This window comes from Solanum dulcamara, chromosome 7 (genome assembly GCF_947179165.1).
Source record: "Solanum dulcamara chromosome 7, daSolDulc1.2, whole genome shotgun sequence".
Taxonomy (NCBI): Eukaryota; Viridiplantae; Streptophyta; class Magnoliopsida; order Solanales; family Solanaceae; genus Solanum; species Solanum dulcamara.
The window spans coordinates 67,495,750-67,567,838 of NC_077243.1; the positions used below are offsets into that span (position 1 = coordinate 67,495,750).

Genomic DNA, 72,089 nt, shown 5'->3' on the forward strand with positions numbered 1-72,089 from the left:
TTAAAGTTGAAGTGATTTGAACCCACCTAGTTTTACTATATTTTTAATAAAGTTTTACTTGAAATCTTTGACTTCAAATGAATATTTATGAAAGCAATATCTATAATCAAAAGGGATCTTATGAAATAAAAGAATGATGAAATGACATGAATGATGGATTCTTTGTGCGATAAGGACAGTTCTTGCATATTTGAATAACCAAATATTTTAATGAGTTATTCTACCGAATATGATGTTTTAAATTCTCAAGCTCTATGCTATGACGATTTTGAAGTATCAAACTATTCTGTGGGATTGACTTACATCGAATGGGTCATTGAGGTGGGATTCGGTAGGGGAATCCTAGTAGCAACCCCTTGTCTCATTAACTATGTGCCAACATAGGAGCCCTTGTAGGCTTAGGCTAATGTATCCATAAAATTCCTTAAAGTTAAAGTTAAAGAAATGAATGAAGTTGACGGAGTTCTACCCAACAAGTAGTCTCCCCGGCCAACGTAGGGGTTATATTGGATTCCATGTAATAGATCGCATGGTCTTAATGTCGGTTATAGTCAACTTCCCACAAATGAATGTTTCAAATGCTATTTACATGATTACTCATGGATGCACTCATATATGTACTTTACCTTATATATGTCCTAAATGTTTTACTTTGTAATGCATTCCTACATACTTAGTACATTCAAAGTACTAATGCATACTCTTTTGACTACATGATATCACCATGTAGGGACCGGTGCTCCTCCTCGTTCTCCTCCACGTGGCTAGTTGAAATTTCGTTTGAAGACTACTTTTGGTGAGTTCCCATTTTTGGGAACAATACTCCTTTACCTTTCTAGCTTATGATATGTTGAGATCTTTAGACACTTACTATGGTATTTTTTTCTATTATGATTGAGGGTGAGCTAGGGACTTGTCTTAGCCCCTTTAAATCTAAAAGTTAGAGGTATTGTTGGACATATATAAGTTGAAGATTTACTATAATGATTTTTATTTGTTTATTTATTGTCATTACCTATGAAAGGCTAAAAGAATGTTAAGAGGATTGTTTGAGGTACTTTCGGGTTCCTCATTCGCCATGTCACGTCTAGGCCCTAGGCTTGATCGTGACACTAATATGGGACTAGATATCATATAATCAAGTTCAATGAAAAAAACGAATCATATGATTACTTCTTGTGAAAAATGTACTATTTTTTATTCCCTCCCTATGATTTGAGTGCATTGCTTCCTGTAGTGACTTGTGGAAGTTGAATTTTAAAAAATCTTAATGAAAATCTGTAGCCCGTATGGGTGGAGTGTTAAACTTATAGGAGCACTCTCGATAGATTTCACCTATGTGAGTGTGAAAGTAGGTCGCTTCCTATGAGAATTGAACTTATTCTCAAAAACACTCATGAAATCGAGATAGCACAAGGTAGTACTGTGCTGACTTATAAAGCTCATGTCAACACCCTGATTATTATATGTGGACAGTGATATTTTATTTCCTTTAAGTAGTCATAGTTCAAGTCTTAGACCACTATGACTCTGGGGTAAAAATTATTATTTCACTAAGTGGAGGTTCAATGCAGAGTACACATTCATTATGCATAGTAGTGATCCTTCAGCTGATAGACTCTCTTATTTAATATTAAAATGAGTGGGAAATTAATAATATTTTGTACATTTCAATATTTGTTATTATTAAATTGTCTCGTAATGTCCTAGGCTTAATTGCCATTTTGCCTTAGAGAATATGTTGTAGAACGTTCGGAGTAATAGCAATTCATTTGGTTGTAGTTGGGACGTTTATCTGGTGCATTACTCCATTTGGAGTTAATGCATATGTTACTAATCCATTCCTTGCAGCATCTCTTGGCCATTGGTGGTTTTTGCCCTTTATTATCTTTATTCACTCTTTATTCCTCCATTATACCTTGTAATTTATGTAACCTTTCGGCCATTTATCTTTTACTACCCCATTATCTTCTTATTCATTGCAAAGAAGATTTTCTCACCTAGAAATAGTGATGATCTTCTTTTATTTTGAGTACATGAAAATATAGAGTGCATAAAAGTTTGTCAAAAAAGAGAGTTCTTATTAGTTAAATAGAGATGTTCTTTTTGGAGCTTTGGACTCAACTCTTATCCAGAGTTTATTGAGTTATACTTTATGATTAGGTTATTGTACCCTGGATAGGACAAGTCAAGAGGACTACTGCTGGACAGGTGAAAAGATTTATACAGTGGGCTTGAATCTCCTTAAAAAGAGGGAGATATTCGTGCCTCAGCTTGAAGAGATTTTATTTTCTTCATTTTATTTTTTCAATTATAATTTGTAATCTTGTAATTTCACCAACAATAACTGATTCTTTGAATATTGACCAAAGTCAACTCTATCACCTTAAAAACTTTCAAAAACCAAAAATTTGCATAAAACTTAACCAAAAGCTTCGGAAACCGAGCCACCCACTCTTACAAGTCAAAAACATAGTACAAGAACTACGGAAAGGGGCAAAAAAGTCAAAATAGGTAAAAAGCAAGAAAATAACCAAGAGGGTCATTACAACAGTATAATTTGATAAATTTAACGACCTCAAATGATGGAGAGTTGTTTAAAATCATGTTGTCATCCGGTCCATCATTTTCTGACAAACTCGAGCGCCTCCGATAAAATAATAATAACATTTTACTTAGACTCGAATTTATAAATAGTTGGTGACGTTGGCCAGATAGAAGACTCAAAGGCCTTTCATTTGGTGGGTAATTTGATACATAACAACTATTCATATTCTAGGAGATTTGTTCGTTTAAAGTTGATCCTAGTAAGAACTTATATGAAAACTCAACCGGTAAAGAAGCTTTCAACTCAATTTTGCACTTATAGTTTCTTATGACCATAATTTATATTTAAAGCTTTTATCACACTAGAGAATTGATCTTGACACCATAAAAAATAAAAGTTTCACCCAATTCGATATAACTACATCCATAGATTATTCCAGTTTTAGCCAAAAGTTTGAGGTGTTACAGTCCAATTGCATATAGGCTAGTTTGTTAATCTAATAAGATGAGCCCAACCCATGCTCTTCAAACCCAAGGTTCGCTGAAATTTCTTGGAGGACAATATACCCCAAGCCCTAGCTCGCGCTTATATAAAGAGGTTTTCATAATACAAGAGTGGAAGGAAATACATAGGGCAACTCTACTCTTTTAAGTGTTAATCTGCAAGTCTTGTGCATACAAAGATGTCTTCGTCTCCAAGTGGTGTGCCACAAATTTTTGTACCTTCATGATTGTGATTAAATTTTGGCTCTGCATTCATGGTGAAATTCCAATAAGTATCCCATCAATTCATGTACAAAGAAAAGCTCTTGAATTGATGACCGTGAGGAGAAGAATTAGAGAATAGATTTTATAAAGATTGTAATCCCCACATGAATTATTTAAATTAAATATTATTATTTATCCTTATTTTTCTGGTCTTGATTATTATTTTTCATGAATAAAAACCTACACAACAAAGAATATTTTATTGCTTCAATGTTGAAAGAATTTGATACATCCATGATACAAAGAAAGGGATGAAATATCTATACATCATCCTATATAAAGAATCTAAGTCACGAAAGCAGTTGAATCCCAAAATGGTTGCGGCTGGCCGTCTTAAACACTCTATCAAGTTTGAGTTATTCCTTCAAATGATTCCGCCACATAAAAAACTAAAGTTTGCATCGATGAATCCGACGAGAATTACGCCTCTATCATTAGCATAGTTGTAGCATCTGTTGGTTGAGTTCTGAAAGAACAAATAGTGGATGAGTTAAAACCGATCGTTACACTACTAAAAAACTGTCAAAAATGACGCAAAAAAGCGACGGACTGGGTCGCTTTTTTATCAAACTCAACGGAAAAGCGACGCAGTCACTTCCGTCGCTTTTTTGCTCGACACTTTTGAAGGAGCGACGGACAGGGTCGTAAAAAGCGATGGACTGCGTCGCTCCTAATTTTTTTAATTAAAAAATATATATAAAAAAATGACGGACTGTCTTTTTATTTTTTAAAAAAAATAAATTATTTAATAAAAAGAGATGGACATTTAGTCTTCGTCCGTCGCTTTATTTATCTGAAAATTTTGCAGAAGAGCGACGGACAGGGTCCTTTAGTCCGTTGCTTTTCTGAAAAAATATAAAAACAAAAAACCAGAAAAGCGACAGACTAAAGGACCCTGTCCGTTGCTTTTCTGCAACACTTTTGACAGCAGAAACCTACAGTTTCTGTTGCCCACCTGCAATCAAAATTTAATTCAATTGTATTCAATTCAGCCCATTCAAACACAAATAACAACAAACAAAATCTGCAAAATACATAATAACCAACATAATTAAACACTTAAAATTAATAAAATTATAATTTAGAACGATTTAAAGTGTTTCAAAGTTAACAAAAAAAATTCAAAATGTTCATAAGCTAACATAGGGAACCCTAAGGACTATTTGTTATATATTCATCACTATCATCGGAATCATCCGGAGTGGAAGCTCTTGAATAACGGGGCGGAGGCTGACGGACGAGGTTGAGCACTTGTTCTTTAATTTGCTCAACTTGTTCATTCATACTTTTTTTATCCTCGATCCTTCTTTTTTCTGATTCTACCAATGCGCGTGTAAGTTCTGCAATTTGCTGAGACATTGCAGATATCTGAACCCCGTCAATGGCCTCGGCTTGACGCGATGATCCAATATCTTCTAAACCTGATTGGAGTCGTCGTACATTATTCCTAGAGCCCATTCCATATATTCGGCCCTTGTGGTTGCTTCAAACCACTTTTTCTGTCTAAATTTGAGTGGACTGTTCAGGCGTTAGCTGAACCGAATCTCCCATCTTACGTACGTGCCGCTCATAATCTTGATGCATATTAGAAAATAAATGTTATATTCAAACTATATATATATATATATATATAAAACTTAGAATCAAAATATATTATAATATATATTAAATAACTTACATTGACTCGTTCGGTCCTTTCCTCCACCACTCATTCGGATCCGACTCATTAGTCTTTTTCTTCACATGAGTCTTTTTAAAGACTTCATGGCGATAGGGAGTGCGTCTCAATTCTTTTTCCTATAAATAAAAATACAATTAATGAAATAATATTTTGTGAAATAATTTATTTCAGAAAATGAATTTAAACTTAAAATTTAGAAACATTACCATCTCCCTCTGAATCGTACCAACACTCTTTGCACCTCCGGTGTGCAACGAGCCACCCTTTAGGCTCTTGCTTTTTTCCTTGATTAGACAAGGCCTTCATTTCTTCGGTATCCCAATACCGGCATAATTCTTCAAATATATGAGGCAGCATCCAATTAATTCAAAGGTGCCCGATCATATTCTAATTAATTCAAGTTATAATTAATTAATTCATATAATAATTAAGTTCAAGTTCTAATTAATTCAAGTTATAATTAAGTTCATATTCTAATTAATTCAAGTTATCATTAATTTCATGTTCTAATTAATTCAAGTTATAATTAATTTCAATTTCTAATTAATTCAAGTTATAATTAATTCAAGTAAAAATTAAGTTTCAAACCTCATGACATTCAGGTTGAAGTTATAAATTAAAATATCCTAAAATTCAAGTATCTAAGTTATTCAAACTAGTTATAAAGTTTAAAGAGTTCAAAATTTATACAAACCTAAAAAATTTCTAAGTTTAACTTCAAAAGTCCTAAAGTTCAACTTCATGACTTTAAATATCTAAGTCTACTTAGCTTAATTAATTCTAAAGTCTAAAGATTTCAAATATTATACAAACCTAAAGTTCAAAATTAGTATATGAGTTATTCTAATTATAAGTTCTAAATTAAAGTCCTATATATAATTAATGTATCCAATTTCCAATATTTTTCTAAGTTTCAAACTTCAAAATTTCCTATATTCATGTATCTAAGTTCTTCTAAAGTTCAACATTAGCTTAATTAGTTCAAAAGGAAGTTTAACCTCAACAAGATTTCTAAAGTAAACAAAAATTTCAACTTCAAAGTTCTAATTAAGTTCAACTTCTAAATTTAAGTATCCTAAAATTCAAGTATCTAAATTATTCTAATTATAAGTTCTAAAGTCCTAAAACTCAAGCCTCTAATTAAGTTCCAATATTTTTCTTTAAGTTTCAAACTTCAAAACTTCCTAAGTTACAATCCAATATACAAACAAACTACAACAAACTAAATGGAATCAACTAATTAAGTAACTACTAAATCACAAATTACTATCCAATTTATAATCTAATTCAAAAGACTCAAATCTAACTTAAAGCTTAAAATTAAAACTATAACTACATTCACTAATTTTACAATCCAATATACAAATAAACTACAACAAACTAAATGGCATAAACTAATTAACTAACTAACATCACAAATTACTAAAAAAATTACAATCTAATTCAACAACTCAAATCTAACTTAAGCCCTACAATCAAAATTATAACTACATTCACTAATTTCACAATCCAATATACAAATGAACTACAACAAACTAAATGTAATCACCTAATTAACTTACTAACATCACAAATTACTAAAACATTTACAATCTAATTCAACAATCCAAAGCTAAATTAAGCCCTAAAATCAAAACTATAACTACATTCACTAATTTTACAATCCAATATACAAATGAACTACAACAAACTAAATGTAATCAACTAATTAACAAATGACAAATAAAAAAAATTAAAATTTAGTTATAGGTTTAGGCCCTAACCTCTTAAAAATGAATAATACTCCTAAAGCACCACAAGACGGCAGCGGCGGCGATTGACTGACGGAGGACAGCGAAGGGGGTGGGGGGACGGCGGTGGAAGGCGGTGCGGCGATGAATTTGTAGAGAGAAGGCAGAGAGAAGAGAGAGTTTAGAGAGAGAGAGAACTGAAAAAATACATTCTGTGTTGAACATATTTAACAAAGAGCAACGGACAGCGTCTCTAAGTCCGTCGCTTTTTAAAAAATATTTGACCGCCATTTTGATCAAAAAGCGATGGACAAAGCGACACCATCCGTCGCTATTTTAAATATGTTGACCAAAAATTTTGACCAGTAGCGACGGACTTAGCTGTAACACCCCCCAAATTTTTTCCTAAGATTCGGACCTTTTTTGTATACGTGTAGGGTTGAACTCATTTATTGTGAAGTATATGCTTGAGTTAATATGAGTCCCTAAGAAATTGAAGAGTGTTGGAGGTGATGTGGGGTCACAAAGGACCCCTAGGACCAAGCTAAGTCCAAAGGATTCGTCGTGGCTAAGTTTTTGGATGAGTTCGTTTAAGGGGTCGACTTCTAACGACCCTATCTTTTGAAAGATGACAATCTGGGTGGCCTACGACCTATTAAATTAAAGGTCATTGAGTCTTCTTTCCAACGCCACCAAGAATGTAATTTTTGGAGTTCGGAGTCAAAAAATATGACGATCCTAAGACGAACTAGCACGACAGAAATTTTAGGCCTGGGCTGCAATTGCTGGAAAACTGGGCTTGGCGCCACAGTGGCGCGATGCGCCACTATCGCGCCAGGAACATGTCTCAGTAGTTTGGCCCCTGGCACGGCACGCCACTACGAGGTGTGCAGGGTTTTCAAGACAATTTCCAAAACCCAGAAAATATGGCCTTGGCGCTGTAAGGGCGCGACGCGCCACTATCGCACCAGGAGCGTTTTAGCCTATTTTTCAGAACTTTTGAGAAGGGGCAATTTGGGAATTGTCCCAAATTATATATGTATCATCCTTGAACATTTTGGGGACATATTTTCAGCCTCTCTCTCTCTCTCTAGAAAAGCCCTAGAAAGATCCTCTCTCTTCCTCTTCTTCTTCTCCAAGTCCTTCTTTAACAAAGAATTGTTCCAAGAGCTTCAAGATTCGAGTTCTCCATTGAAGACCCAACCACAAGGTTTTCCTCAAGTATTCACTAAGGTATGTAAGGCTACTCAAAGCATGGGTTTTGTCCACCCATGTGCCCTACTCTTCTTTGAGGTTAGATGTCCATGAGAATGGAGTTTCTTGATATGGTTTATGTTTGAATGAGTCTTGTCTCTATTAATTTGATTCTTATTGTGTTGAAGTTGTTGAGCTAAGAATTTCTAAAACCTTTATGTTAGCATGAGTTGATGGAGATGGTTTGTTAATATACTCGGTTGATTTCTTTAACCATGTGATTATGTTGAATGTGTCAATTTTCTTAAATGTGTTATTCCTCTTGAGTTGTTGGTTTAAAATTCTTAGAGTTGTGTCGAGTCCTAAGGAGGTGATAAATGAGGAGAGGAATGGTTCGTTATATTTGTGAGATGTTATAAATGCATATCTAATTTAGAAATGATTGAGTTGATTGGAGGATAGAATTGACGAGTGGACAAGGTCCTAAATGAGACTTGCCATTATGACTTGATTGAGTTGAGATGAGAATAGAGTTGATGAGTCGGCAAGGTCCTAAATGAAACTAGCCGTGAGGGCTTGTTTGAGATGATTGGAGGGAGTCTTAAGAGCATGGAGTCATGGGAGGAATATCGAGCACCGAAGCAGGTGAGAGTATATTCCATACTTGAACCCCAAAAACTACGCCGCCAACGTAGGTAGGGATGGAACCGTTAAAGTCGGATGCTTCCCGTGGGATCGAACCGTTAAAGTTGGATGTTTCCCCTTTTATTGTCCTGAAATGATAGGACTTGACTAATCGATGGAATCCATGATTAGGGAGGCGTTCATGCCCTGGCAAGGTATGGACGGACGTGGCAACAACGTCTGATTGTTGTACTATCACTGGCTCATAAGTGATGGTTGTCGCATAAGAGAAACTCCTATTTAGGTCTTGATAGTGCTCCGAGTCAGTTGAGTTGAATGGCATGTGAATTGGTCCCATCTAAACCATTTCTTATTAGACTTAGGACACTTGAGTGAGTTGTCATTTCTTTATGAGTTGAGATTTCCGAGTTGGTTGATCCTTTTCCGATGTTGTTTTACTCGGACATTTTACATACTCGTACATTCCATGTACTGACGTCATTTGGCCTGCATCGTTTCATGATGCAGTGACAGGTACTAGAGATCATCAACCGGCGCTCCGTTGAAGATCCACATACACTCCCAGCCAGTTGGTGAGTCCTCCTAGCTTCTGGAGGATGTTGAGCTTTCTTGTATAGTTTTATTGTCGTTTCCTTTATTTTGATTGTTGGTAGCCATGGACTTTTCATTGGCACCTTCTAGACTTTGATAGGGGCTTCATAGACTAGAGTGTGGGGAGGTTGGACTGTTATTTTTTTTTGAGGAGTCTTATTATATTTGTTGTTGAGTTGATAGTGATTGGCCCTCAGCCCTTATATTATGAATAGTGTGTCTATGATTGAGTCTTCCTCTGAGTGAATGTGAATGAATGATAGTGTGACTGAATCAGGTGGTTCGCTTGAAGGCCAGAAATGGCTTTCGAGTGCCGGTCGCGCCTAGGGTACCCTCCCGGAGCGTGACATTAGCGACCCAGTCCGTCGCTACGTTAAAAAAACAATAAAAAAAATAAAGCGACGGACGGAGTCATAATATTTAATTTATAAATAATTATTTTTTAATAAAATATATAAAATATTTATATAAAAATAATATTTAATTTTAGCGAAAAAAACTGCCAAAATAAGTGACGGACTAGGCGTCACTGTCCGTCGCTCCTATTAAAAAAAATTAAAAAATAAATAAAAACAAAGGACAACGTTGTTTTCTCCGTCGCATTTTATTTGCGACGCAATCCGTCGCTTTTTGTTCTGTCATTTTTTGGCAGTTTTTTAGTAGTGTTAAAAAATAATGGCACAACAGTTGGATGATTGAACTCAACTATTAATGGATGACATAAATGAGACTTTCTCAAAATTCGATGGCATATTTTAGAATCTTTTTCCTTAAAAATTTGCAATCCAATATGATTTTGCGGCAATTTCTAAATGAAATACGTCGTTTGTCTGGATAACTTTTAGTTATTATAGAGAAATATTTTTATAGAAAATATATAATAATATAATTTTATTGTTATAGTGAAATGTTAGTATGCCCCTCTAGAGTGGTATCTCACTGATGGCTCGGGCCCTCCTCGTTCATGTAATTCTATTTAATGTTTTTTTGTACATATAAAGCTAACAAGTCGGGACACTTGGCATGTTACTATTGGCTTGCAAGAGATGAGGAGCAATCTAAGTTAATTTAATTTTCTTAAAACAAAAAAAAATGGTAAGTGATAATTTATTACATAATTGAATTACTATTCACCAAAGATTTTACACTGGCAATACTTTGATTAATGTACTCCTCAATTATCCAATATACATCTAGATAGATTGGACAAATTGGGTCCTCTCTCACTATTTAAGTTTTAATAATTGAATCCAAAAGGAGAATAATTGTTTGCACAAGTAAAGGATTTATGCCATCTAGATGTCCATTGACATTATCGTAAAGAAGTTTCATGTAATTTAACTAGATATACCAAGTTGTTAATTGTTTTATTTTCATCAACTAAATCTAATAATCAGTAGTATACTACAAGAACATTGCTTGTGTCACATGTAAGTGCCAACTAGTCCTTTGTTTTTTCTTGATGCCATTTTCCATAACTTAATTTTTAAAAGCTTCAACTTTTTATGCTTCCTCCCATCTTTGTTGAAAAATCTAGCTCCAGGGAAATGGAGTTCCCTTGTGGGAAAAAGTGCTCCAATAATGCATCTCAAAGAACTCCAAAAGTATTCATACTTGTAGCTTTAACATTAATTATTCTAGGTATTATCCCTCTTCACTACACTTCTAAGTGGTATCATGCTACAAATATAGCAAACCATCATGAGTCTGAAAAATCATCCACATATCATATTGTAGATGTGGAGATAAAGATTATGGATGATGAAACATGTGATATTTCAATAGGAGAGTGGATTTCAAATCCTGATGGTCCATATTATACGAATAACACTTGTTGGGCGATCCACGAACACCAAAATTGCATGAAATATGGGAGGCACGATACTGATTTCTTGAAATGGAGGTATATTGGAGTTTCTCTAGTCTTAATCATACATGTATAATTTAATTCTAGATAGTAAATGCACTTTTACATTTGATTTCTTAATATATGAACTAAGAAAATTCATGCACTTGAAATGAATCTAATTAATTTTACATTTCCAATAGATGGAAGCCCAAGGGATGTGAGTTGCCTATCTTCAACCCATTTCAATTCTTGGATATGATGAGGAACAAATCATTGGCATTTGTTGGAGATTCAGTTGGAAGAAACCATATGCAATCCTTAATATGTCTCTTGTCCCAGGTACGAGTTTAAATTCTATATACAAACAGGTGATATATAAAAGATATAGAATGAATAATAATTAATGTAAAAACCTCATAAAAATTATAACTAACCACTATTGAAATTTAGTAAGTTATACTGAGTGTGTGAAGAAATTTTACATATGCTATCAATATATATAATTTAAATCTTGTTATATAGTATTTGCATATTTGTTGCTAATTACTTCCTATGGATTTTGAATTAGAAAATTGGATACATTGGGTTGCGTGCACACATGTTGTAGTGTATTATTGCATAGGTTGGGTTTGGTTTACCAAAGATAGACGTATCTCAGAGTTTAGGTAAAATTCTAATTGAAGGCACCTACAAGTTTTGGACTTCAAGTTTATGTTTATGAATAAAAATATAATTTTTGAAATTTAAAATGCATTACTAAATACAATTTCAAACTTCAAATTAATATATCATAGTGCTGGGTGCCCTCTACAAGTAAAATTAGTTCTTTAAATTCTTTGCTCACCTTGTTAATTTTATCTTGGGATAATGAATAAGTACTCCTGAATTATGATCGAAATTCCAGCAATATACTTTAACTTAACTAGGGTCTAATTACCCTCCTAAATTATTTTTTAAATAAAATAAATACACCATAAAAGCTGATGTGACACAGAAAATGTACACTCTCTTAAAGACAAGTGATGAGTGTAAGAATTGGATACATGTCTTTTTTTAATTGATATAATTAGTTAGTACAGATAATTATTGATATTAAAACATATATATTTAATTATTTTTATTTCTTTCTATGTAAAATATATATTTTAATTTCTTCCTCACTTTAAACTTTTATTTTGTTTTCTTTCATTAATTTCTTATCTTTTCACTTTTAAATATTTTTAAAAAAATATGTGGATTTTTTTAAAAAAATAATTAAAAAGCTTCCTTTAATTTTAAGTTTTAATTTTTTTTATGTTTTATTTGATTTTTCACTTATTTTGATATCCATTCGCAATTACAGTATTTTAAATACATGACATTTGGAATTAAATTTGAAATTAAATCAAAAGAAAAAGAAAATAAAAAGAGTAAATAAAATTATTAATAAAATAAAAAGAGAAAAGACAATGAATGAAGGTAAAAAATAAAAAATTTAAAAGTTTAAATACATGGAACTTTTTAAAGAAAAATTTAATTTTTTTTTTACGTGTATTAACTTTATTTAAATACAAGATAAAGAAAGTAAGAGGATTTAAAAATAACTAAAAACTTAAAAAATTAAAATATATTTTTTTTATAAAAAAATAATATATATATATATATATATATATATATATATATATATATATATATATATATATATATATGCTGACGTGACAGCGTGTGTGTGCAAACACTACCAACTTACTTGATTGAAAGTGTCACATCAGCACAAAAGGTGTACAAAAATGCGGAAAAGAATGAGTTTGGTGGGCGAAGGAGGGTAATAAAACCCTAGTTAAGTAAATGTGTGTCGCTGGAATTTCAGTCATAATTCAGGGGTACTTATGCATTATCCCTTTTATCTTTGTTTTTTTAGAATTGAGTTTAGGGGTTATTTTTTTAATCTTTTTGTTTCTTTCTTTTTTGTTTGATTTATTCTTTCAAAATCACAAGTTTAACATATTGAAATCATTATCTATTTCTATTATTATATATAATTAGATCAAATATTTATATTAAATGAGACGGTTTGGTCGATTATTCTTAAAAAAATTATACCATTTTATTTTTTTGGGTATTTTATAATGTATAAATAAAATTTGTTTTTTAAAATATCTTAATCATATCGGTTTCTCTTCGGTATCGGTATAGTTCGATTAATTTTTTGAATTTTTTATTTTATTTTTAAAGTATCACCTCAAAATATACTATTATTAAAATATTTCCTTTTTCTTCCCCAAGAAATCAAGAATGTAAAACTTTGTTGCCATATTGTTTGATCTTAACTATTTAATAGGAGTGCTTGCATACATAGGATTTTCCGTATTGTTTGATGGAGTATCTGTTATATTATCTTTTAATTTTAAACCTACTTAATTAAAGGATAGCTAATGAGCAAAGACCCAAAGTCGTCCAGTTACCAAAGGCATAGGACCTAGGTTATATTTTTAATTGAAAAATATTATAAAATATATTTATATATTAAACTTAACATATTGTTAATATAGAAAATATATTTACATACATGTAAGACTATTCCGTTTGGGAATTTTTCAATTTTTTTTATAAATTAAAAAGACCATCCCAATTGTTCGAGATGGTTAAACAATTAAATAAAAATCCACAATTTTATTAGAAAAAATGATATAAATCAATTTGATACGATTAAATTCGATCGATTCAATCAATTTTTCATATTCTTTTTCACCTCTAATTAAAACTACTAGCAGTGAAACTAGTCTCAATATTCTTTCGGATTTCACGGAGTAAGATATTACATGAAAATTACCAAAATTGTAAAAAGAATTTAGTTCCATGCTATAATTTTAAAAATGCAATGAATCAATAATAAGAATCAAAAAAGAAACTCTAATGAAAATAAAATAAAAATATATCTGTTAAATATAAATTTTAAATCCATTTTTATATAACAACAATATTAATAATAATATATTTATTTTATTTAAATTTTGAATTCGCCCATCAATAATTTATATTAGATTCAAAGTTATCAGCCATTGTGACAAAATCTGAAAGAGTCCAGCTAGATTATTATTATTATTATTATTATTATTATTATTATTATTATTAGTAGTAGTAGTAGTAGTAGTAGTAGTAGTAGTAATAATAGTAGTATTTTATTATTATTATTATTATTATTATTATTATTAGTATTATTATTATTTATTGTCGTTGTTGTTATTGTTGTTGAGAAATTCAGAGAATAATTGTTCCTTTGCACAGATTTGTTGACTAAATAATTGATAACCAAAAGTCCAAAAATTGGATTTTTATCTTTTCCCCTTTTTAAAATATAATTTTTTTGTTAATTTAAAAATATTTTGTAGGAGAATAAGCCAGGAACCAGCAGATTCCCCATAAAATATCAATGTATTTTTTTCTCCTTTTTTGTCCAGGCTGCTAAACACCACATGTGCTACGTCATATGTCTAAATATTCGTTTCAGTAGATAATTTAATAATGTCTATATACTGTTAAGCTAAAGATTTTTTTATATTATTTGTTAAATAAAAAATCAAAAGGAAGTGATCCTATTGTCACTTACAATTTGAATAAAAAAAATATTCTTATCAGATTTTTTGTGTGTTATTTTTAAATATCTTATGTGTAAAAAATACGTAAGCTATGATGGCTTTAGAAAAACTACAAAATTATTAAATAATTTATTTTTGAATTAACTTATATATATTGATAATATAAAAAAATTTATACTGAAATCTATTTTTAATCTACGATTGTCTAATGGATATCTGTCTTATTTTTTGAGGTACGAATATCTGTTAAATAGATGATTTTATGTAATTGTCACTTAGCTAATGTGAAAGTGTAAAAACTCTTTTAGTATTGATTTGATTAGCATTAGTTTGCCTCTTTATAGAACTTGACTTAAATGACGCTCTTGGTGATAAACGATAATAACATACTCAATATAATTTTAAAATTAGAGTCTGACAAGAATAGGTGTAATCTTAAATGGATACAAATACTATTTTTGATAGACCCTCAACTTGACGTTATCAATTGTGTGAACCTCTTTATATTTTGAGTGAATTGTGTGAGGTTATTTCTCTTGATATTTTGTACTCTCATATTTATATAGTGGATTGCTCATCTCCTCTTGTGGATGTAGGTCGGTTAACCGAACCACGTTAAATATTTATCTCTTTTAGTGTATTTCTCGTTTGTCTTCTTACTCGTGATCTTTCGAGATTTGTTTTGCTAGCTTCCGTATGTCACCTAATTATTTTTGGTCCTAACACCTAAGTTTGAAAGAAAAGCAAGAGTAAAAAGTAATGATTAAAATAATGAAGAAAGAAAAGTCCAGACAGTAAAATAGCGTAGATGGTCAAAATAAATGAAATAACAACAGTAATAAAATAATGCTAGCATAAAAATAATAATAATAATAAAAACAAAATAGATGCTCCAGACTAGAACTCCGCTCCATCACAGGGTTGGGAGATAATACTCGACTATCCACTAATCATCTACCCTAATCTCTCCCTTCATGATCTCCTATTTAAAATTATATCCTCGATGTACTGGAGATGTGTCATGTCCTGTTTAACCAGCTTTCGAGTTTTTTTTTTCTGTACAGGCAGTATATCCAATTGATGTCTCTATTAGTCCAGATGAAAATTTTAAAAGGTGGAAATATGTTGATTACAATTTTACCCTTGCAACATATTGGTCACCATTCTTGGTAAGAATGAAAGAAGCAGATGCTGATGGTCCAACAAAAACTGGTCTCTTCAACCTTTATCTTGATGAAGCTGATGACAAATGGGCAACTCAAATTGAAGAATTTGACTATGTCATCTTCAATGGTGGCCACTGGTTTACTAGGTGCAGTGTTTACTATGAGAACAACCAACTTGTTGGCTGCAGGTATGATTAATTTCACGTGTGATCATTAAACTTTACTCAATTATAACAATAAAGTCACAAAAGAATGTTAGTCCCATTAAACTTACTAAACTTTATCAACTATATAATAGTGAAGTCACAAAATTTTACCCGTTATAGCAGTAAAGTCACCTTGATGAGTAAGTTTTGTCGTTATAGTGGTTAAGTTTAGTGACTTTACTGTTACAGTACGTAAAAATTTAATTAATTAATGCAACAAAAGATAGCACTTCGTGATATTACTGGTATAGTTGGTAAAGTTTAATACAAAAATAGTTTTAATGTGTGCATAAAGTTCAGTGACTATACGTGAAATTAACGCGTTGTTGCAGGTATTGTGGACTTCCAAATGTTGCAGACCTCCCATCTACTTATGGCTACCAGAGAGCAATTAGGACTGTTTTGAGAACCATCAACAACTTGGAAAAGTTCAAGGGCATAACTTTTCTTAGGACATTTGCACCTTCTCATTTTGAAGGTGGAGAATGGAATAAGGGTGGGAATTGTGTGAGGAGAAGGCCATTTACAAGCAATGAAACATCTTTAGAAGGCTTAAACTTGGAGCTGTATACAATTCAAGTTGAAGAATTTAAGTCAGCAGAGAAGGAAGGGAAGAAAAAGGGGAAAAGGTTTAGATTGTTGGACACAACACAAGCCATGTTATTGAGACCAGATGGTCATCCAAGTAGATATGGGCATTGGCCAAATGAGAATGTTGTGTTGTATAATGATTGTGTGCATTGGTGTTTGCCTGGTCCTATTGATTCTTGGAGTGATTTCTTGCTTCATATGTTGAAGTTTGAGGGAAGGAGATCCCATGAAGAAAAACTTCAGTTTATGAAACAGTATAGCTAAAGAGTTAAGTTCATCCAAACTTTTATAGAAAAATTGTAATCTTTATTATTTACTTTTATTGAAAGGAGATGAGCTTAATCAGAATACTATTAGTGTGAAAATTCGTATAATTGATTTCAAGTAAAAACTTGCTTGAGATTGAGGAGTAGTTTTTCCTTTTTTATTTGAAGTGAAAATGAAGTACTTGACTTGGATCCTTTTAAGAATCGGCTTGAAGTTTATATGATGCATTTTGTTCTACAAAAACTTAACAGCACTGCCCAAGTAAATGTGCCAACTGGATCTCCTTCTCTTCTTCTCACCCTCCGTTCACAGAGTTCTAAAAGCAGAGAAAGAAGGGTAGGCAACAGGTACCACGACCCCTTTATCCCACACATCTATCCAGAAGCAAGTGTGTTCACCAATTCCATCAAATGCTCCTATCTCTCAGCAAAGATCATGTGAGTGTGCAGTTATGATGCTTCATCATAGAATAAATCGATCCAGTTCTTGTCCAGTGGCACTCGTGTTATATCTCAAACAATCAGGGATGCGATGAGAAGGAAATTTACAAGAATCTCCCGTGCCCATGCAATTGTATATGCAACATTACTACCAAGAAGACAACAACATTATGAACGTTCAAACATTTCTACTCTGGAATTACACCATATACATCTTAACCGTCAAGTAGAAATCTACATCATTGTATTTTTGGGATGTATGTAGGAATTTCTACAGTTGATACAGTTAAAAGATTAACAAAATTCACCAAGGAAACACTACTCTACTAAACTCTAGAATGAAATCTTAATGAATACTAAAATATGGAGTGCTAAAATGTACACAACAAAAGCCGACCTGAGCAACATGAGCTTATGCAAATTCTCCAGTCTGCCAGGTTTTTGACGAGGATCAACGATATAATCTGAAGAAACACGTCCCCTGTCGGTGCTGCTTCTTGCATACCTATTCCGAGTGGCATTCATGTCTGCACTGCTTGCTTCAAGCTTCCTCCAAAGACCATTTAATCTCTCTAATTCCATCTCCTTTAGATGAACTTCATGAGCAAGGCTCTCTGCTTGGGCCTAAAGTAGATTAAAAAAAAAACAAAGATTAGAGAGCCACAAATGGATAGAAAATAGCATAACACAATGCCTACACAAGCGGATCTAGGATTTAAACTAAATGGATTCAATTCTAAAAATAGTCCCTGCATAAGAAGGTCTTTCGGAAACAACCTCTCTATCCCCACGGGGTAGTGGTAAGATCTGCGTACCATCTACCCTCCCCAGACCCCACTTGTGCAATTCCATTGGGTATGTTGTTGTTGATGTACTCCTGAAATGATGCGTTCAAAGTATAATATTTATTAAAATTTTAGTGTTTCTTCAGATATACTCCCTCCGTTTAAATTTGTTTGTCTTACTTTTCTTTTTAGTTTGTTTCGAAAAAAATGTCTCTTTCTTTTTTTGGCAACTCTTTATTTTCAACTTTCAACCTGACATGATTAAGACCATAAGATTAAAGGACATTTTGGTACATTCTATATGTTTAGTTTAAGACCACAGTCAAAAGTCTTATTTACATTATTAAACCCAGTGTAAAGTCAAATACATACAAACAAATTGAAACAGAGGGAGTATATATATGTTTCGTGTCAAAAGTACAATTCCAAAACCCATTGCGCAAAAGGCTGCATGCCTCTGAATGCTGAACAATTTTCAAAATCATTCACCTGTTTTGAAGCAAGTTGCTCTATTAGGCCATGAAGCTGCTTATCCAGTATTTTCTCTCGCTGAGCTGAAAGAAATAGCATGGAGATCAGACTTTAGGCATCTCATGTCATAAAATGTCAATATATAACAAAAAAAATGTCAATATGTAATTAACAGCTTTATTACCCTGAATTTCAAAGTAGTTTACCATTGTTTATTCAGGATCAAGGGTAATGCATTTAAGGCATGGAAAAGAAGAAACCGGTTTCTTGATAAGGCAGGCAAGAAATTTAAGACACCAAAATATATCATATGGTCTGATCACACAGTAGGAGTTTATTATCATTATCCATAAAAATGTTAGCTAATATATGTTAGTAGTTAGGTACCTGGGGAAGGTTGCTTGAGTGCATAATCTTGCACTTCTGCCCATTTTTTCTCCAGGCCATGCACAGTTTCTTCCAGAGACGTCTAATTAAAATCAATCAGCAGAAGCAAATGAAAAGATCGACAAGTAATTTACATTGGATATTGAGATAAGGTAAGCTACAAACCAGTTCCATTTTCTTCTCCTCTAATTTCCCCAGCAACGCAGAATTTGCAAATTCCTCATCTTCTTGATCTTTACCATTGTTTTTAATCAAATAGTCATTTGATTTCACAGACTCACTGGCTGCTGCAGCCTGTGCTCGTTCTAACTCTGACTTAATATTTTCTTCAATTAAGGCCATTTCCTGTAAATTGCATAATGTTCCATAATTGTTGAACAATGAAGATCCCAGAAATAGAGAAGATTGCATATAAAGGAATCAGTGGACAGGCTAAAGGTGAAATATAGTCAGTAATAACTTGAGTCATTTAATTCAGGTAATAATATAACTTATCATGTGCCGAAGGTTTACCAGAAACAGTAGGGGTAAGGTCTGTGTACCCTCCCTAAACCCCATTTGTGAGATTACACGGGGTACGTTGCTGCTGTTGTAATATAACTTATCCTACAAGTATGATTTGTAAAAGAATTTGTACATAATCTATTGTATTACGTACATAACTAAACATAGGGTTCATCTGTTGGGCAAGCCAGTAAGCTAACATTAGTTTATGACTGCACCAGATGTGCAGGAAAGAAAATCAGTTTCTTAATTAAGAGGGAGGGAACGAGAGATAGTGAGAGTCTTTGCTAAGATTATAGGCTAAGATTATCAAGATTCTTGTCTGATTTTGTAAGTGAAACTTAAACAGATTCCAAGCTAAAAGTAATTTATCGTTAAAAACAAAGGTAAAATGCTCATTCAAATATTCATAGAAAGAGAATTACTTACTTATCTAGTAAAACTGTAATACTTAAAATAACTAATTATAATTAATTAACAATTTTTTTCCTAAAACTGCCACACGTCTTTATCCTACGTTGCCACTAGGCTTAATACTAGGCTAGACTTTCTTCCTTTTAATTATATATAGATTTTTGCGAGTACTTGTTGGAGAAGTTGTCCTGGCCTCTAACAGTTGGACATGCAATCAGATGATAAAGCAATAGACAAATGATCTTTCTTTTTTGTATATCATAAAAGGATCCTCTCGAGAAATTTATGAGTTATGACTAACCTGCAACTTGTTGCGTAGAAAGTCAGCTTCCTGTGACTTCTCCTGAATCCTATTCTCATAATCTGAGATAGCCTTTCCATACTCGGCATTTTCTTCTTGCAGAGTAATTTCTCTTAATTGTGCCTGCCACCAAGTTAGACCGAATATTGTACTTCAAATTCAAAGCTCTAAATGCATATTCGAGTGCATTACCATCTGCAAAGTCCTTAATGTGTATCCAAAGAACTGACTATCTCTTAATCTCATCACAAATATCAATAGATAAAGCACATAAGTTCGAATTAATAGAAAGCAAAAGAAATAATTAAGCAATAGCATCTTAGTATAGATTTCCAGAAAACAAGTCAAAAGTTTCACACTACTAAGTACTAATACATCCTCAGTGAATTTTCAGTGAATTCTTCCGAATTGAAAGCTTTGTGTGATACATTATGCAAGGTCGTATGCTCTACCACTAGCCAATTGGTAAGATAAACCAAATCCAAGATTTCTGATCTGGGTTGTTTGGGTTCTTCTGACATCTATGATCTATAATGGCGTTATTCAGTATGATAAAGCAATTAAGAATGTCAAACCTTCAACAGACTTGCAGCACTTGCTCTCTCAATGAAGGCAAGCTAACCTCCTAGTATATCACATCTTAGTGCACAAGAAAATGATGCATATTGACATTAGTAGAATGATGGTGCCTATTTATATCTAGAATAGTTTGTCCCCTGATGCATGCTGGTCCTCTTCTTTTCCTTCTCACAAAAAATATAAAGAATAAACACAGTGCGCCACAGACCACTGAACAATTTTCAATTTAAGCGATTTAGCTATTTTCGTTGACCTCGTGTACCCAACAAAATCAACATTAACAATTTCATAGCTAAACCTGTCGAACTCACCAAACAAATTAAGAAACAGGCAGAATTTAACTTAGCAGTTCTATTTACGGTAGTCGGCATTTTGCATCACTTGAATACAATTTTATTAAGTAACCTGACAATAACCTCTGTATAAAAAAGGAGTTTGTAGCAGCTAGAACAAGTCCCCTCCATTTTGCAAAAAGGGAGAAATGCAAAAGAAAGAATCCACTCGAGTTCCACTCTACCTTTGGTCACAAGTTTTATCCTTTCCCCAGTTCCTTGTTCTCTGAATCCAGTGAAAGGTCAAGTTTGGGGTTTAATACGTGAGCTGGACCTCCATTTTCCATTACACATTTATTTTGCAGGGTTTGTTTTTGTCATAAATCATAAATTGCTCACTGAAACAAATCTTGATATTAATTTTATATCATGTTAGAATAGGAATAGGTGTAAACAATCCTACTAAGAATAGGAATAGAAATAGGAATAGTTTATACTATCTTACTTGGAAAAGAATTATTTTATAGTGTCTATAAATAGGGTCTTTGTGTAATATTGTTCTTACACAATTCAATAATATTTTTCTACTATATTTCTCACATGGTATCAAAGCATTGGTGAGAAAAATTCAAGGGTAGAAATAAGTAACCGTGCGTCAATTTCCGGTGGTTGTTGGGACTGATTTGTGTCTTTTTTTTAGGGCTGTTCCGGTCGATTTTTTGAGCAATTTTTGTTTTAGTTGTGGTCGTCCAGCCATTCCGGCCAGATCCATGCAATTTTTTACCAGATTCGATCGCCAGAATTAGGGTTCCGGCGAATTCCAGGCTGTTACCGGTGAAATCCAGATTTTCCGGCAACCAAATCTCTGTAATCCCTTGTTTCTTGTTGCTTTCAAGACATTTCACACCATGTCTTTTGGGTGTGATGTTTTTGGTTCCAAAAATATGGGGATTGGAAATTCAACCCTTATAATCACTTCAGAATCATTAATGGGAAGTTCAAACTATTTAGCTTGGGCTTCTTAGGTTGAGTTGTGGTGCAAGGGTCAAGGTGTTCAATATCATTTAACAAATAAGGCTAGCGAGGAAGATGCAAAAGCCAAAGCACAATGGGTGAAGGTTGATGCTCAATTATGTAGTCTCCTATGGCGATCTATCGATGCCAAGTTGATGCCCTTATTTCGCCCATCCCAGACATGTTATTCAGTTTGGAAAAAGGCTCGTGCTTTCTACACTAATGACATATCTCGATTTTATGATGTGATATCTCGAATGACCAACTTAAAGAAACAAGAATCTGATATGTTTACTTACTTGGGATAGGTACAAGCAGTCATGCTGGAATTTGAAGCATTGATGCCAGTTACTATGAATGTGGAAAAACAATAAGAGCAGAGACAGACGTTGTTTCTAGTTCTTACACTTGCCGGACTTCCTACTGACCATGATTCAGTGCGTGATCAGATTTTAGCTAGTCTTGTAGTTCCTACAGTTGATGAATTATTCTCTCGTCTACTTCATCTTGCCGTACCTCCCAGTCACAAAGTAGCCTCATCACCCACCATTGGCTCTCTGTTCTTGCATCTCAAACCATAGAAAAACGAACGTATCAATCTATGGAGAATCGGCGAGGAGGAGGGTGTTTGGGGAAATCTCGATCCAAGTGTAGTCATTGTCATAAACTTGGGCATACTCGTGACATATGTTATATTTTGCATGGTCCACCACCCAATTATGATCCTATTGCTCTAAAGAAATATAATGAATTTCTACGAAATCGAGTAAGTAAGCAGACATCTCCACAAATAGCATCTGTGGCTCAGCCTTATCAATCATCCAATAATGCTCATATTGCTCGTACAGAATATGATGAGTTCCTCCAGTATCGAACAAGTAAGCAAACGTCACCATAAGTACCTTCGGTTGCACAACCTGATATTTCTGTTGCAAGTAATTTTTTTGCTTGTGTTTCACAATCTAGTACTCTTGGGTCATGGGTCATGGACTCAGGCGCTTCTGATCATATCTCTGGTAATAAATCACTTTTGTCTGATATTGTTTATTCACAATCTCTTCCAGCATTTACTTTAGCTAATGGGATCCAAACAAAACCAAAAGGGGTTGGAAAAGCCAAACTCTTTATCTTCTATCACTCTAGACTCTGTTCTTTATGTCCCTGGCTCTCCTTTTAATATGGCATCCGTTAGTCGTTTGACGCGTGCCTTACATTGTGCCATATTCTTTTTTGATGATTTTTTTCTCATGTGGGACCGTAGTACGAACAGACGATTGGCACAGATCCTCCATACCTAATTCACAAACGTTTGGGACATCTGAGTCTATCCAAACTGCAAAAGATAGTGCCTAGTTTGTCTAGTTTAGACTGTGAGTCGTGTCAACTTGGGAAACACACTTATGCTACATTTTCACGTAGTACTGAGGGTCATTCAGAGTCTATTTTTTCACTAGTTCACTCTGATATTTGGAGTCCTAGTAGAGTTAGTTCACCCTTAGAATTTCGTTATTTTGTTAGTTTCATTGATGATTATTCAAGATGCACTTGGGTTTTCTTAATGAAAGATCGTTCTGAGTTATTTTCTATATTCAAAAGTTTCTTTGCTGAAATACAAAATCAATTTGGTGTTTCTATTCGTACTTTTCGTAGTGATAATGACTTAGAATACTTATCCTCCCAATTTCAGGAGTTTATGACTCACCATAGAATTATTCACCAAACATCTTGTCCGTACACCCTTCAACAAAATGGTGTAGCAGAAAGGAAGAATAGGCATCTCATTGAGACCGCTCGCTCTCTTCTCATTGAATCTTATGTTCCGTTGCATTTTTCGGGTGATGCAGTCCTTGCGTCTTGTTATTTAATTAATAGAATGCCCTCATCCTCTATTCAAAATCAGGTTTCACATTCCATACTATTTCCTCAGTCACGTCTTTACTTTATCCCCCCTAGTGTCTTTGGGAGCACATGCTTTGTTCATAACTTAGCCCCAGAAAAAGATAAATTAACCCCTTGTGCCCTCAAATGTATCTTTCTTGGTTACTCTCGAATTCAAAAAGGGTATTGTTGTTATTCCCCTGAACTTCATCGATACCTTATGTCCGCCGATGTCATATTCTTTGAATCTCAACCTTACTATACATTTTCTGATCATTCTGATGTATCTGAGGTCTTACCCATACCTCAAGTCTTACATGTACCGACTTTTGAGGAATCTACGGTCTCTCCTACATCTCCAGTTTTAGTGCCACCACTCCTGACTTATCATCGTCGTCCGCGTCCAGTTATAGTCCCAGATGATTCATGTCATGTGCTGGACCCTGCGCCTAATGCGGACTTGTCTCCTCCTACCCAACCAATTGCACTTCAAAAAGGTATACGATCCACTCGAAATGCTAACCCACATTATACTTTCTTGAGTTATCATCGTTTATCCTCACCACATTATGCCTTTGTAGCATCTTTGTCCTCTATTTCCATTCCCAAGACTACAGGTGAAGCACTTTCTCATTCTGGATGGAGGCAGACTATGATTGATGAGATGTCTACTTTACATACGAGTGGTACTTGGGAGTTTGTTTCCCTTCTTACAGGTAAATCAACTGTTGGTTGTCGTTGGGTTTATGTAGTCAAAATTGGCCCAGACGAACAGGTGGATCGACGAAAGGCTCGCCTTGTTGCCAAAGGGTATACTCAGATATTTGAGCTAGATTATAGTGACACTTATGCTCCTGTCGCTAAAATAGCATTTGTCCACCTTTTTCTATCTATGGGTGTCGTTCATCATTGGCCTTTTCATTAGTTGGACATTAAGAATGCTTTTTTGCATGGTGATCTTGAGGAAAAAGTCTATATAGAGCAACCACCCGATTTTGTTGCTCAGGGGGAGTCTAGTACCCTTGTATGTCGATTGTGTAGGTCACTCTATGGTCTGAAACATTCTCCTCGAGCCTGGTTTGGGAAGTTCCGCATTGTAATTCAGCAGTTTGACATGACTCGTAGTGGAGCTGATCACTCTGTCTTTTATCGGCATTCTGCACCAAATCTGTGTATTTATTTAGTTGTTTACGTTGATGATATCGTTATCACTGGTAATGATCAAGATGGTATCACTAATTTGAAGCAACATCTCTTTCAGCATTTTCAGACTAAAGACCTCAGCAGACTCTAAGTATTTTCTAGGTATTGAGGCTGCTCAATCTAGATCAAGTATTGTTATTTCTCAACGAAAGTATGCCTTAGACATTCTTGAGGAGAAAGGAATGACGGGATGTAGACCATTGACACTTCTATGGATCCTAATGTTAAACTCCTTCCTGGACAGGGGGAGCCACTCAGTAATCCTGAAAGGTATAGACGGCTAGTTGGAAAGTTGAATTATCTCACACTGACTAGACCTGACATCTCTTTTCCTATGAGTGTTGTAAGTCAGTTTATGACTTCTCCTTGTGATAGTCATAGGGATGCATTTATTCGTATTCTGTGATATATAAAGTCAGCTCCCGATAAAGGACTACTCTTTGAGGATCACGGCCATGAGCATATCACCGGATATACAGATGCTAATTGGGCAGGATCACCCTCTGATAGACGTTCTACATCCTGATATTGTGTTTTAGTAGGAAGTAATTTGGTTTCATGGAAGAGTAAGAAACAGAGTGTGGTTGCTCAATCTAGTGCAGAAGCAGAATATCGAGCAATGGTTGTAGCAACTTGTGAGCTAGTTTGGATCAAACAGTTGCTGAGAGAACTAAAATTTGGAGAAACGGGTCATATGGAACTTGTGTGTGATAATCAAGTAGCCCTTCATATTGCATCAAACTCAGTGTTTCATGAGAGGACTAAGCACATTGAGATTGATTGTCACTTTGTCAGAGAAAAGATACTCTCAAGAGATATTGTTACAAAATTTGTGAAGTCAAGTGATCAACTTGCAGATATCTTCACCAAGTCCCTCACCGGTCCTCGTATTAATTATATTTGTAACAAGCTAGGTACATATGATTTGTATGTACCAGCTTGAGGGGGAGTGTTAGAATAGGAATAGGTGTACACAATCCTACTTAGAATAGGAATAGTTTATAGTATCCTACTTGGAAAAGAATTGTTTTATAGAGTCTATAAATAGGGCCTTTGTGTAATATTGTTCTTACACAATTCAATAATATTTTTCTCCTATATTTCTCACATATCATTTTATTTGGATGACAAAGGACAGAATATCAACCTATGATTCCAAAATAAATTGAGGTGAACCTGAGTTAACCGGGAAGGGGTTGCACTCCTTCAGCAATAGATGCAAGTGCACCCACGCCTACCCAGAGGAGAATGCAATGTAGTTTCAAAACATTCAACTGAACCCAATATTTTCTACATGGGGCATAAATATATGCTATGTGAATAATCATTAAATTTTATACTAAAGTTGTTGAACCCAAAATTGCAAAAGTGCAATGGAATCAATGATGTAAATATAAATAACTCATTAAATTTAAATCTTGAATTCGCCTAAACTTCTATTAGCTCAAGATAAGTATATATAGAGAGAGAGAGAGAGTCGGCACCCATTTTCATGTTAGAATAGGAATAGGAATATACAATCCTACTTAGAATAGGAATAGTATATAGTATCCTACTTGGTAAAGGATTGTTATATAGTGTCTATAAATAGGATTCTCTGTGTAATAATGTAGACACAATAATAATAATTTTTCTCTAATGTTTCTCACATGGTATCAGAGCAATTATCAAAAAAATATCCCTGGAAATTAGGGTCATTGTGCAGATTTTCCGGTGGCTGTCAAAGATTGATTTACGTCTTTTTATTGTTTTGTAAGTGTTTTTTTCTGATTCTGACCAGTTTCCCGCAACCAGATCGTATATTCGGCGATTGGACATTTATTTTTCCGATTCTGATAGCCTATTTCCAATTTATTTATATTTTTTTCTTTTATTTTGGGGGGAGAAATTTTGATTTCACAAGATGTCTTTTGAGGTTGACACTTTTGGCATAAAAAAATATGGGAATTGAAAGTTCAAGCTCTATGATCACTTCTGAACCATTAATGGAAAGTTCAAATTATCTAGGTTGGGCTTCCTCGGTTGAGTTGTGGTGCAAAGATTAAGGTGTCCAAGATCACTTAACGAACAAATCATGTGTGGTAGATGAAAAGGCAAAGTCTAGTGCTGAAGATGCAACAACCAAAACACAATGGAGAACGGTTGATGCTCAATTATGTAGTCTCTTGTGGCGCTCTATTGATTCCAAGTTGATGCCCTTGTTTCGCCCATTCCAGACATGTTATTCAGTTTGGGAAAAGGCTCGTGCTTTATACACTAATGACAAATCTCGTTTTCATGATGTGATATCTCAAATGACCAACTTAATGAAACAAAAATCTGATGTCTACTTACTTGGGACAAGTAGAGGAATCTGAAACGTTGATGCCTGTCACTGTGAATGTGGAAAAACAACAAGAACACGGACAGACATTGTTTCTAGTTCTTACACTTGCTAGACTGCCTACTAACCATGATTGAGTGTGTGATCAGATTTTAGCTAGTCCTACGGTTCCTACACTAGATGAGTTATTCTCTAGAATGCTTCGTCTTGCCGCGCCTCCCAGTCACAAAGGCGTTTCATCATCCACCTTTGACTCTTCTGTCCTCACATCTCAAGCCATAGAAAAACGAACATATCAGTCTATGGAGAATCGGTGAGGAGGAGGTCGTTTTGGGAAACCTCGATCCAAGTGTAGTTATTGCCATAAGCTTGGACACACTCGTGACATATGTTATACTTGCATGGTCCACCACCCAGATCTTATTACTCTAAAGGAATATAATGAGTTTCTTCGAAATCGTGCAAGTCAACAGACATCTCCACAAATAACCTCGGTTGCTCCGCCTGATCGACCATCCAATACTGCTCATATAGCTCAGACAAAATATGATGAGTTCCTTCAGTATCAAGCAAGTAAGCAAATGTCTCTACAAGTAGCTTCGATTGCTCAGCCTGATGGTTCTATTGCTGGTGATTCTTTTGCTTGCGTTTCACAGTATAGTACTCCTGAATCATGGGTCATGGACTCAGGCGCTTCTGATCATACTACTGGTAACAAATCACTTTCGTCCGATATTGTTTATTCGCAATCTCTTCTTGCTATAGAATCCAAACAAAACCAAAAGGGGTTAGACAAGCCAAACCCCTATCTTCTGTCATTCGACTCTGTTCTTTATGTTCCTGGTTCTACGTTTAATCTAGCATCTATTAGTCATTTGAAGCGTGCCCTACATTGTGGCATAACATTTTTTGATGATTTTTTCTCATGTAGGACCGCAGTACGGGACAGATGATTGGCACAGGACATGAATCACAAGGCCTTTCCTATCTTACCTCTCCAAATTACTTCACAGCATGCTCTGTTACAGATCCTCCAGGCCTAATTCACAAACGTTTGAGACATCCGAGTCTATCCAAACTACAGATGATGGTGCTTAGTTTGTCTAGTTTATCCATATTAGATTGTGAGTAGTGTCAACTTGGGAAACACACTCGTGCTACATTTTCACGTAGTATTGAGGGGCGTTCAGAGTCCATTTTTCCTTAGTTCATTCTGATATTTGGGGTCCTAGTAGAGTTAGTTCAATCTTAAGATTTTGTTATTTTGTTAGTTTCATTGATGATTATTCAAGATGCACTTGGGTTTTCTTAATGAAAGATCGCTTTGAGTTATTTTCTATATTCAAAAGTTTCTTTGCTGAAATACAAAATCGATTTGGTGTTTCTCTTCGTACTTTTCATAGTGATAATGAATTAGAATAATTATCCTCCCAATTTCAAGATTTTATGACTCACCAAGGAATTATTCATCAAACATCTTGTTCGTACACCCCTTAATAGAACGGCGTAGAAGAAAAGGAAGAATAGGCATCTAATTGAGACTGCTCACACTCTTCTCATTGAATTCTATGTTCTGCTGCATTTTTGGGGCTTTCCGGTCCTTGCGTCTTGTTATTTAATTAATACAATGCCTTTATCTTCTATTCAGAATCAGGTTCCACATTCCATATTGTTTCCTCAATCACACCTTCACTCTATCCCCCTCGTGTCTTTGGGAGCACATGCTTTGTTCATAACTTAGCCTCAGAAAAAGATAAATTAGCCCCCCGTGCTCTCAAATGTGTCTTCTTTAGTTACTCTCGAGTTCAAAAAGGGTATCGTTGTTATTCACCTGATCTTCGTCGATACCTTATGTCCGCCGATGTCAAATTCTTTGAATCTCAACCTTATTATACCTCTTCTAATCATCCTGATGTCTCTGAGGTCGTACCCATACCTTAGGTCTTACCTGTACCGACTTTTGAGGAATCTACGGTTACTTCTACATCTCCAGTTGTAGTGCCACCACTCTTGACTTATCATCGTCGTCCTCGTCCAGCACTAGTCCCAGATGATTCATGCCATGCGCCGAACCCAGCTTCTACTAAGGACTTGCCTCCTCCTAGCCAATCGATTACACTTCAAAAAGGTATACGATCTACTTAATTACACTTCATCATCTATCATCACCCGATTATGTCTTTGTATCATCTTTGTCATCTATTTCCATTCCTAAGACTAAAAGTGAAGCACTTTCCCTCTATGGATAGAGGCAGGCTATGATTAATGAGATGTCTGCTTTACATTCGAGTGGTACTTGGGAACTTGTCTCCCTTCCTGCAGGTAAATATACTATTGGTTGTCGTTGGGTTTATGCAGTTAAAATTGGACCAGACGGTCAAGTTGATCTGCTTAAGGCTCGCCTTGTTGCCAAAGGGTATACTCAAATATTTGGGCTGGCTTATAGTGACACTTTTGCTCTCGTGGCTAAAATAGCATTTGTCCGTCTTTTTCTATCTATAGTTGTTGTTTGTCATTGGCCTCTTCATCAGTTGGACATTAAGAATGTTTTTCTACATGGTGATCTTGAGGAAGAAGTCTACATGGAGAAAAGCGTGCGCTTCATGGGAGAAGCGAGAAGCGCGCTTCATGTAGAAGCGAGAAAAAAGCTCGCTTATTTGAAAAAAGCGGCACTAGGGTTTTTTTTAAAAAAAATCTGTAAAACTTACTTACAATTAATTGTTCCAATTATTTCCCTCCGAGAAGCGAGAAACAAGCTGCTGTGACTTCTTCGACAGTTCAACTTCTTCAACCAGATTAGTTCTTGTTCTTCTTTTCTTCTCTTCATCTCTTCTTCTCTTCTCTTCATCTCTTCTTCTCTTCTTCTCTTTCTATTTCTATTTCTATTCAACAGTTCTGCGCAATTGCTGTGAAGTTCTTGTTCTTCTCTTCTTCTCTTCATCTCTTCTTCTCTTTATTTTGTTTCTATTTCTATTCAACAGTTCTGCTTCAGCTGCTGTGAAGATAAAGAATTTTTTTTTCAAGTTTTTGTTTCTCTTCTGCGTGACTTTGTTATGTTTTGGCCACTATTTTTTTTATTTGGGTTCTCAGTATCTGCGGGACCTCTGTTTTGTTAAGCTTGAGCATATGCTCTGGGTTTTTTTTCACATAGTCAACTGCTGCTCTATTATTTTTTTTAATCTTGCTGTCAGTTGCTCTATTAATTTTGCTGTCAGCTGCTCTATTAATTTTGCTTCCATCTGTCAACTGCTCTATTATTGTTTTGACATAGCTAACATGTTGCTCTATTATTATTTTTTTAATTTTGCTGTCAGCTGCTCTATTAAATTTGTTGCAGCTGCTCTATTAATTTTGCTGTCAGCTGCTCTATTAATTTTGCTGCCATCTGTCATCTGCTCTATTATTGTTTTGACAATTTGACTTGTGTGACTGAATTATTATTCTATTTTTTTTGTAGTAAGTTGTATTTTCTTAATGGCACAAAAAAGGGATACAACTTGGGCATATGGAATTGCCATGGGAAGTAACACAAAAATCAAATGTGTTTTTTGTGATATGACATATAATGACGGAATATTTCTTCACAAAAAGCATATTATTTGTGGTTACAAAGATGTTAAAGTGTGTCCAAATGTCCCGAATAGTGTGAAGGAAGAAATAAAAGAGTATTTTACGAAAAAAAATGAATTTAAAACTCAAATGAATCCTGAAGCATCTATGGTTAATCTTGTTGATGATGATGAAATGGATGTTGAAGTTGAAGTGACTATGCCAATGGGGCCTCCCTCAAAAAAGAAACCTTCAACTAGTGAAAGTGGGTCATCCACCGCTAGCAATGTCAAAGGTCCTCTTAATCTCTATTTCTTGCAAAAACCAAATGAAAAGAGAAAAGGTGGACCTATTGATCTAGAGGCTTCTAGCAAGATTTTACGGGATCGTGCTGTATCTGCTTAGCTAGGTGGATGTATGATCCAGGGTTGCCTTTCAATTGTGTTAACTACACCGAAAGTTTTGGTGAATTCATTGAGGCAATATGTCAATATGGCCCTGGAATGAAGCCCCCCATCTATCATGAGGTAAGAGTTCCTAGTTTAAAAAAAGAGGTGGAAAAGACAAACAAAATTGTAGAAGATCATAAGGTTCAATAGAAAACGTATGGTTGTTCCATTATGATGGATAAATGGACAGCAAGTAATGGGAAAATGATCATCAATGTTTTGGTGAATTCTCCAAAAGGGAGTGTGTTCCTTGAATCTCATGATGCTAGTGACTCTTCTACTGATTCTAATAAGATGTTTAACTTATTTGAAAAGACTATCTTGAAAATAGGCAAGGAAAATGTGGTACAAGTTGTGACTGATAATGCAAGTGAGAACAAAAAAGCGGGTGACATGTTGAAGGGAGTGTTCCCACATATTTTCTGGACTCCTTGTGCTGCTCACTGTATCAACTTGATGTTTGGTGACATTTTCAAAGAGGCCCCGTATACTACAGGTGAACTTGAGTCTTGATAATTAATGTTCTTTTTTAATCTTCATGTTAGTTTTCTTTACTTATTAACAATTAAATTATTTTGAATAGTTTTTGGTAAAGCTGTTAAGATACATTCTTATATCAATCAAAGGGCACTGCTATTGAATATGATGAGGAGATACACAAAGCAAAGAAACTTGGTAAGACCTGCTAAGACAAGATTCACAACAGCTTTTTTGACATTGCATAGTTTTTATATACAAAAGAAAAAACTGAGATCCTTGTTTATGTCCACTGAATGGAATGAGAGTGTCTATGCAAAGGAAACTCTTGGGAAAGAAGTTGCGAGACACATCATTGGTCCATATTTTTGGAATGACACTGTTCAAGCACTTAGAGTTGGTGGTCCTTAGTTAATGTACTTTGTATGGTGGATGGGGAGAAAAAACCACCAATGGGCTATATTTATGAAGTCATGGATAGGGCCAAAGAAAGTATTGAAAAGGCATTCAATTATGATGACAGAAAATATATGAATGTTTTCAAAATCATTGATGCAAGGTGGACGGATCAACTTCATCAACCTTTACATGCAGCTGGACATATTTCAAACCCGGGGCTCTATTATAAAAATAATGAGATGAAGACTTTAACCAAAGAAGTGTGGTTGGGATATCATGCATGTGTTGAGAGGATGATCCTAGATAAAACTTTGCAAGACAAAATAGGGGATGAGCTTGGTGTGTACATGAAAGTTGATGGGCTACTTGGAATTGAGTCGGCCATTAGAGCTAGAACCTTAAGGTCACCAGGTGAGCATTTCAACATTTAACTGTTAGAGCTTTAACTTATAAGTTATTACATATTAACTTTTAAAATAATTCTTCTACAGTTGAATGGTGGATGCAATATGATCATAATGTCCCAAACTTGCAACAATTTACTATTAGAGTGCAAAGTTTAACTTTTAGCTCATCTGGTTGCGAGAGAAATTGGAGCGTGTATGAACATGTGAGAACCTATATTACGTTATTACTAAATTAAATGGTATCTTGATTGTCCAAAGTCCTCCCATTAATTACTTTCTACGAATTCTATGCAGATTCATACTAAAAAGAGAAACAGGCTTGAGTTAAAACGCCTGAATGATCTAGTGTTCATCAAATATAATAGAACATTGGTGCGTCGCTACAATGCTCGCAATACCATTGATCCAATTTTGTTGGATAATATTGATGATGAAAATGAATGGTTAACTGGAGCACCCCAAAATCATGAAGATGAAGAAGTATATGAAGGAGAAGGTCTCACTTATGGTGATGTTGCTACGGCTAGTGGTGTGGAGGAGAATATTTATGGTTTTAGGGGGAGTACTTTAAGGGGCAAGGGAAAAAGAGTAGCTACAGGTTCAAGTTCAAATAGAAGTAGAACTCTTGTTGATGAGTCCTCCGATGAGGAAGAAGATGAGGACCAAGTAGAACCCTTGTTGATGGCACTTCAAGAGTTTGAGGATCTTGTTGAAGAATAGGATTTTGCTCTCTTTGTGATTTGGTTATGCATTTGCTTTATATGTTGTTACTTAGAGGATTATTGACTATCTATTTACTTTTTAATCTAAGTCTTTTGAGTTCTTGATTAATTTTTATTTTTATACTAAATAGCGCTTTTTCTAAAAAAAGCATGCGCTTCGCGAGCCCCCATCGCTTTTTTCCGCTTCTCGCTTCTCAAAACACTGGTTTGGAGAAACTGGTCATATGGATCTTGTGTGTGATACACAAGCGGCCCTTCATATCGCTTCAAATCCAGTGTTCCATGATAGGACTAAGCACATTGAAATTGATTGTCACTTTGTCAGAGAAAAGATACCCTCAGGACTTAGGAGATATTGTTACCAAATTTGTGAAGTCAAGTGACCAACTTGCAGATATCTTCACCAAGTCCCTCACTGGTCCTCATATTAATTATATTTGTAACAAGCTACGTACATATGATTTGTATGCACCAGCTTGAGGGGGAGTGTTAGAATAGGAACAGATATACACAATCCTATTTAGAATAGGAATAGAAATAGTATATAATATCCTACTTGGTAAAGAATTGTTATATAGTATCTATAAATAGGGTTCTCTGTGTAATAATATAGACACAAAATAATAATAATTTCTCTAATATTTCTCACAGTCACAAAAGAGCAATGGATATTTTAAAACTCCCCAAACACAGATTTAAAGTATCCATCCACCTCTAGAGACAACAATTAATCACAATGTCCATAATCATTAAATTTTCAGCAAGTACTAAGCTCTTAACCCCAAATTGCATAAATGCAACGGAATAATACTACAACAACAACAACATAACCAGTGTAATCCCACAAGTAGGGTCTGAGGAGAGTAGAGTAAGCGTAGACCTTATTCTTAACTCGGGGAGGTAAAGAGGTTGTTTTCGAAAGAGCTCCAACTCTAGTGCAGCAAATCAAAGTATTAACGAAAAAAGGGAATATGATGGGGAGGGGGGAGGGGGGAGGGGAAACATGTCAATTAATAAGGGAAGGAGTACAAAGCATCCAGAGAAAAGAAGTAGTAACACAATTAAATAATGCGGTAGCTAAAAAATACAATGCATGTATATGACTAACACTAGTACACTACCACAGACACAGAGCTCCCACCAAGCCTAAACCCATCGAAAAGCGATTCAAAGTTCATCTACCTACTAACCTTCTACTCTATTCCGTGACCTCCAAACCCTCATATCTAAGGTAATATCCTCAGCAAGCTTAAGTTGTGTCATATCTTGTCTAACCACCTCTCATGATACTTCGGCCTACCTCTATCTCTCTGCATCCCCAAATACAAATAATGTAATTATTGTTTTTCTTACAATTAGGAGGATTGATAGCATTCCTATTTTCCCTCCCGTGTGAATCAAACCCTCAACCTAACAGTTGATTGTGGAGGTGCTCAACCACTAGAGCAAGCATCACTTGTCGACAATGTTAAATACAAATATTGAACCCATTATATTGACTTCCATTAGCTCAGCACTCATTGTCACAAAAGAGTAATGGGTGTTGAAAATCTTGATCCGCGTCCAAAAGAAACAATTGATGAAATGTAAAATTGAAGTAATTAAAAGAAGAGAAAAATGATACCTGTTCTTTGGTGGCGGAGTGAGCATTAAGTTGGAGAGCAAGAGCGTTATTAGAGGCGAGGGAGTGAGCGTGGAGATGGGGAAGACGTTCTGAGATGTCAGGAGGAGGAAGTCTAAGCCGTAGATCTTGAATCGTACGGGTAAGAGAAGTAGCCTTTCGATCCAAATCAAGAAGATAAGATTGTTGTTGTGGAGTAAAGATTAATGGGATTGAATTGGGGTTGCTGTCATCTTCATCATTGCTGTGCGAACCTCCTACTACATCTGCTGCCCATGCCAACAAACCCGCCATTTCTACCCCACTTTCTGCCTCTCTGCTTTCTTCTCAACAATACCACTAAATTCTTCCTTTTCTTCTTCAACACTAATTCGTGTGGAAATCCATATGATATCATTATTTCAAAATAAGTTAAAATTTTGTTTTTATATGTAATTTGAAGTTTTTAATTTATATATTTTTTGTAAATATTAAAAAGCATTATTAAAACTTCTTTTAACTCTTATACAATTTAATTTTACTAAATGAGCAATCATAGTTAATAATGAAGATATCATAATCTATAAAGATCTAACAGTTAATAATAATAATAATAACAACAACAATAACTAGTTAATTTTTTTAATATAATTTTTTCACATGATATGAGTTTTCTCTTTTTTTATTTGGGTAATTAATGGGTTTTCTCTTCAACCTAAGCATAAGTCTTTTTTTTTTACAAAATTTAAAATGATGAATTTTAATTTACAAAAAATAAACTTATAAATAAAATTTTACATTTAAAAATATGATAAAAATTCGATTTGAAATTTCAAATCCTACTTTTTGGATGATATGAAATAATGATTCTAAATTACATGTCAAAATGTTGATTCGAAATTATGATGTCATTTCGCATTTCCAAATCAATATATATATATATATATATATAAAAGAGGATCATAGAAGAGGTGACGTATCACTTCTCTATGGCCTTCATTCATATTTATTTTTTTTCTTATTTTTGACCATTTTTCCTTTATTAAATTTTTATTATATTTATAATATCTCAAAAAGTCTTTACATATAATTATTCAACTTTTTACCTCTCACTATAATATATCTTCTTTATTACATATAATGTGCATTTAAATATTCTTTGCAATAAAAAACAATTTATCATCAACCCACGTAGGAAGCAATATTAAAATCAACCTACGTAAAAGCAATCAATATAACATGACCTTAATGACAATTAAGTTCCGATTCATGAATTATGTAACTGTAACAAAAATGAAAAATTGTGAAGACAATAAAAAATAAATAATTTTAGAAGAGTCATTAGCATGGTATGGAAAACATGCTTGCGGTGGAACATGCATTTTTAAAGGTGAAATATAGAATATTTTTCTCCCTTCGTATATTTAATATCTTTAATAAAAATAACTACTTATAATTCATACCTCTTCAATTTATACTCTTAATAATATTCATAACTCTCTTTTTTTAATCTTTATAACTCCTAAAATTTAATTTGTAAATTTACGACACCTTATGATATTCCTCCACTTTGCTTATATAAATTCATATTTTATAGGAAAAAGGCATAAATACCCCCTGAAGTTGTAGCGAAAAGTCACTTACACACTTTAACTATTTACGCGATCCATTACACACCTATACTATCCAAAAGTGTAACTATTTACCCCTTCCTACACCCACCCCCAGATATTATCTAGTGTGTGAAAGCCACTCACCCCCTAGAAATGCCACGTATTTATTTAATCCCGACCCGATTCTATCACCCATACCCATTTATTTTCATCCAAACCCACTCATTTCATCCATACCCATTCAGTTGAAAGCCCTAACGGACAAAAACGAAGAACACCAAAATCGAAGAAGTCGACAATTTCTATCGTAAATCGAAGAAATTGCTAAAGATTTCTTCGATTTTATAGTGTTTCTTTAGTTTTAATCGTTTAATCGAGGTTCCACTGTCATATTGGAAGTTGGTTGTTACAATCAAGGAGCTCATCGATTCATTTGATGGAAGAAAGTCGGTGGCTACTAGGGTTTGGTGGAGCATCCATTGCAAACAGGTCAAAGCTTCTATTTTCATATGATTTAACCTAGGGTTTGTTTTCTTCTTCAGTTTTTGCTTTCAAGTTTACAATATTTCATATGATTTAACCTAGGGTTTGTTTTCTTCTTCAGTTTTTATTTTCAAGTTTATAGTATTTCATACTTGTTAATACTGTTTTCAGGTTATTAAAATGTCTTTTGAACTGATTATTTTGAGATTTTACCACGGTGGTGTTATGAAGATTGGAAAAGGGAGTTGAGGTGGAAAACAACATATGATGGTGGACAAGTTACTGACTTCTTAGATGTTGATATAGATATGTTGTCTTATTTTGAATTGAGGAATTATGTGAAAGAATTAGGCTATGAACCTGGACAATACCTACTATATGTGAGACTGCCTAAGAGTACTGATATTTTAGATATTAAATCAGACTTTAATACTAATATAATTTCTGAATATTTGAGTAATGGAGATATTTTGAAGGCATATGTGTGTCACTTAGTTGGAGATCCTATTTTGGTCCCACCTGAATTAGAATATTTAGAAGAGGAAAGTGGAGTAATTGGAGATGAGGGAGCATCTCAAAACAGTGGGCCCCCTAATGTGTCTTTTGATGCTGAACCAGCCCACGAGGCCCAAGAAAATATTTCAAAACCTAACCCTTCTCCTTCAAATACTTCTTTTCCAGATATTCCTCCTTATACTGATCCAATTCCTACCCATGACCATCCTATTACTGATCCAACTCTTACCCATGTCAATCTTTCTACTGATCATACTCCTACCTCTGTCAGTCCTTTTACTACACAAGATATTGATATAGAGTCATTAAATAAAAGATTAGATGATGGGAGTGATATAGATGAGGAGCTAAGAACTTTTAGGGAGGAAAAAAGAAAAAGAAAAAGAAGAAAAAAGGGAGAAAAAGCTCTATTGCCTGATCATGTGAAGTTAGGAAAAGGGAAAAAAGGGCCAGATGCTGGGTATGACGAATCTACAGGTGGAAATAGAAACAACATAGAAGGAAGACTAGCTGGTAATGAGCTTTACTATCCATCAGATGAAGCTGCCAGCTTTGAAACAGATACAGATGATTACAGTGATGATGAGGGAGAGGTTCAACAGAGAGTTAAAGCAAGAAGGAGAAAGAAGTTGAAAAGAGTTGTATTTGATGCAACCTCACAGAAAATAGTATGGGAATTGGGTCTTGTATTTGAAAGTGTTAGTGAATTTAAAATTGTTGTTACCAAATATGTTGTTGATGGGCATGTTTCTATTCAAATGTATATTAAAATGAACCAACTAGAGTAAGAGTTAGGTGTACAGTTGGTTGTCCTTGGCTGCTATTTGCTAGCTTTGATTCTAGATCAAATAATTTTATTGTGAAAACCTATAATCAAGTTCACAAATGTGACCCCACCAATAGGAACAAGCTTTGTAATAGCAAGTTCTTATCTAGTCACTATAATGAGAGGATAAAGGAACAACCCAACATTAGAATTTTTAAGTTTCAAGGAATTATTAAAAAAGAATTGAATTTATATGTTGGAAGAACAGTGTGTAGAAGAGCAAGAAACAAAGTTTTATAAGAGATAATGGGTGACCATCTTCTTGAGTTTGGAAGGATCTTAGACTATAGAGATGAGTTGCTAAGAACTAATCCAGGTAGTACATGTGTAGTCAAGCTTCATGAGGAAACATTTGAAGATGCTAGAAAAATATTTCAAAGCTTCTACATATGTTTTGATGAATTAAAGAAATCTTACTTGGTTGGTTGTAGAAAGTGCATTGGTTTGAATGGTTGTTTTCTAAAGGGAGTATCTAAAGGTCAGTTATTGGTTGTTATTTGTAAAAATGGGAACAATCAAATGCTGTCACTAGCTTGGGTAGTAGTAGAGGTTGAAAATCAGAACACTTAGAGCTGGTTTGTCAAGCTTCTAAAGGAAGATCTTCAAATGGAGATGGAATAGACATCACAGTCATAACAGATATGTAAAAAATTAGTTTCATTCTTGTTTTATAACTAAATATTTATTTATGATAGTTTTGATTTATTGCTTTATGACTTGTTTATTCTTATTTTAGGACTGTTAGTCTTGCTTTATGACTGTTAGTTTCATTCTTGGATTATGACTATTTGGTTTATTGGTTTATGATTCTTGATTTATGTTTGTTAGTTTTTCCTTTTGCTTTATGATTACTAGTTTGATTCTTTCTTTATGACTGTTATTAGGTCTTGAAAATGCAATAGGTATTCATTTATCAAATGTTGAACATAGAATGTGTGCTAGACAGATTCTTGCCAACTGGTCCAAGACTTAAAGAGGTATTGAGAGAAAAAAATTATTTCTGGAGGTATGCAAGGTCTACTTTTGAGGCTGAGTTAAAGGATAACATTAACTTTATGAAAAGGTTGGGAAATAAGATAGTTGATGATTTGTGACATTATAGACAATAACATGGCTGAATGTTTCAATGCATGAATATTAGCAGCAAGGCACAAGACTATAATTACCATGCTTGAAGAAAATAGGGTGAAAATAATGAAAAGAATAAGGCAGATGAGAGAGTTTTGCAATAGTTGGATCAGTAAAATTTCTCCAATGACAATGAAAGTTTTGCAAGAGAACACTGCTAAGTCTTGAAATGCAGCATTGAATGAAATTCAAATACAGGGTATGAGGTGCTTCATGAAGCATACAGACATGTTGTGGATGTTAATAGACAAACCTGTAGCTGCAAAGCATGGATGTTGAAAGGCATACCACGTCCTCATGCAATAGCTGCTCTTCACCACAGAAAATTGGAGCCAATTGACTACATTTTCCATTAGTATAACAGAGAAACTTACATGAAGACATACAACTACTTCATTCAGCCAATTCTGAATATGAAAATGTGGCCAAAATCACAAAATATCTCTGTTATACCACCTCATGTTAGGAAGATGCCAGGAACGCCTAGCAAGGCTAGGAGGAAAGAGCAAGGTGAAATTAACAAAACTGGAAAACTATTCAAAAAAGGGCTTGAGATATCATGCAGCACTTGTCATGGCAAAGGTCACAGTAAAATAAAGTGTCCTACTGGTGTTCCTACTTCTGACACAAGTGCAAGCTTTGTTGGACAAAGTTCCACACCTGCTACTAGCCCAAGTTCCTGTCACGCCCCGGGAGGGTACCCTAGACGTAACCGGCACTCAGAAACCATTTCTCGCTCCCAAGCGAACCACATAGCCTGATCACACATCCGTTCTTTCATTCAATCAGCGGAAGATAAAAAAAATAAAGAGAATATTCGGTGGACAACTCAAAACATCAATCTAACTCAAAGAATAAAGGCCATGGGCCAACAAATCAACTCTAATATTTGTCATTAAAAATAGTTTGACAAGAATAATTTAAGGAAAGAAATACTCAATCGACCCTTCACTATCTAGTCTATGAAGCCTCTATCACAACTATCTAATTGGTGCCAATGACATGTTCATGGCTACCTCAAATAAAAATGGAAAGGGCTAACTCGACGCAAGAATAACATAAGCGGTGTCCTCCGAATGTAGGGAAGGACTCACCAATACGCTGAGTGTGAATAGATCCTCAATGGTGCTCCTATTGATGATCTCTTAAACCTGTCTCTGCATCATGAAATGATGCAGGTCCAAATGGATGTCAGTACGTGGAATGTACGAGTATGTAATATGGCAGAATGAAGCATACCTCAAGGAAGAATAACATCGGATCAACTATCTCGAATCAGAAAGGTAGGAGACACTCACATAAGACGTCATAAGTCTAAAGTAAGAATACATTTCTAGACAAAGACCAATCACACATCATACAATCCAATCCAATCATACACAATACAGTTCAATCAAATCATATATCATCCGATTTAATCCAATCGTATACAATCGGTTCAACCCGGTCATATATGATTCAATCCAATCCAATCATATATCCTTCCATTCAACCCAATCAACATATCATCTAATCCAATCCAGTCCAATCGTACACTATCAAATCACAATTCATCTAATCCAATCCGATCAATGCAATCAACTCACAATCAATTCAAAGGGGCTCAACTCAATAAATATGCAAATTAAGTTATGCAATGTCTTACAATTCAACTCAATCATCTACAATCACAATCAAACCAATCAGATCAAGCACAATCCATTCAATTGGAAGTTTCTCTAACTGACAACCATCACCATATGAGCGAGTGATAGTACAACAAGCCGACGTTGTTGCCGCATCCGTTCATACCTTGCCAGGGTATGAACGCATCAACCAATCATGGATCCAATCCAACCGAGTCCTATAATGTCAGGAAAAATATTTTGGGGAAGCATCCGACTTTAACAGTTCAATCCCCTCCTACATTTGGCGACGTAGTTATTGGGTTTGAGTATGGACTTTACTCTTACCCAATTCGGTGCTCGATACTCCTCCCAAGACTCAATATGCTCATATCTATCAAGTGAGTAACATACTCAAAATACTCATTTAGCCTCATTGGACTCTTTCAAATCAACTCATCTCGACTCATCAAACTCTTCTCTTTAAAATTTATACAATCTCAAAATAGACCTTTTTATGTAAAAAAATGCTCAACTCATTTATACTAAAAATACTCATATTCAAAAATAATTAAAAGACTTCTCAAACTCAACTCATGCTTAAACTCTTTTTAAATCATAGATGAAAATAATCATTTCTTAAACTCAAAAATAGTGTATAAATAATTTATGCAAAAATGCTCACAAATTATTTATTTAAAACTCCTTCTCAAAAGATTCTTTATTTTCAAAATACTCATAAGACTCCAATCAACTCAGATTATGCAAATCACATATCACATAATCATATTAGACTCCAATCCGCTCTATCACATAACATCCTCATCAATATACCTCTTCATCAATCATTCTACACATATTAAATAAGCACCATTCACGTCATCACTCACATCGTCATCAAACATCATCATCACATCATCATCATATATTATCATTTACATCATCATCAAACATTATCATCACATCATTTTTAAGTATCATCATCGCATCAATCATCAAACATCTACTTCAAAATCCTTATTTTAGTCATATGTTCATTTTATAGAAGCAAAGGGACATTCTTAACTAACCAATTCATTCTTTTCATTCCAATCAATACATACATACACAAAACTATCCATCTCAACCTCAAGACATTTATGACAAGAAATCTCATCTTGGGTTCATGTGAATGAAACATGAACCCATACTCTCAACAAAACTCAACTCAAGAATATCGGCAATACCTATAAATCTATATACAAAGATACATTTGTAGTTAATAATATGAAAAATAACTATTTAGTAACTCAAGTCATTAAAATCATCAATCAACCATTTGTATCTAAAAACATTCCATAGTTTAGGGAAAACTTTCAAGAAAACCTTTCTAGAAGGTGCAACTCTTTCACAACTCCTAACCAACACATCTATGGGCATATGGAAGAACTCAATCCATATTTTAGGTTAGCCTTACATACCTTGTTTGAAGACTTTGAAGGAACTTGATGTTAGGTCTTCAATGGAAGGCTTGAATTCTTGAAGCTCTTGAAGGCAATCTTTGTTGGAGAAGGATTTGGAGAAGAAGAAGAAGAAGAAGAGATGGAAAATTTTAGGACTTTTTAGAGAGAGGGAGGACTGAAAAATGGTCCCAAAATGTTCAAGGATAGGGTATATATAATTAGGGAAAAGTCCAAGTTGCCCCTCTTCAAAAATCTGAAAAATTGGGCAAAAACCTTGCTGGCGCTATAGTGGCGCGTCGCGCCACTGCAGTGCCAAGCCAAAATAGACCTAAAACCCTGCACATCTAATAGTGGCGCGTCGCGCCAAGCCCCAAACTACTGAGACTATTTTATGGCGCTATAGTGGCGTGGGGCGCCACTGGAGCGCCAAGCCTAAATTTCGCATAGGCCTGAAATTCCTGCAGTACTAGTTTGTAGTAAAATGACCATAACTTTTGACTCCAAACTCCAAAAATTGCAATCTTGGTGGTGTTGGAAAGAAGACTCAAAGACCTTTAATTTGGTAGGTCGTGGGCCACCAATTTCCTTATATCCTAGGAGATATGGTCGTTTTAAATTGACCCTTATACTAATTCATCCGAAAACTCAATCGATTGGAGTTCTTTGGACTCGACTTGGTGTTAGAGATCCCTTATGACCCCTAAACACATCTAACACACTTCAAATACTTAGGAATTAATCCTAATTCATGAGTAGAATTACAAGTCCTCTGGTCCGAGTCTACCCACACGTGAAGAAATGTTCGAGTCTTTGCGAAAACAATTCCGGGGTGTCACAGTTCCACACCTGTTGCTTGCCCAAGTTCCACACCTGCTGCTCACACAAGATCAACACCTTCTCCTCCCCCAAGTTCAACACCTAATGCACCAACTAGAAAAGGGAGAGGAAGACCAAAGAGTTAAACAGAAAAGGTGATATAGTTTTACTTCATGTATAAGTTTTAAATCAAAATTTTTACCTGATATTTTGTTGGTTTTTTTAGGATAATGCTTCTAGGAGATCAAGAATGGTTGGAATGGGGGTACTACACACACAAAGTGGTGTGACTATTATTAATATAAATATTCTATACTTACATATCATTTACATTCATTTATTATCTTTTATTAACACAAACTAGGATTATTTGTATTCATTTGAGCAGCCTGGAATGCCTAGTGAAAGATTTAGAAATGTGAAGTTTTCAACATTTGTTACTGAAAATCTTAGGTATAAACCAACAAGTGGTGTGAAATGGAAGGGAAAACAAGCTATGACCTCTAGGCAACTTGAAGAGATGATGGGAAAAAAACTAGTAACTGTGACTGTAATTTAAGATATTGAATTGACACTTATAACTGCATTTGTGATGGTGTTTAAGACAATGAATTGGTAGCTATGACTGCATTTTAATTTAGTTTGAATTTTTTGGTAGTTGTAACTGCATTTTAATTTAGTTTGAATATTTTGACAGGTGTGACTGCATTTTAATATAGTTTGATGTCAGTTGTGATTGTAACAACTTTAACTTCATTTTTGATTAATATTATGCAGCTATGACTGTTCCTTTATTTAGTAATGACTTCTTTTTATTTAGTTTGATGGCAGCTGTGACTGCATCTTAGTATGAGATCTCACTACACAACCTAAATGTACAAGTCATTTGTGATATTTTAGACAAGTTATTATAAGACCTCACATCTTTACAAAATCAAATAGGGGCTCCCAACATATATGACACAAATCTGGACATAAGGAGATGTTCATTACACAAAAGGAAATAATCATTACATACATGGAAATATTCATTACAACATTGCAAATACAACTGCACAAATTGATCATGGAAACTTCCTTGAATCTACTTTCAGGGGAAATATATTTTGAAATACAAAACTTATACCTAAAATTCAGGGGAAATATGTTTTGAAATACAAAACTTATACCTAAAATACAAGCACACAAGAGAGCAATCCTAAATTATTTCTCCCTTTTCTTAGACTTGACCAATTTGTTTTTTCATTTCTTCTCAATTACTTTCATCTTCTTCAAATCATCATCAAAATTGTCCAGCTTCGACTCTATATTGTTCATATCTATTTTGCTTTCCACAAAATTGGTCGACCAAGTAAACTTGTTGTCCACTTTTTCTAAAGCTTCAACTCTTTGCTCAAGCTCAGCCATTCTTCCCAACAACTTTGGAATCACACATTTGGATCTTGGATCAATATAATCATCTTTCCAAAGCCAAAAATCACATGATCTAGCATTCTAAAGTAAAAAAAACAACAAAATAAATTAATCTATGACTCTTGAAGATCAAATCTTGAAATTTGTTTTAACTTACCCCATAGTAAGGACAACTTCAATATCTTCTACCAGGATTTCTTTTGGTCCAAGAGGTCAACAAAGGTAGAAAAAATCTATGTTTGCATCGCACCTCTTCCAATTCATGATCTTCTTCTTGCATACACAACCTAGTCAAGCTTATTCGATCCATTATAGTAACCTTCAATAAATAAAAAACTCTATAGCAACTCAATACCAAAAAATTCATCCAACTCATTACCAAAAAAATTATAAATTTTACGGAAAAGATAGAATAGAAAAGAGAGGATTGACTTAAAATGAAAAAGAGAGAAAGGAATAAAAAGTTACCTTTGATTTTCCTTGAAAAGAACTAAGCTTGATCTTCAATTTGGGGATTGAACTAAGCTATGAAGAAATTTAGGGTTCTTCAATTTTTTGGGTAAAAATTAAGGTTGAATAAGAGTTTTAACATTGGGTTCCAAGAAAGAACCATTGGAGGACCATTTTAATCAAATAAAAAATACAAAATCTCCACTGACGCGCTAATAAATGTTGTTTGAAACGCGCCTGGGGTTGGGTGTAGGAAGGGTTAAATAGTTACATTTTTGGATAGTATAGGTGTGTAATGGGTCGCCTAAGTAGTTAAAGTGTGTAAGTGACTTTTCGCTATAACTTCAGGGGGTATTTATGTCTTTTCCCTATTTTGTATCAAGGAAATTCTCATTCAAGGTTATTCTATCACTTCTCCATCATCATGCCATACATAAAGGTGAAGAAGAAAATGTTAATCGCCACATCATATGATTGCTTTCCGATTAAGAACCCTGGTTAGAAAAGTCATAAAGAATCTATGGGTAAGAATGTTTGTTTTTAATTTTTTAAATTATATTCTTTCTATTTTAATTTATGTGCTACTATTTATTTTTTGAGTGTCAATTTAACTAATCTTTGAGACTAAACTGAATAAACTCAAGATCAACAAAATCATGAAGTAACTAGCAATTTTGTATAAGTATATTCTTTATTTGTTCTTGTAGGGATGAAGAAGAAATCTAAGAAAGATAGAAAAGTAGAAAAAATTGTGAATTTCAGAAGAAGATGGTGTAGAATCTTACAATAAAATTATTATTTGTAGTAATTTATCTCTTTGGTTTTTTTCCTTCTTCTTCTCTATTTTCATTTATGTACTCTAATGAAGAACTTAAAATATATTCTTTGAATTCTTTTACTGAGCCAAGGGTCTTTCGGAAACAGCCGTCCTATCTTGGTAGGAGTCAGGTATGCATATATTTTACCCTCCTCAGACCCCACGTTGTGGGATTTCACTGGGTTGTTGTTGTTGTTGTTTTAATTGACTTTGGTTATATGTGTCTCTTTTCATCAAAAAATTGTAATGCTATAAATGAAAGAGAGTTTTAAGAGATTATTGCTTTCATACATGAATTTTGAAGTGGTTTGAGAGAAAGCTATAGAAGAAAAGGTTGGATATTTTGTTTCAATCTCTTTAGAATGTTCTTTGAATTCTAAGGAGATTAATGGTGATGATTAAGGGTGTCAAATGAGCGGATTGGGTTGAAATTGAGAATATTAAAATGAGTTGAAATAAAAATCGGGCTGGGTCATGACCTGCCCAAATTTACTTTGGGCTCAAATGGGTTGGACTCAATTGGGCTAAAATTCGAGTTGGGTCATGACCCACCCAATTTGATCCGCTTAATCTCAATAATTTTAACATATTATTATTTATCTTTTATAAACCCAATTTGAATTTCAACTTAAGAAAATAAAAATAAAAAATTTACAAATGGATAGATTAATCCTAAAAGATATAAAATAGATAGTAATCCATACTTTTAATATGAGAGCATACATTACACCAATGCAAATAAAGAGTCTTAAAACGGATTGAAATTGAAGATTAAGTTTGGCTCAATTGAAGATTCTTTTAAAATGGGTTAAAATTTGAATGAGTTGAGATTGAACCCAATACAAATTATCTTGAGCCAAACTCATAAAAGTTTGGGTGGGTTACTTATATTTGGCCTCATTTTGACACCCCTAGTGATGATATATCAAAATACAAATAGGTAATGAGGTTTTGATTAGCTTTGGTGGAGTATTTCAATTGTCCACAAATTAATTTAAAATGAGATAGAGGACTTGTGAATATTATTCATTTTCAAAGTCAATGTCAATTTTTTGTTTTCAAGCTTTTGTATTAAGCTACTCATGAAATATATTATTCATCTATGGATTCTTTCTAATTTACAAATATCAACCTTTTCAATTGCATCTTATAATAACAACTTGGAAAATATAAGTGTCACTAAATCATGTTAACAAACAAAAAACTAATTAGAGAGTTTTGCACTAATTTAAACGAGTTGTTCCCATTTAACATTTTTTAGACAAGTTCCCATTTAACATTCTTTCAAGAAATTTTTTTACTAAAGATTAATTTTTAAAATTACTATTTTAACTTCTTATTACTGTGCGAAGCGCGGATGAGTACACTAGTGTCCACTAAGATCAAAAGATTTAAAAGTGTTATCTACTTTCTTAAACTCAATCTCAATCAAGATCAGATAAACAAATTCAAATAGAGGAATTAATTCACATCGACAAACCGTCATGTAGGGGTGTCAATGCTTTTCTAAAAATTTATTGAACCAAACCATATTCAACTTAGGATTTTTTACATAAATGAATTCTTTCAGATTAATAATTATCCCTTTTTAGGGTATTTTTTATTACGATCTATAGCATAATTATCTTAATTAATAACTAAAATCACCACATTATGCCCTCTCTCTCTCTCTATCACTCTCTCTTTCTGCGTTCTTTTTTTTTCGTCCTTTGTTTTCTCCCTCTCTCTCTCTCTCTCTCTCTCTTTCTTGTCCTTCTTCTATTTTTTTGTCATTTTTTCCTTTTTTTCCCTCTTTTAAAAATAATAATTAATTATTTTAATTTAAATAGTATCAAAATGTTTGAAATTCACATATAATACTTATAATATATTTGTATTAAAAATGTTTTAATTATATATTTACCAAATTTGTTAAAAGATACCTATAATATGTATCATGTATTGATTTCAAAATGTATTATAATTGTTGTTTATTTTTTCTCTTATTAATGGTGTTAAAATATATTATTGTATTAAAAATATTTTAGTTATATATTCACCACGTGCATTAAAACATGCCTATAATATTTATAATATATTGAATTCAAAATGCATTACAATTATCATTTATAATTATTTTTTTAATTGTGTTAGACATGTATTATATATGTACTTACATAAAAAGAATATCTAATTTAAAAAATAGTAAAAACATCATTTTTGTAATATCCAATTTAAAATTAAGTTTTAAATTAGAATAATTAATTATCTATACTATATTAAAAGCACGAAGGCCTTAATAATGTTGTTTGAACATTTTGCCCTTCGTTAAAGGACTTTACTTTAGACAAAATCGTCTTTTACTATTTTTCTCAAATAATTATCATTTAATTATTATCCTAATATTTTAGATTTTAAAATTAATTAGAGTTATAGCTATTAAATCTTTACTTATTTATAAAATGTAAGAACTCCTAATATTTAGACTTTAAAATAAAGTACAATTTGACTTCTTAAATCAATCATTATTTGACGTAGATAGAAAATCTCAATATTTAGGACTCTATTAAAATATACCTTATAAAATATATCTCCATAATTTTCGTATATATTTAATCTATATTTATGGAGTCAAGTTAACAAACATTAAATTAAAAAGTAATGACAACTAATATATGGTTACTAAAAAATAAATACGTCTATGTGATCAATTTTGTTCCATCTAGAATTCTTCATCTATGTATATTTATTACGTGTTCTTTCCGAACATCTTTTTTTATTTTTGTTTTTATTTTGTTTAAGATTAGATTGTTCTTTTTTGTTTGATTTTTTCTTTTACGTCAGAAAATTATATTGATAATATTTGATTTGTTTTGCATTGATTTTGTAGGTATCTTGAAGATAGTTGACGATGAGAACTCTACGGACCATTAGGTTGGTTTTATGCTCTATTGCCATAAAGATGATTTATATTGTACCCACCAACCCCCTGCCCTTTTTCCTTCACTTGTGATTAAATTCTTGGAAGATTTAGCCCTCTTACTAACTTTAGGTTATCTTCATGGCTTGACAACACTGTTTATTTCCTTAACTTAGCAATTGGATGCCTTTTTACATAAATTCCTTTCAATTAAAGAGGAAGATGTAAAAAAATTGTTGTTTGGTAACCAAATGGAGGTAAAGAGTTGTGTCTTTTTATCCCATATTAAGAATTCGATAGATCTATGATACAATTAATTCGAACAATATAATTTTTAAAAAATATGAATTTGTTATATAATTTTTCTTTCGTTGCCTACCAACAGAAACAAACAATAAGGAAGCCACAGGTGAAGCTCAGTCTTATGAAGCTCATCTATCATTTACTATTTTTTTCTCAAATAATAATCATTTAATTATTATTATAATATTTAAAACTTTAAAATTAATTAAAAATCTTTACTTATCTTTAAAAGATAAGAACTCCTAATATTTTGTAATTTAAAGTTGACTAAAATTTTTCTTTTTAAATACTTTCTTATTTTATTTGAAGCAAATCCTGATTTCAATTTGTAATCATAAGGACTTTTACTCTAAACTAAGATTTCGTATGTTTTTTTAGTAAAAAAAAATCTAAAAAGTCCAAGTGTGGAATATTAAATATTAAATATTTTAATATGTAACCTTCTATGGAAAGGATTTATATTAAGAATAACTTACTGATTTTTAAATTTAAATTCTCAATAATAGGAGTTTCTTATAATAAGGAAATATTTAATAACCAGAATTTTAGTTTAAAAGGAAAATATATTTTAAAAATTAAGGAGTATTAACATATATGGTAAGAGGTATGAGGAAAAATTAATAATTAAGGAGTTCTAAAATATATGATAAGATGAAAAAATATGGTAAGATGTATTAGGAGAATTAATAATTAAAAAGTTCTAGAATTTATGGTATGAGGAAAATATATTTAAAAATTAAGGAGTCCTAAAAAAATAGGGTAAGAGTTATTAGGAAAATTAATAATTAAGGAGTCGTAAAATAATATGGAAAGAGAAAAATATATTTAAAAACTTAAGGAGTCGTAAAATATATAGTAAGAGGTAATATATATGGTAAGAATTCTAAGATTTTAATTTCTCTCATCAACATTTATATATTTTTTTTATTCTTAAGTTATTTATTATTAGATAAGATTCGAGAAATATGGTGAAATGATAATATTCTATTTTATATTCTGTCATTTTTATTTTTCAGTTGATTTAAAAAGAATTATTTTTTATTAGTATTTTTTATGTGTCACTATTATTTATGGAAGCCAAGTTGGATGAAAGAGTTAAATGTACGGTAAGTATATTAATTTATGTGCTGTCATTTTTGATACAAGTGAAACATGTACTAAAACTCGTAATTAATGTTATATAATATATTATTTAAGTAATTGACCCTTCAACCTATATCAGGTTTCTTTTAATAAAGCAATAGGTTTTTATATAAATCTATACAACAACAACAACAACAATCCAGTGGAGTCTCACACCGTGGGGTCTGGGGAGGGTAAAGTGTACGCAGACCTTACTCCTACCGAGGTAGAACGGCTGTTTCCGAGAGACCCCCAGCTTAAAAAGGCATAAAAAGAAGTCAGATAAGGCTAACAAATTCGAAGTGATTTGGAAAGAAAATAATGAAAGCTTTACGGATAAAATGGAATAATCTGAGTATAGAAGTACCGAAAGTAATAGATAATAACAAAAATCATAGAGAAGAAATCATAATGTGTTAGAGCACCTACTAATAAGGAAGAATAACAAGGTTATGTACTAGCCTTCTATCCTAATGTGGGTCCTCCACACTCTCCTATCTAAGGTCATGTCCTCGGTAAGCTGTAACTGCGCCATGTCTTGTCTAATCACCTCCCCCAATATTTCTTCGGCCTACCCCTACCTCTTCTGAAACCATCTATGGCCAACCTCTCACACCTCCGCACTGGGGCATCTGTGTCTCTCCTATTCACATGCCCAAACCATCTCATTCGCGTTTTTTGCATCTTGTCTTCCTCCGAGGCCACTCCCACCTTATCCCGAATAGCCTTATTTCTAATCCAATCGCTCCTTGTGTGCCCATACATCCATCTCAACATTCTCATCTCGACAACTTTCATCTTTTGAACGTGCGGGATCTTAACTGGACAGCACTCCGCCCCATACAACATAGCTGGTCTAACCACCACTTTGTAGAATTTTCTCTTAAGTTGTGGTGACACCTTCTTGTCACATATCACTCTGGAAGCAAGCCTCTATTTCATCCACCCTGCCCCAATATTATGTGTGACATCATCGTCAATCTCCCCGCTGCCTTGTATGATAGACCCAAGATACTTGAAATTACTTTTCTTTTGGATGGCCTGGGCACCAAGCCTAACTTCCACGCCAACCTCCTGAGGTGTCTCACTGAACTTGCACTCTAAGTACTCTGTCTTGGTCTTATCATACAAAATAATTAGGTATATTTTAAAATTTATAAAAATAAATCAGAAAAATAGTGAATCATACCGCAAAAATTTATGTGTAAAATAAATTGTATACATTATATTTACAAATAATGAAACATTACATTTTTTTTGTTAGGGATGATGGAAACGATTATATGCCAGCATGTAAATGACTCCAAAAATTCTTAACTCCAAAACTATTATACTATTTCTATTGAAGTTAAATTAGATCTAGCATCTTGAATAATAAATTATAAGGTATTCTAACGATCTTGAGTAGCAAATTATAAGGTATTAAATATCTTTTCTGTATGATTTAATTTTTTTTTATTGGAACTTAATTTTAGTAGACTCGATTCTTGAGTCCCTTCTTGATTAATTGTTTTTACTCGTGTGATCCAGATTTTTGTCATGGCTTACTTTGTTTATACTACTGTAAAATAGTGGAATGATCATCTATTCTCGTTGATTTTTATGTTCTCTTGATTCATCACTTTTTAGACAAAAAAAATAAATCTAGAGAATATTTGCCAAACTTTATGAAAGTATGCATAGTATGTGTTCTAACTTCTATTTTTAACTCTTGCATGACATTTTCAACAAAATATTAAAAATTAATCAAATTGTATCAATATTAAAGAAAAATCGAGATGATGGAGGTTTTCAAAGGACTAGTTTTTGTCATACAAAATCTTTAGCCTAAAATCTATCATAACTTAAATATTTTTTTTGTCCTCAGAAACTAAAATGGGAAATTTACATAAATGTACTACATTAAGAAAATATTTACCATTTATAGCAATAATATTTTTTTTCACTGAACACTTATAATACAATTATAATACATATTAGCGAGAATAATTTATAAAACTCATATAATACAAGTTTTATTCATGGATAATATATTTATCACATACTTTAATACACTTATAATACATTGTGTCAATTTCTTATCAAACAAATATAATATATTTTAAAACACTTATAATACATTTATATTGCATGCATAATTCACTTTTAATACATAATAGATATATCATAATATTATTATATATTGCTATAAATGGTAATAAATAAAAAGTATTGCTAAAATCAATAATTATTTATTAAAAAATATTTTTCCTAGTAATTTTTTCAACTAAAATTATCATTATGGCTCAAAAGAAATCTAATAAGCCCATATCAATTTAATTAACCTCTGCCCTAAAGAAATTGAAATATGGTATGTTAATGTTGTGAAAGGGGTATAATCTATCTTTAATGCATGGTGGCAAAATCGAATAAATAAGGCATAACTTAATGAGCCAAAATTTTAAAGGAATTTTCGTATATAGCCACTCAATAATATCTTAATTATGCCCCATAGCTATAGTTTGCTAATTACAATTCGTAATTATAGTTATAACAACGTTTGTATAATTCGCACAACGTTTGTATACATTTGTATAATTCGCACAGCGTTTGTATACATTTGTATATTTTACTATACAATTTATGCACAATGTTTGTATAATTCGCTTTACAATTTCAAGTGTTTGTATATTTCAGTATACAATTCGATTTGCGCACAACGTTTATATAAATTGTGCGAATTATACAAAATTCAAATTGTATTCGTTCACAGTGTTTGTATAATCACACACAATATTTGTATAATCACGTGAATTATACAAAACTCAAACTGTAATAACAGCTAGATGTTTGCCGCGAGCCGTAATTAGTTCAAACTATAGCTATATTAACTAATTAACTAGTATATATTTGCTTATCTGCGTAATTTTTCCAATTTTTTTTATCAAGCAAATGAAGAATCAAATTTTGCCAAGTGGCTCATGCTGCCCCACGCCTCAATAAAGAAACCCAATGATTTTTCCCTTCATAACTCTTATTCCCATCCAAACAAAATATTTGATAGGCACATATTATCTTGCTGTTACACCTCAAAAGTTTTAAAGTTCAGATCAAATTATGAGTTCAAAAAAGTTGGATTTTATGGATGCCATTTACAGGCTATAGAAAGAATTATGGACCGTAAATGGGATCCATATGTAGATCAAATTCAGAGATTTGAAATTTAGTGTGAGTTTCACGAACTAAAATTAAGAGTCACAGATGATTTTACAGGTCGTAGACGGGCTTGTAAACCAAAGTCCTAAAACTCAGATTTTCTTTTGAAATCAATGTACGGATTCTACGGATCGTAAAAGAAAATACGGACCTATAGATGAAACTTTAGAAACTCAGTAATTAGGCCAAATTTCTACGAGAGGAATCTTTGGCCCGCAGATCAATCAACAGTTCGTAGATGACCTACGTAGATGGCCTCTGACTGTTTTCTTTTAGGGTTGTTTTGATCTTTTTCACTTTTTTAATTCCTACATATACTATATCATTTTAGCATACTCTAAGCGGAATTAGGGGAATTTAGTCGATCTAACCCTCTCCGTTCACGCCTAACACCCAGAAACTAAAATCAGTATGCTCACCGTTCCTTTCAAGCAAGAACTAGGGTTGCTCATCTTCAAGATTCAACCTAGTGTCTTCTTTTTAGGTATGTGAGAGTTAATCAATGAGTATCGTTTCACCTATTGAGTCTCAAAAGTAAATTTAGTTTTTAGTTATTGTTTTCTACAAGAGTTAGGGTTTTATGAAAAGTATGAGTTCTAAAGTATGTTCATTCCTTTTCATGAATAGTTTAAATTATGTGTTTTCATCTATCAATCAGTACTTCTAAACGATATTTTCATGAACCCTCATTATACAGATATTGCATGTTTTAGATTATCAGTTTCAGAATTTAAGATGGTTTCAGATAAAGTGTTTCTCAGTTATTATTAGTTTTTATCAAAATTCATGAGCTACTCACTTGGTATCAATTTTATCAGCATCAATTAGTAGTATCAAGTTTAAGAGCTTTATCATTTAATCAATATATTTTCATTGGGAGTACTACTTATCATCAAGTGGGTTTAGGGATGAAGGTTCACCCGTCAGTTAGGACTGAGACCTTTAGTAGCAATTTTTAAATTTTGAAACTATGTGCCTGTCATGCCCCGGGAGGGTACCCTAGATGTGGCCGGCACTCGAAAGCCATTTCTGGCCTTCAAGCGAACCACCTGATCCAGTCACACTTTCATTCAATCACATTCTATCAGCAAAAGACTCTATTATGGTATACTAACCATAATATAAGGCCAAAGGCCCAACAACTATCAAATCAATAGTCAACTTGAATAAAGCTAGTCAAAATGGACAGTTCAACACTTCCATACTCTAGTCTATGAAGCCTCTATCAACAATCTAGGAGGTGCCCATGACAAGTCCATGGCTACCAATAATTAAAACAAAGGAACAAAACAAAGCTATAAAGACAATCTCGGTATCCTCCGGAAATAAGGAGAACTCACCAACTGACTGGAAGTAAGGGGAACTTCAACGGTGCGCCGGTTGATGATCTCGAGTACCTGTCTCTGCATCATAAAATGATGCAGGCCAAATGGCGTCAGTACATGAAATGTACGAGTATGTAAAATGGCCGAATGAAACAACATCAGAAAGAATCAAACCAATTCGGAAACTCAACTCAGAAAGAAGAACAACTCAATCAAGTGTCCTAAGTCTAAACATGAATATGGTTTAGACAGGACCAATCACATATCATTCAACCAAATCCGACTCAGAATACTATCAAGACCTATATGGGAGTTTCTCTTATCCGACAACCATCACTTATGAGCCAGTGATAGTACAACAAACCGACGTTGTTGCCGCGTCCGTTCATACTTTGCCAGGGCATGAACGAATCAAACAATCATGGATACAATCCAACCAAGTCATATAATGTCAGGACAATAAATTTGGGGAAACATCCGACTTTAACGGTTCAATTCCCTCCTACGTTTGGCGACACAGTTATTGGATTCGAGTTATTACTTACTCTTACCCAATTCGGTTCTCGATACTCCTCCCAAGACTCAATGCTCATAAAAATTCATCTAATCAACTCAATTAAATTATATCGACAAGTCTCATTTACAACCTTGTCAACTCATCAACTCTATCACAATCAAACATCTCCCAATCATATTATCTGATCGATCGTAATTATATCTTTCAAGAGTAGATTAAATATGCATTTATAACAACATACAAACCTATCGAATCGTTCCTCTATTCATTTAACAAATCTTTTGGGACTCATCACAACTCCAAGGTTTTAAATCAACAATTCAAGATAAGCAACATATTTAAGAAAAATAACATTCTTTATCATAATCAACATAGTTAAGAAATTAATAATATATGATCGACCTCTCATCTCAACCAACTCATACCAACATGTAGCGCATCACTTTCTTGACTCCACAACATCAACATAATAAAAATTAGGGTAATAGATGAAAAGGACCTATTTGGACCTAACTCTATCAATAAACTTCATTCTTATGAACAATCAATCTCAAAGAAGATGTAGGGCACATGGGTGGACTCAACACATGCTTTGAATAGCCTTACATACCTTAGTAAAGACTTTGAAGAAAACCTTGATGTTAGGTCTTCAATGGAAGGCTTGAATTCTTGAAGTTCTTGAAGCAATCCTTGTTGGAAATGGAGAAGAAGAAGAAGAGAGGAAAATTTCTAGGGCTTTTAGAGAGAGAGGGACTGAAAAAATAGTCCAAAAACGTTCAAGGCTTGTGTATATATAATTTGGGAAATACCCAAATTGCCCTTTCTTCGAAAATCTGAAAAATAAGCTAAAACGCTTCATGCGCGATAGTGGCGCATCGCGCCACTGCGGCGCTAAGTCGAATTTAGGCTTAAAACCTGCACATCTGATAGTGGCGCGCCGCGCCAAGGACCAAACTACTGAGGTTGTTTTATGGCGCGATAGTGGCGCGTCGCGCCCTTACAGCGCCAAGCCTATATTTTCTGGGTTCTGGAAAATAGGCTTAAAAACCCTGCACATCTCCTAGTGGCGCGCCGTGCCAGGGACCAAACTACTGAGGCTTGTTCCTGGCGAGATGGTGGCGCATCGCGCCACTGCGGCGCCAAGCCCAGGTTTCCAGCAGTTGCCACCCAGGCCTAAAATTCCTGCAGTACTAGTCCATCTTAGGAGAGTTATAACTTTTGACTTCGAACTCCAAAAATTACAATCTTGGCAGCGATGGAAAGAAGACTCGAAGACCTTTAATTTAATAGGTCATGGGACACTCAGATCATCCTATTTCAAAAGATATGGTCGCTAGAAGTCGACCCCTTATACGAACTCATTCTAAAACTTAGCCAAGACGAATTCTTTGGGCTTAGCTTGGTTCTAGGGATCCTTTATGACCCCACATCACCTCTAACGCTCTTCAATTCCTTGGGAACTCATCCTAACTCATGCATACACTTCACAATAGCCGAGTTCGATCCTACACGTATACAAAGAAGGGTTCGAATCCTAGAGAAGAATTTTGGGGGGTGTTACAGTGCCACCATCGGAGTATAAGGGTCACTCGTTAGACCAAGACTGTCTCCTTAGTCCTTTATGAACATTAGCCTAATGGTACCACATTAGCTCAGATCAGCCTTTATACCCTAACAAGGTATATTGGGCCTTTTTGATGGAGATTATACATCAAAATGGTATGTCGGCTTATAGTAGCTCGCACAGTTCAGCCTCAGATGTTGCATGACTTGTAGTCAATCATTTCAATTTTTAGTATGTATCAGTTGCATGTTTTATTACTTGGTCATTGTATCATTTCATGTTATGCAGTACATCATTCAGATTCAACATGTCCAGTTAATATTTTTATCATGCATATCCTACATACTCAGTACATTCAAAGTATTGACCGCATATTTCCGAACTATATTGTTTTATAATATAGGTCCAGACGCTCAGTATCCAGCTCGCGGTTAATACGTTTTAGGATCATCTCAGCAGTGCAGTTTTTGGTAAGTCCTCATCTTTCGAGGACAACCCTTTTATATTTATTTCACTTATTTAGTTTTTCAGTTTTTAGACAGTTGGAGTTAGCTGGGACCTAGTTCCAACAACGCATTTTAGTAGAGACTTTCAGACAGTCAAACATATCATCAACTTTTAGATTAACTTAGATATTTGTCGATTTAATATTTGAGTTTTAATAGAGTATTTCAAATTTAGCTTCCGCATCAATATTTTAATTTTTATGTATATGTATTTTAGTGTCATGCTAGACCATGAATTAGTTTGGAATCACTTATGACTTTAAGCATCGTGTTACAACTAGGGATAATCTCAATTCATGATACTTGTAAAATAGACTAGGTGTAATCTCAGGTTTTACCAAAGTGTGATCCATATATAAATAAAATCAATTAATAATATATGGGTCACAATTTGGTAAAACCCTAATTTGATCTTACAGATACTACGTACCTTGCTTTTTGTAATTAAGATTGTATAAAGGTTCCATTCCAAACGTCTCGTTAGCGATAGAGTCGGAATTTTTATAAAAAAATATACAAGAAGTAAATATATATATATATATATATATATATATAGTCTTCATATTAATTTTCTAGAAAATGATTTGCCGTAGACGAAAAGACTTTTCACATTTAATTGATTCCCTTTCTTTGCTTGCCCATCCAGCAAAACATACCTTCAAATCCATTTCAGCTCATCCCTTCCTTCAACATTTTCCATAAAAAGATATGGATATATACCATGAAAATAATTCTAGAAAAAACTTACATAAATATTAAATTTGTAATTTTAAAAGTTCAGCCGTTTTTGGATGTTTGGTTACTAGTTAGAGTTATGTAAATATTAATAAGGTATAACACATAAATTTGATCTTTAACTTTGCTTCAGCTGATAACTATGACTTTTAACTTTACTAGTGTACAAGTAAACACTTTAATTATCCAAAACTTGAACAAATAGGCACATTCGTCCTGCATGGCATCCTACATGGCAATTTTGTGTCTTACATGGCGTCCTATATGTATTATGCCATGTAAGACGTATGTATCTACTTGTTTAATTTTATACAAGTTTAAGTGTCTACTTGTGCACATCCAAAGATGGAGAGTATAAATGTGAAATAAAGCCAAGTTTAAAGGCATATTTATGAATTATGCCTATTAATAATGCAGGAATATTTAATTATACAGAAATTAGCTATATAGGGATTAGTTATTCCACCTTCTATCATGCATACACATAAACATCTAAATTTCCTCGTAATTTAGTCATGTATTAGTAATCAGAAAATAAAAAAATATCAATCAAAGATTGTATAAGCAATGCTATGTTTTATGTGGAAAGAGAAAAAAACAATATAACAATGTATGACTTATGCTAGATTTTTCCTCATTTTTGTAACCTAACAATGTACAAAGTTTTGTTAGTTATAATACATGAATAACTCCTCACTAACCAATAAGCAAACATGAGTTGTAGTGTAGTGGTGGGACTGCTTCACCTTTAATCAGAGATCTCGGGTTTGAACCATGGATATGGAGAAAATTCAGTTGGGAGCGCCACCCTCGAGTGGACCCTGTAGTGCGCGATCCAAATCTAATCAAGGCTCCACGAATTTCAGATACTGGATGGGAAACAAACAAAAAAAAACTCCCCACAAACCAATAAGCAAATGACCCCTAAGTTAAAATCTCGAATATGCGCCCGTTTATCTATAGGCCTGTTTGGACATTACTCATTATTTGATATCAGATTGATTTGAAGTTGAAGTTTTGTTTGGACATACAATTTGAATTTCTTAATTTGTATTTTTTTCTTCTTATAAACATGAAAACCCACAAGTTATGAAGACTATCAAATTTTCCCAATTTTTATACAATCTTATCAAATGAGCAAACCATAGTTCATAAACAAGTTATCAAATTATCATAAGGCATCGCATTGATAGTCGCACATCTCCATGCTCCTTTTTTAATTAAATGTTTGTGATTATAAACTTCCAAATTATACACATAATTTTACAAAGATCCACTAGTCAACAATAATTTTATAAAGTATTATATTGTTTAATATAATCCTTTCATATGGTATGAACAATCACTTCATGCTTCACGCCCAACATGAGTTTTATTTTACAAAATTTAACATGATGGATCTTTTTCTTTTTTTTTTATAAACTTATGAGTAAAGCTTTTATATTTTTAAAAAATTGAAATCACTATTTGCAATCTCAAATCATATTTTTTTTTGGAGAATTTAAAATTTCAAAGATTCTAAATCACATATTCAAATACTAATTTAAAACGATAACTTTACCTACTAGATATCTTGCCAGTGTTCCACAACATTTTCATGTTAACTTGCAATCCAACTAATTTTTCCTCGTTTCCGTCACGCACATTACTATTCAGCAAAGTATATTGAAAACTAAATCAATGCGTGTGGAATATCACTTTTATGATCAAACAAGTGAACAGTCAGTAATTGGTACAAATAAATAGTTTAAGAATATACTTAAATTAAGGGAAAATTTCAGAAAAGTACAATTATCTTATTATACTTTCAACGTCCTAGGCTTTTGTTTTTAGTCGATCTCAAAACGAATGTTAAATTTCTGTAATTAGAAACATCATACTTTTAAAATTTCTCTTTTACGTTTAATAAAATGATTTATAGCTACATAAATATTTATATTTTGCTTTAGATCACAAATTTTAAAAGTGTGTCAACAGTAATAGTTAATATATGGAGTGGAATGAAATAAGAGGAATATGTGCAAACCCCCAAAGGTAAGCATACATCTAGCCTTGGCGTATAGGCAAGGCACCATTTCCTATTTTAAACGCCTCTATAAGCAATATCCAACTTGCTCTTTTCTAATTCCCAATTTCCTCTCTAGTGGGATTGTAAATCAGTTTGAAATTTCATTATTATTGGCAGGAAAACATAGTCGCGCAATAAAGTGTTCAAGATTGCGCGACTAAAGTTACCTGTCATGGTGTTGAAAAAGATAACCATGCGAGTCAAAACAATTGTCACGACACCTTTCAAGAAACGTTCCAAACACTATATATTACCTCCTCCTCAGCCACATCCTGAGCCACCACCTCCTCAAATTAGTCCACCAAAATCCCCTGAAATGTCTCCACCACCACCACAACAAATTAGGCCATTGTTACAACCTTTTCTGTTTCCAAAAGCAAAATCCACTATCCTTCCTGAGCCGTCTCCATTTTTCACTCATAATCTCTTATCAAGTCCATTGCCTACAAATTCTTTCTTTCAAAACTTTGTCTTGAAAAATGGTGATCAGCCTGAATACATTCATCCATATCTTATAAAATCGTCGAATTCATCTCTTACTATTTGTTACCCACCTCAGTTCCATAATCCTTCATTCATTTACCAGATATTCAATGCTGATCTCACTATTTCTATGTTGAATAATCCTAATCCAAATGCACCTCATGTTATTTCATCATTTAGTGATCTTAGTGTTACGTTGGACCTTCCATCGAGTAATCTTAGGTTCTTTCTTGTAAGGGGATGTCCTTTTGTTACTTGTAATGTCATTGTTGATGTTGCACTTAAGATTTCTACAATTCATGCTATTCTTGAATGCTCTTGGAATGCTACTCTCACCAAATATACTATTAAACTGAACAATGGCCAAACATGGATTTTGTACGCGTCTTCACCCATCAATTTGAGCAATGATATGAATAATATCACTTCTAGTGAGTTTTCGGGTATAATAAGGATCGTTCTCTTGCCAAATCCTGACTATGAACCAATTCTTGATCGGTTCAGTTCTTGTTATCCTAAATTTGGCAATGCTGATTTCAGCCAGCCATTTTGCGTCGAGTACAAGTGGGACAAGACTGGATGGGGGGACTTGTTGATGGTTGCTCATCCCCTGCATCTACAACTGCTCTCGAATCGTTCAGTTATTATCTTGGAGGATTTTAAGTACAGTAGTATTGATGGTGAGCTTGTTGGCATTGTTGGAGACTCGTGGCTATTGAAGAGTGATCCGATTTCTGTTACATGGCATTCAATTAAAGGTGTAAAGGAGGAGTCTTGTTCTGAAATAATTGATGCTTTGAGTAAGGATGTCGCGGACCTGAACTCAACGTTAATCTCAACATTGTCATCATCATCTTACTTTTACGGGAAGTCAATTGCAAGAGCTGCAAGGCTAGCATTGATAGCTGAAGAGGTTTGTTACGTTGATGTTATCCCAACAATCCGCAAATTCTTGAAGGATACAATTGAACCTTGGTTAGATGGTACTTTCGAAGCAAATGGTTTCTTTTATGATTCAAAATGGGGTGGAATTGTAACTAAACAAGGTTCAATGGATTCCGGTGCTGATTTTGGATTCGGAGTATATAATGATCACCATTACCACATTGGTTATTTCCTTTATGCTATTGCAGTGCTTGTCAAGATAGATCCAATGTGGGGAAGAAAGTATAGACCACAAGCTTATTCTCTTATGGCGGATTTTATGAACTTAAGCAGGCGAGAAAATTCACACTATACGCGGTTGAGGTGCTTTGATTTGTGGAAATTGCATTCTTGGGCAGGGGGATTAACTGAGTTTGCTGATGGAAGGAACCAAGAGAGCACGAGTGAAGCGGTGAACGCGTACTATTCAGCAGCTTTAATGGGATTAGCATATGGTGACACTCATCTTGTTGCCATTGGATCAACTCTTTCAGCAATGGAAATTCATTCAGCACAAACTTGGTGGCATGTTAAAGAGGAAAGCAACTTGTATGTAGAGGAATACACGAAAAATAACCGTGTGGTCGGAGTTTTATGGTCTAATAAAAGGGACAGTGGCCTTTGGTTTGCTCCACCTGATTGGAAAGAATGTAGACTTGGTATTCAGGTTTTACCTTTATTGCCTATTACTGAAGTTGTATTTTCTGATGCTCAGTTCGTGAGAGAGTTAGTCCAATGGACAACGCCAGCTCTAGCAAGACGAGGTGTTGGAGAAGGGTGGAAGGGTTTTGTGTATGCTTTAGAAGGGATGTATGATAAAACAAGTGCTTTGGAGAAAACAAGAAGATTATCTAGTTATGACGATGGAAACTCGCGTACAAATCTTCTGTGGTGGATTCATACTAGAGGTGATGAAGCAGAGGAATGTGACAGAGGAAACAATTTCTGCTGGTTTCGACATTACTCTCTTTGAAGTTAATTATGGCATATAATGTAACCTTAAGGTATAATGTATGTACTTCTTTATGCTTTTAATATGGATTGTATTACATACACAAATTGTTATTGTTACTAAATAAATGATCAAGCTTGGAATTAATCTACAATTTTAAGACATCTCCAAAACTGAATAATCTGCACTAAGTCTATGCTGCAAACAGTTTTCATGACCATGTGGCTTTAGGAATGAAACTGGTCCTCTATATGAAGGATACTACTGAATTAGCAATTTATGTGTTAACAATCATCAATATAACCAAGATAGAGGACTCGTGCCGTTTAAAAGAACAATCATTTGATTTTCATTCTTGCTCTCCCTTAGCAGCGGGAAATGAGTCTATCTATCTGCCTAGCTAGTTGGATCTGAATCTGCTCTATAGTTATCTAATCTCTTTATTTTCCTACCTCCCCTACGAAGGAAAGTACAAAGGAAGTTGTTTCAAAGTTGAAGGGGATCGTTCATTCACTATACGTCTATAATTTCATACATAAAGAGGAGGATTAAAAACTCATTGATCCCCTTACCCTCCGTGGGGATCTTCACTCACTCTTCTCTTACTTTCCCTACTTCTAGAAAAAAAAATGTTGAGCAAAAGCAAGATGTCAAATTATATTTGGAACTCTAGGAAGATGTTTATATATATAAAACAGGAAAATAATATATTAATGCTTATGCTATGAACTTGTGCCTTCATTTTCTTAGAGCTTCACGTGGAACCTCCCTCCCTCCTTTTTATTTCTTCAAAGATCTGATTATTTGTTTAGAGTATTTATACTCCCTCTTGATCAAATTATTTGTCATGTTTTTTCTTGAAAATGTGCCTTAAGAAAATATTAATTAAGAGAGGTTTTTGATTATTTTACTCTTAATTGACTTTTAAGATATAGCTAGCGTTTGGTGTTCTCAAACAGTTTTGAAAAATCAAATTTAGGTGAAGTTTAGACTGAAGTTTTTAAAATGTATTTGACCATAGTTTTTCAAAACATATTTTACTTTTAAAAAAAAATGAAATATGACATATACCCTTAAGTTCTAAGAGCTATCAAAAAATCAACTGTACCAATACCAAACAAACGTAGTTGCTAATCCCAAATTGTGAACTGATTACATTCATTATCATTGTCAAAACACATTATAATTCCATATATAGATATAGAGAAGGAAGTTTGACACAAACTTATCATTTTTGTAATGAATTAGATAATACATTATTTTAAAATCATATAATATTTTAATAAAAATGACTAATAACACAATCATTAGTTATTACTATCTCCGTCCCATATTAGATGGATATCTTACTAAAAATATTTGTCTCATATTACTTGATCACTTACTAAATCAAGATAGAATTTATTAAATTTTTCCTATTTTACCCCTACAATTAATATGACATTTTGAATGTAAACAATTCTCAATACTAGCTATTTATATACTTTATGTATATTACATTGATATAAATAAAGGGCAAAATGATAAAATCTTTCAATGTATTAATGATTTCTTAATCACCGTGTAAAATTGGATATGCCTATCTAATATGGGACGGAGATAGTATAATTTGTCAAATTACAATTAGTTATGAAGCTATGTAGGACATCAAAGACTTTATATATTGACAAGGATTTACAAATTTGTTTTTTGTTTAATATACATTACAAGCAAATATTTTTCAAGGATATGAGAGACCTCATCTATTGATTAGGGTTTACAAATTTGTAGAAAAATTTATACAAATCAAGCAAAATAAATTTAACGTAAATTCATACTCCCTCCGTCCCATATTAGATGGGCATCTTACTAAAAATATTTGTCACATATTACTTGATCATTTACTAAATCAAGATAGAATTAATTAATTTTTTTCTATTTTACCCCTACAATTAATATGACCTTTTGAATGCAAATAATTTTTCATACTAGCTAATTTTATACTTTATGTATATTGCATTGATATAGACAAAGGGTAAAATGGTAAAGTCTTCCAATATATTAATGATTTTTTAATTATCGTGTAAAGTTAAAATGCCCTATAGACAATAAAATTCGCGTCGAAAAAGTAATAATCAAGAACGGAAAATATCGCACGAATCCTAGTATTTGATTTTTGAATATGAGTGTTATAATCTCTATGTATCCTCTGATTCGTCTTTTCAAATATAAATTCAAAGGCTCTTGAGCTTGATCTTGAATTTGGTTGAACTTGATGGATTTGATCTTAACTTGTTACTTCAATTCAAGGGCCTTTGGGCTTGATCTTGAATCTTGTGATTTTGATCTTGATTTGTTGATTTGATGATCTTGAACTTCACTTGTTCTTGAACTTGATGATCTTGATCTTCACTTGTTCTTGAACTTAATCTTGACTTGTACTTGAATTCAAGGGCTTTTGGGCTTGTTCTTGAATCTGATGGTCTTGATCTTGAGTTGTTTTTGAACTTGATGAACTTGATCTTGAATTCTTGAACTTGTAGCTTGTAGAGAAATCTGCGGCGTTTGATCCACGAGCTCTCTCTGGCTTCTTGTTAGAATTCTGGTGTCTTTTCTAAATTATGAGGACCCCCTATTTATAGTTGTAGAATAGAGGAGTTGTAATAAGAACAAGTTTCTCTCCGGCCAATCAGATTTAAGTGACATGACATATTTGGCTTTAGCAAATGAGCTTGTCATTTTAACACATGGCATGATCCTATTGGCTTATTTGTTTGACTTGGCATGACACGTCACTTGACACATGACATCAAAATGGGCCTCTAGGATAAGAAATATTGGGCTTAACAAAGTGGGCTTGGACTTTAATTAAATCCATATTTATTGGATTTAAATAATTAATCCACAATATTTATTTGAATTAATATATCTTAAATTTAATATAATTTAAATTATTTATAAATTTATATTTAATAAATTTTAAATAATTATATGTCCATCTAATATGAGACGGAGGGAGTGCAAATCAAGGAAAACAAATCTAAAGAAATAAATGAGGCTTTTTTACAAAATGTAAAAGTTTAGGTCAAGTTTTGAAATGTACTAATAGTTAATGCAAACTGAAATTGCTTGCCTACATAAATTGTCACATGGTCCTTTTAACTTGGTGAGTTTTCCGATGGGTGATGATTCATGGAGTTTTCTTACATTTCTATAGCAGTTAGGGTGATTGTAGACAGTGAAATTCGTGGCTAGAAAATAATAATTAAGATAGAAATTTATCACAATAATCGTAATATTTTATTTTAACTATGAGTATTATAATTTTTATGAATTCTTTTATTCGTCTTTTCAGATATAAATTTAAGACCTTTTGAGGTTGATCTTGAATCTTGATGAACTTGTTATTGACTTGTGCTTAGTTCAAGGGCCTTCAAGCTTGATCCTGAAGCTTGATGAATTTGATCTTGACTTATACTTGAATTCAAGGGCTTTTGAGCTTGTTCTTGAATCTTGATCACCTGAAGAGATGTTTAGGCAGAATTGGCATAATTATTACCGTGGTCTTGATCTAGAGTTGTTTCTTGAACTTGAGTGCTTGAAGGCTTGTAGAGAAATCTGCATCGTTTGATTCACGAGCTATCTATGGCTTCTGACTAGAATTCTGGTGTCTTTGAATTATGAAGACCCCTATTTATAGTTGTAGAATGGAAGAGTTGTGACGAGGTCAGACTTTCTTAAGCCAATCAAATTTAAGTGACATGGCGGAGGAGTTGTGATGAGGACATGCTTCACCCCAATCAAATTTAAGCGACATGACAATATTTAATTGGTCGGAACATGTAACCTATACACATATGATACATTTTTATTTGCCTGTAATTTGTCTAGGCATGCCATGTCATTGTAACATGTGGCATGTTCCTATTGACTTCTTTTTTTGATGTACTTGTTTTGAGTGGCTATTATTTTGTATCGGTATCTATGGATTGATCACAAGTCGAAATATCTCCTTTTGCCTGCCTTCAATCGACTTTGACTTTCTTCTATAGTGCCGGGCAAACGATAGCTCCAGGCCTCAATCCCTTTAGCAAAATGCGCGACGCGGAGGTGTTCCTTCACATCATAATTTCTTCACTTTCATTCCCAACTTCATCTTCAAGCTCCACTTTCATCAAGATTCCCCTTTTGAGGTTCATTTCTCTTAGTTTAGTCCTGAAAGTGTCTAATCACATTTTCGAACAATGGTGTTCTATTCTGTTGGTAATAATGGAACAATTCCTGTCTTGTTTAGGACTAGACAACTTTTAGGTTATTACGCCTCTTTGGACCACAATAAATAAAGAAAAGTCATGTAGGGAAGAAGTCCTTCCTTTCCAATGGTTCTTGAAAGCTATCAATCCCCGCTTCTCCCTCTCGCATCGGCTCTGCAAAAGATGATGAGCCCATGAGAAAACTACCTCGCCACCTAGCTCGTAGCCAAGGACTCAAGATACTATATCTCATCAGCTTACCACCTACTAAAAAGGATTTCCACAATTCTCAACTTCCCAATGATCAATGATAATATGAATGAGAATGAATGCAATCACAATATATAAGACATGGAGGTAATATTCAACTCAACATGTAGTACAAGATTCAAAGATCTTAAAATGAATAAAACCATGCAACTGATACATACTAAAAATTATAATTTCAAAACTATTTATACGAAAAAGAAAATTTGAATTTGATAAACTGATATACTGATATTTGGATAAGAAAAGTGCTGTCATTTTTTATACAAGTGAAACATGTACTAAAACTTGTAATTAATGCTATATAATATATTATTTAAGTAATTGACCCTTCAACCTATATCAAGTTTCTTTTAATAGCGATAGGTTTTTATATAAATCTATATCATATAAAATAATTAGGTATGTTTTAAAATTTATAAAAATAAATCAGAAAAATAGTGAATCGGTATATATGGATTGATCATAAGTCAAAATATCTCCTTTTGCCTGCCTTCAATCGACTTTGACTTTCTTCTGTAGTGCCAGGCGAGCGAGAGCTCCAGGCCTCAATCCCTTTAGCAAAATGCGCGATGCGGAGCTGTTCCTTCACATCATAATTTCCTCACTTTCATTCCCACCTTTATCTTCAAGCTCCACTTTCATCAAGATGCCTCTTTTGAGGTTCATTTCTCTTCGTTTAGTCCTGAAAGTGTCTAATCACATTTTCGAACAAGGGTGTTCTATTCTATTGGTAATAATGGAACAATTCCTGTCTTGTTTAGGACTAGACAACTTTTAGGATATTACGCCTCTTGGGACCACAATAAATAAGGGGAAGTCATGTAGGGAAGAAGTCTTTCCTTCCCAATGGTTCTTGAAAGCTATCAATCCCCGCTTCTCTCTCTCGCATCGGTTCTGCAACAAATGATGAGCCCATGCGAAAACTACCTCGCCACCCAGCTCATGGCTAAGGACTCAAGATACTAATATTGTAACACCCCAGATTTTTTCTTTCGCCAAAACTCGAGTCGTTCTTCTTATGCGTGTAGGATCGAACTCGATGACTTATAGTTTCATATATGAGTTAGGATCAATTCCTAAATATTTGAAGTGTATTAGAGGTGTTTTAGGATCATAAGGGATCTCTAACACCAAACCAAGTCTAAGGAGTTTCTCTCTATTAAGTTTCCGAATGAGTTTGTATAAAGGTCAACTTCAAATGACCATATCTCTTTGAATATAACGAACTGGATGGCCCATTACCTATCAAATTAAAGGTCTTTGAGTATTCTTTCTAACTCCACCAAGATTGCATTTTTTGTCCTGACATGATAAGACTTGATTGATTGTTGGATCCATGATTGGTTGAGTCATTCATACCTTGGCAAAGTATTGAATGAACGTGACAACGTCGGCTTGTTATACATCACTAGCTCATATGTGATGGTTGTCGGTTAGTGAAACTCCCAAATTGAGTGGATTGTGCATGATATGATTGGTTTGATTGAGATTGTCGATGATTGAGTCGAATTATAAAACATTGTTAAATTCTAATTTGTATATCTATTGAGTTGAGTCCTTTGACTTTATTGTTGAGTTGATTGTATATGATTGGATTGGACTGGATGGTAAGTGATTGGATTGAATTGGATTTTATATGATTGGATTGGATCCGATTTTATATGATTGGATTTGATCGGATTGTATATGATTGGATTGGATGGAATTGTATATGATTGGATTGGATTGGATTGTATATGATTGGTCTTTATCTAAACTGTATTCTTACTTTAGACTTATGACACCTTGATTGAGTCTCTCTTATCTTTCTGATTTGAGATATCTGAACTGATATTATCCTACCTTGACCCATATTTTATTCTGCCATATTACATACTCGTACATTCCACGTACTGACGTTCATTTGAACCTGCATCATGAAATGATACAGAGACAGGTTTGAGAGATCATCAATAGGCGCATCGTTGAGGATTTGTTCACACTCAGCTTATTGGTGAGTCCTCCCCTACATTCGGAAGATACCACTTATGTTATTCTTACGCCGAGTTTAGTCTTTTCATTCTGATTTGAGGTAGCCATGAACCTGTCATTGGAACCAATTAAATAGTAGTAATAGAGGTTTCATAGGCTAGATAGTGATGGATCGATTGATTATTTTATTTCCTTGAATTGTTCTTTTCAGACTATTTTAATGACATAGATTGAAGTTTGATTTGTTGGCCCATGGCCTTTCTTCCTTGAGCTAGATTGTTGATTGGAATTGCCCACCTAATTTTCTCTTTATTTTAAGTCTTCCACTGATTGAATGAATAAAAGGATGTGTGATCAGGCCAAGTGGTTTTCTTGGGAGCTAGTAATGGCTTTTGAATGTCGGCCACGCCTAGAGTACCCTCTCGGGGCGTGATACATTCACAAAGAAGGGAAAGAATAGGTCTTCACGTTCGAGTGGTAGTTGTCACATTCATTAAGAAGGTTCCTAATTGGGTTGGGGTTGGGCCACGATTATGTGTCGCCTCTCTCAAGCCTACAGGCCAATTGACTTACTTAGGGTGAGCTAATGAATCTCATTCTTAAATGGACTATAATAGTTTTAGTCAAGTCTTATCAAATCATGGGATAGGCCAAGCCCATATTGACGGGCTCTAATAGTAGATGAGGAACTACATAAACAAATTATAGTTTAGATAAAAAATATTATTATTAGCAGTTATAGTTTGCATAATTATGATTCATAATAATAGTTTGAGAGCGAAGAGATGCTAGATACAAGTTGTATTCAACCAGATACAACATGTATCAATGAATACAATCTAATACATATATGTTGATACATATTGTATTCCACACATAAAGGCTATTAAAGGGAGAAGAGAAGCAATTGAGATTGGGAGAGAGGGAGAAAGGTGAGCGAGTTTAGGATAGAGAGAGGAGATATGCTAGATTCAATCTATATTTGAGGAATACAAGTTGTATTAATATGGAGGTTGTATCTCAAATATGTATAAATATATATGGAGTGTATCTCTCATATATGTTTCAATACATGCATACATGTGTCAATATATACATGGAGGTTGTATCTCATATATCTATCTATCTATCTATCTATTTATCTATCTATCTATCTATCTATCTATCTATATATATATATATATATATATATATATATATATATATATATATATATATATATATATATATATATATCAATGTTGGTTGTATCACCAATATGTATCAATATGGAGATTGTATTAAATAAAATCACGGGGAGGAGATGTATTAGATCGATACAATCACATCAAGTAGTTACCTATATAAAACCATATTAATAATCTGTTTTGAATCGTGTGAGAGAGATGTATTGGACTATATCATATGAAGTCATGGGGATGGGATATGGGGGAGATGTATCAAAGACAATCCCAACAAATTGTTACTTGTGAATGGATTTTTTTCAAGCTTTTATCTTTGTGTATCAATCGATACAATGTGTATTGGTTGTTATCAGGCTGATATATATTGATACGTATTGTATCAATTTCGCCATTAATACAATTTAATGTCTTTGCTATGAAGTCCTATTGTTGGATACAATCTTGAAGGATAAAAAATAGAATAATACTCCCTCTGTCTCATATTAGATGATCATCTTACTATAAATATTTGTCTCATATTACTTGATCACTTACTAAATCATGATAGGATTAATTAAGTTTTTTTCCATTTTATCCCTACAAATAATATGACCTTTGGAAGTTTAAACAAATTTTGAAGATCCAAAATTTCTTTTTTCAAGAGGCTAATTATGAACAAAGGGCAAAGTAGTAAAGTTAATCAATCTATTTAATAAATTTTTAATCAACGTATAAAATAAAAATTATTTATTTAATATGAAACGGAGGGAGCACAACCTATGAAAAGGGATAAAGGTTTGGGGGGAGGGGGGACATGAAGAGGGAAAAGGAGAGAGAGAGGGACGAGCGAGCGAAAGGAAAGAGAGAGGCAATAGAGGGGGTACGAGAGGAGAGATTTGCAATAAAATTCTAAATATAGCTATCTTAGGTAAATTGGTAGATTTTCCATAGTATATATTTATCATTGACTTTCTGGTCATTATTTTGCGGTATAGATTTTTGGGGCGAAATTAATACCCATGTGAATCACCGTTGTGTCAACTATTTTTTAATTTGTATGATCACTACCAAATTGTGATGGACCCACAAAGATACTCTCTGAGATGGCTTTGATTTGCTAAAGATTTTCCACAAATAAACTTAAAAGAGACTAATACTCTTATCATTTCATTTCTTCCTCCATTTTAAGGTCTCTACAATTCCAGCAATATCCCTGAGGTACGTTTTCATGGCTATGCACATCTAATGAGTAATATGTGTAGTGCCTAAAGTTTTTATAGTTTGTGATTTTATGGGTTGATTTTGCCACATTTAATAAAGTATTGTGAATGTACAACGTTATATAATGGAGTATTAATTCACTTGCTTAAGTCGATCGATTATTGTTTTTGTTTTTATACTTTTTGAATTAGTTGCCTTTTCTCTCTCTTCCAGCTCCAAATTAAAGTGTGATCATCATGTGACAGGGACAAAAAAAATTCGTTGAGGTTCATCATTAATTACTATATACGCCGTTACTATGAACAATAACAACATACATTAAAAGAATTCATGGCCTTGTATTCTTAGTGTGCTTTTTTTTGATGGTCTCACTCAATTCTTAAAAAGTAGGAATTAACTTTCTTATAGATGAAAAAAATATATTTTCTTACATATACATAAAAAAAAAATTAATAATTTCATAAATAACATTTCACGTCGATTGTTTTTACAGTTGTAAGATTGAAGCCAAAGTGAGAAATATGAAAGTTGCAGTGGTGGGGGC

General features: G+C 33.6%; 5 protein-coding genes across 6 annotated transcripts in view; 4 read left to right on the top strand and 1 right to left on the bottom strand.

Annotated features, from left to right (window-relative positions):
• Positions 1 to 10,557: 10,557 nt before the first annotated feature.
• On the top strand, positions 10,558 to 16,889 carry LOC129895458 (protein trichome birefringence-like 19). The gene is made up of 4 exons (XM_055971179.1): positions 10,558 to 11,059; positions 11,206 to 11,344; positions 15,648 to 15,937; positions 16,288 to 16,889. Exons 1-4 carry the CDS (start codon positions 10,662 to 10,664, stop codon positions 16,808 to 16,810), a joined length of 1,350 nt encoding a protein of 449 aa, XP_055827154.1. The 5' UTR covers positions 10,558 to 10,661; the 3' UTR covers positions 16,811 to 16,889.
• Positions 16,890 to 17,356: 467 nt separating this feature from the next.
• On the bottom strand, positions 17,357 to 35,412 carry LOC129894407 (uncharacterized). 2 transcript variants are annotated; one of them, XM_055970090.1, is made up of 7 exons: positions 35,012 to 35,412; positions 20,116 to 20,238; positions 19,062 to 19,241; positions 18,897 to 18,978; positions 18,528 to 18,592; positions 18,031 to 18,130; positions 17,781 to 17,877 (listed from the first exon to the last, which is right to left on the bottom strand). In XM_055970090.1, exons 1-6 carry the CDS (start codon positions 35,300 to 35,302, stop codon positions 18,035 to 18,037), a joined length of 837 nt encoding a protein of 278 aa, XP_055826065.1. In that variant the 5' UTR covers positions 35,303 to 35,412; the 3' UTR covers positions 17,781 to 17,877; positions 18,031 to 18,034. The 2 variants fall into 2 exon arrangements, with proteins under 2 accessions (XP_055826064.1, XP_055826065.1); XM_055970089.1 differs by lacking the exon at positions 18,031 to 18,130 and having other exon boundaries at positions 17,357 to 17,877.
• LOC129894408 (uncharacterized) lies at positions 32,127 to 32,901 on the top strand. Its single transcript, XM_055970093.1, has 2 exons — positions 32,127 to 32,669; positions 32,750 to 32,901. The coding sequence occupies exons 1-2, from the start codon at positions 32,285 to 32,287 to the stop codon at positions 32,899 to 32,901; spliced, it is 537 nt and encodes a 178-aa protein (XP_055826068.1). The 5' UTR covers positions 32,127 to 32,284.
• A 24,903-nt stretch (positions 35,413 to 60,315) lies between the features above and the next one.
• On the top strand, positions 60,316 to 62,842 carry LOC129896672 (glucan endo-1,3-beta-D-glucosidase 1-like). The gene has a single exon (XM_055972611.1). The coding sequence runs from the start codon at positions 60,502 to 60,504 to the stop codon at positions 62,707 to 62,709; it is 2,208 nt and encodes a 735-aa protein (XP_055828586.1). The 5' UTR covers positions 60,316 to 60,501; the 3' UTR covers positions 62,710 to 62,842.
• Positions 62,843 to 71,389: 8,547 nt separating this feature from the next.
• The window catches only part of LOC129896457 (uncharacterized), an 11,396-nt gene continuing 10,696 nt past the window's right edge, over positions 71,390 to 72,089 (top strand). Inside the window, exons 1-2 of the mRNA XM_055972369.1 lie at positions 71,390 to 71,542; positions 72,039 to 72,089. The exon at positions 72,039 to 72,089 is cut by the window's right edge and continues 142 nt beyond it. Coding sequence (XP_055828344.1) covers positions 72,067 to 72,089 — 23 coding nt within the window. The 5' untranslated portion in view covers positions 71,390 to 71,542; positions 72,039 to 72,066. The remainder of the gene's footprint in view (positions 71,543 to 72,038) is intronic.

Coding starts and splice junctions, on each gene's coding strand:
- LOC129894408 (XM_055970093.1), top strand. CDS start 32,285: ATGGTGGATGGGGAGAAAAAACCACCAATGGGCTATATTTATGAAGTC. Junction 32,670..32,749: donor TAGAACCTTAAGGTCACCAG/GTGAGCATTTCA, acceptor ATTCTTCTACAG/TTGAATGGTGGATGCAATAT.
- LOC129894407 (XM_055970089.1), bottom strand. CDS start 35,302: ATGGCGGGTTTGTTGGCATGGGCAGCAGATGTAGTAGGAGGTTCGCAC. Junction 18,593..18,896: donor ACTCAAGCAACCTTCCCCAG/GTACCTAACTAC, acceptor TATTTCTTTCAG/CTCAGCGAGAGAAAATACTG. Junction 17,878..18,527: donor AGCAACTTGCTTCAAAACAG/GTGAATGATTTT, acceptor AATCTACTTTAG/GCCCAAGCAGAGAGCCTTGC.
- LOC129896672 (XM_055972611.1), top strand. CDS start 60,502: ATGGTGTTGAAAAAGATAACCATGCGAGTCAAAACAATTGTCACGACA.
- LOC129895458 (XM_055971179.1), top strand. CDS start 10,662: ATGCTTCCTCCCATCTTTGTTGAAAAATCTAGCTCCAGGGAAATGGAG. Junction 11,060..11,205: donor ACTGATTTCTTGAAATGGAG/GTATATTGGAGT, acceptor CATTTCCAATAG/ATGGAAGCCCAAGGGATGTG. Junction 15,938..16,287: donor AACCAACTTGTTGGCTGCAG/GTATGATTAATT, acceptor GCGTTGTTGCAG/GTATTGTGGACTTCCAAATG.